At 40.9% G+C, this 70,937-nt stretch overlaps 5 protein-coding genes, 1 long non-coding RNA gene and 1 other non-coding gene across 10 annotated transcripts; 2 read left to right on the forward strand and 5 right to left on the reverse strand.

The window, feature by feature from the left end:
- The first annotated feature begins 6,708 nt into the window (after positions 1 to 6,708).
- Positions 6,709 to 12,020, forward strand: eomesa (eomesodermin homolog a). Its single transcript, XM_043232911.1, has 7 exons — positions 6,709 to 7,025; positions 7,554 to 8,407; positions 8,555 to 8,709; positions 9,334 to 9,455; positions 9,866 to 10,024; positions 10,114 to 10,175; positions 11,107 to 12,020. The coding sequence occupies exons 2-7, from the start codon at positions 7,683 to 7,685 to the stop codon at positions 11,882 to 11,884; spliced, it is 2,001 nt and encodes a 666-aa protein (XP_043088846.1). The 5' UTR covers positions 6,709 to 7,025; positions 7,554 to 7,682; the 3' UTR covers positions 11,885 to 12,020.
- Positions 12,021 to 22,998: 10,978 nt separating this feature from the next.
- Positions 22,999 to 32,590, reverse strand: ppp1r18 (protein phosphatase 1, regulatory subunit 18). Its single transcript, XM_043233125.1, has 4 exons — positions 32,257 to 32,590; positions 28,092 to 31,673; positions 23,773 to 23,986; positions 22,999 to 23,183 (listed from the first exon to the last, which is right to left on the reverse strand). Exons 2-4 carry the CDS (start codon positions 31,584 to 31,586, stop codon positions 23,155 to 23,157), a joined length of 3,738 nt encoding a protein of 1,245 aa, XP_043089060.1. The 5' UTR covers positions 31,587 to 31,673; positions 32,257 to 32,590; the 3' UTR covers positions 22,999 to 23,154.
- A 338-nt stretch (positions 32,591 to 32,928) lies between these two features.
- nrm (nurim) lies at positions 32,929 to 36,414 on the reverse strand. Its single transcript, XM_043232908.1, has 4 exons — positions 36,225 to 36,414; positions 35,578 to 35,771; positions 34,720 to 34,896; positions 32,929 to 34,584 (listed from the first exon to the last, which is right to left on the reverse strand). Exons 1-4 carry the CDS (start codon positions 36,373 to 36,375, stop codon positions 34,282 to 34,284), a joined length of 825 nt encoding a protein of 274 aa, XP_043088843.1. The 5' UTR covers positions 36,376 to 36,414; the 3' UTR covers positions 32,929 to 34,281.
- On the reverse strand, positions 35,803 to 35,875 carry trnak-cuu. The gene has a single exon. It is a non-coding gene; the product is annotated as a tRNA-Lys (tRNA).
- Positions 36,415 to 37,676: 1,262 nt separating the features above from the next.
- On the reverse strand, positions 37,677 to 59,624 carry LOC122335205. Of its 3 annotated transcripts, none has more exons than XM_043233011.1 (6): positions 59,485 to 59,624; positions 59,086 to 59,150; positions 38,859 to 39,149; positions 38,529 to 38,774; positions 38,343 to 38,411; positions 37,677 to 38,243 (listed from the first exon to the last, which is right to left on the reverse strand). In XM_043233011.1, coding segments are annotated over exons 1-6 (921 nt in total). In that variant the 5' UTR covers positions 59,487 to 59,624; the 3' UTR covers positions 37,677 to 37,995. The 3 variants fall into 3 exon arrangements, with proteins under 3 accessions (XP_043088946.1, XP_043088948.1, XP_043088947.1); XM_043233013.1 differs by lacking the exons at positions 59,086 to 59,150; positions 59,485 to 59,624 and adding exons at positions 40,609 to 40,658; positions 51,772 to 51,912; XM_043233012.1 differs by lacking the exons at positions 59,086 to 59,150; positions 59,485 to 59,624 and adding exons at positions 40,609 to 40,658; positions 41,038 to 41,177.
- On the forward strand, positions 41,361 to 42,954 carry LOC122335210. Its single transcript, XR_006248941.1, has 2 exons — positions 41,361 to 41,873; positions 42,616 to 42,954. It is a non-coding gene; the product is annotated as an uncharacterized LOC122335210 (long non-coding RNA).
- Positions 53,263 to 56,314, reverse strand: LOC122335206. 2 transcript variants are annotated; one of them, XM_043233015.1, is made up of 6 exons: positions 56,230 to 56,314; positions 55,795 to 55,859; positions 54,701 to 54,994; positions 54,371 to 54,616; positions 54,185 to 54,253; positions 53,263 to 54,092 (listed from the first exon to the last, which is right to left on the reverse strand). In XM_043233015.1, coding segments are annotated over exons 1-6 (825 nt in total). In that variant the 5' UTR covers positions 56,232 to 56,314; the 3' UTR covers positions 53,263 to 53,943. The 2 variants fall into 2 exon arrangements, with proteins under 2 accessions (XP_043088950.1, XP_043088949.1); XM_043233014.1 differs by having other exon boundaries at positions 53,263 to 54,098.
- Positions 59,625 to 70,937: the final 11,313 nt, after the last annotated feature.

Here is a 70,937-nt window from a genome sequence, read left to right on the forward strand (position 1 = left end):
AATCATTTGAATGGCCTTTTAACTTATAGAGCAGGAAATTTTAGAGAGAAAGTGGACCAATACTCTCCAACCAGAAGATGACGTAGAAGCAACTTTGGACCTCATTGGTTTTCGGTGTGTCCCAGAAGCAGCTGGAGTTTAGAGCGAGAATGCGTTTTCGTTTTTCGGTTTAGCTACTCCAGAATTGTATTACGTTTGGCCTTTTTACGAAACGGAGAGAAATCAGACCGGCTGAACTAAAACTCCACGCTGGACTCAAAAACAAGACGCTGACATGAGTGCACGGTGAACAACTCTGGACTTCATTACGTGTGCTATGATTTAGCTTTCTGCTTACAGTTAAGTGTCAAAAGCACAAAACCTGGGCCACCTGTAAACGTTTGAATGCATGCTCCTTTGAGTTGCACAGATGACGCTCACGCAGGTTTGTAGCGAGTAAATGGCTTGCGATTAACCTTTTTACTCATTGCTAAACTCGAACGAACCCGGCTGGCTTTCACGGCATCTTCTTTCGAGTGGCACAGAAGACGCTCGTACAGGTTTGTGGCGAGCAAACGGCGGCAGAGCTCTGGTTTTTTTTGGCTGAGCTCTCCCTTCCAGCATCGATTTGTTCGCGGTTTGTGTTACGAGAAGTCGGGGGAACATTTAAGGGTCACTTAACGTTACTGAATATTCACCCGAAAAGCTCTGACAGCGAACAGGCATCCGATACTCGAGGAAAGCGCCGACATCCATCTCTTTAAGGAGCGACTGTCAGCAGATGCCGCGGTCCTGGGCGCGCTTCATGTGCGAAATAAATCCCCGTGACGCAGATGAGAGCGCAGGCGAGCGCAGGTGAAAGCAGACGGCAGCGCAGACGAGTCGCCCTAATGGCCGCGTTTCTCAGCTCGCCTCCCGCCGCGGCTCTCAGCGCCAGGATCCTCTAATGAGACGTACGGCGTTAATCCTGTCCGCGGCGTTCATGAATCTCGCGCCGATCGCATCATAAAGCAGGAATGCGCCGCTTTCATGTGCGTCCGCCGCTGATGGACTCTGACAACAATATGGCGGCACTTCCTGACCTCTGGCCGCCGGGGGTCACATGGCTTTTATGGGTGGTCACGCTACATGGTGAACGGGTCAGAACGGGAGCGGGTTTACGACGAAGCGTAAACTTTGGGCTCAGTCGGAATGAATCTATGCGCGTGTGCCGTAATTCAACTTTATTTGGGTTTCTGAGGAGCGATGACTGGCGATGGCCGCCTTAGAAACGCCAGAGATCCCGGAGGAACGGTATCGACAGCGAAACAAGATGTGTACTCAAATAAAAAATAGAGACGCTGAAAGGCCCGTACAACAATAAAGACGCAGTTAGAAAAATATGAGAGTAGCAGAGTGTGCGATAACGATGAAAGAAACAGTATCGTTGGAATTACTTTTCGGAACGATTTCTTTTCTAGCTGATGAACGACACAAACACTGACGTCCAATCAGAGTCAGAGCTGGAGTATTTAAAGAGCCAGACACGTCTGCTTAAAATAAACGGACGATATTGTTCTCTGGTGTGGACGCTAATATCTTTATAGTTAGCGTTAGCAGTGCGAATGCAAGGAGTGTTTTAGTTACCAGTAAAAAAAAAACTAATGCACACAATATATAGGGGGAGCGCGTTTACGAGGAAATTTAAACCTTGCTTAATTTAAATCTGCTTCATGTGCGCAGTTCAGGCCGCTCCGTAGACCACAATGCAACACAACTGTGACATCATCGCAGGTCGCGTTTAATTTACGCCCAGCCCAAACAATGCTATAATATACAATTTTTTTCTTTTACATTTATAACAGCCAAAGCATACCTATATAGATACAGAGTTAGCGAATAATTGTGTAGGACAGAAATTCGAAGAATAGAATTCGAAGCTTTGAATTTTTATTTTATTTGATATTTATTTAAACGTAGCAGCGCCAGCTAACGGAACTAATGAGCAGGGCTAAACACAGTAGAAATAAAAATAATACAGAATAAATATTTAAGGATTTAAAAAAAAATAATAAACTTATTAGAAAAAGGTTTAGTTTAATTTAGTTTTGTTTTTCATTTAAAATTCAAGTCAGTCAGGAGGATTCTTTAAACTAAAATAAAAATGTTTCAACCTGACTACAAATGTTGTCTAGGCCTATTACATGCAATATAAAAAGCAGCAAAAAAATAGTATTTTTATTATTTATATATATTTTTATACATAAGGGGGGACTACTAGTCAAAAATCTGAATTAAAAAAATAGGCTAGGTGTGTTGTGAGGTATTTCTTCATTAGGCTACTTAATTGAGCACCAACATTTAATATAAATTCATTGTTATTTGTTCTTTTTTTGTAAAATACTTACAATGCTGACAACAGCCAGTGAGTAGGCTACTTTAAATCGACTTAAATTCGATCGCGGGCCCGTTCCCGCCGTCGTTTCTAACGAGGTGTTGACAGCAGTTTGAGGGTAAATGTGCTTCCAGCCCGTCACTGACCGAGTAACGGAGCCGCGGTATGATACGGGCCCGCAACATTTAGCGCGCGGCGACGCCACCGCAAGGCACGCGCCGATATGACGCTGTCACGTCAGGTGTGCGCGCGGCGGAGTGACGTGACAGGTCAAAGGCGAGCGCGCGCTGGAGTGCAGCCTGCTTCCGTTTACGAGCAAATCATATCGCTTTTCTTTCTTTCTTGTGTGAATATTATTCATTTAATTTGCGATTTTAAATAATTAATCGTAAAAAAAAATACTACTACAGCTACTGAAAAAATAGGCACGTCGTATATATATATTAAATCATAGCCTATATAATATTCATATTAACCTTGTTAATTTATTACTTAGCACTTGTTTTATTGTTATTGTCAGCCTACATTAAACGCTTCAGACCTACTGTATGCACACATCACAACACATGCAACACGCATTATCATGCTAATAAGCTACTTTGAATTTAATTTAAACGTAACAACCAATCACATGCTGTAAATTGCCGTTTTTTGCATGGGCATACGTTTGCATGACGTTAGTGAGACGAGTAGCAATGTTTACTACCACGCTAGTCGCTAACAACGAGCTTGGTCTACACAGCACCTAAAAATAAAAATAAGGTTTACAATATATTGTTCCTTTTGATGCCATCTGAAGAGTCTAAAATGTTCATTATGGTCTCATTGACCTGAGTGAAATCACTGTGACTGACCCGGGTCTTCAGCTCCGTGAACCTCAATGGAAATACTTACAGTTTGCATTGGGAGATGTAAAAAAAAAGAGAGAGAGTTGTGATTTTTGAAGATGCCAGCTCCACCATCACCCTCCCAAAGCCTCTGAGAGTTACAAAAAAACATTTAAGACTATTACCGTCCTTATGTATCTGTCCCATCTAAAAGCACACTATTGATTTTGAGTGACCCTGATTCACCCGCAGCCGTTCGGCCGACTCTCTCCTGTGCGCTCGGGACGGAGAGAAAGCGAGAGAGGGAAATAAAGACTGGGTGGCATTTCCAGTCAATAATAAAATGAGAAAGACGCTTTCAGAGGCAGAGGAGTGTTGAGGGGACGCCGCGGGGCCCTCGGGGGCCGTGGCAGACATCTTGCGCCTGGTCACCGAGGTCCCAGACCGGAGAGGACAGCAGATTCTTATTTCCTCCTCAGGCTGGCAGCCAATCAGTTTCCAGCTGAGTTCCAGCCCCCCTCTCTGTCTTTTCACAGATTTTTAGCCCCTTTTCCCCAAATTCTTCACACATCTCTAGATTGCACACATGCAAACACATATACACACATATTCCCTGCTCAAAACACACATCTGCACACAGAGCACGCGCGCACACATTTCGGCCTAAAGATACAAAGGAATAAAAAAAATAAAGCTTCGCAGTAGTGCGACGGAACAACCCTTTTCTTTAAACGCTTATAGTTTTCTGTTGGCTTCTGAGGAACCCTTGGCATCCATGGAAACTTTCCGTTCCACAAAAGGTTCTTTATATGGTTTAAATGTTCTTCACACTCTGGTTATTTCACTGAAAGACTCTTTCGTGGAACGCAAACGCTCCCTGGATGCTTGGTTATCGCATACGTCAAATAATCTTTATTTTATTGTCCCGGAGCTGAATGTAACATGATTTATTTTATTTGCATTGGAAGATACACTCCTGAAAGGATGTTTTCCGAGCCACAGAAGAACCATTTTGGGTTCCTCAAAGAACCTTTCAGTTGTTAAAAGAACAATTTTAATGATACAATTTTTTTTCTTCACTATAAAGAGCCTTTTGTCTAAATGTTCTTCAAAGAACCTTCGATGCCAGTAAAGAGTGCAGAAGAACCATTTTGGGTTCCACAAAGAACCATTTTAATAATCCAATTTTTTTTTCTTCACTATAAATAACCTTTTGCCAAATCTAAATGTTCTTCAAAGAACCTTCGATGACAGTAAAGAGTGCAGAAGAACCATTTTGGGTTCCTCAAAGAACCTTTCAGTTGTTAAAAGAACCATTTTAATGATTACATTTTTTTCTTCACTATAAAGAGCCTTTTGTCTAAATGTAATAGAACCTTCGATGCCAGTAAAGAGTGTAGAAGAACCATTTTGGGTTCCTCAAAGAACCTTTGAGTTGTTAAAAGAACCATTTTAATAATCCAATTTTTTTTTTCTTCACTATAAAGAACCTTTTGCCAAATCTAAATGTTCTTCAAAGAACCTTCGATGCCAGTAAAGAGAGCAGAAGAACCATTTCTGCTTTTGGTTCACCGAGTGGTTCTTTAAAACATTTTTTTTTTTTCACCTGAAAAACCTTTGGCGTTCCGCGAGGCTCCTGAAGGGTTCTTCGCGGAACGCCAATTAGGAACCTTTACTTTGAAGACCCGAAAAGCTCGTTTCTGTGAGCAGGATTCTGTATTCAGCACGGAGGAGTCGTTCTCGTCTCAATATTCCTCTTAGCTGGGAGCTAATCCTTGTGAATCTCACACCTTAAAAACTACAAGGCACTGGGGACCCGGGATCTGTCAGGTGAGAACGCATAATCATTCCTGCCTGAGTGTGTGTGTGTGTGTGTGTGTGTGTGTGTGTTTCTCAGGTGATTTGTGTGGATCGTCTTTACATCACACCTTCTCATACCATCAGTTGAGATCATTTCAGGATTTGATCTCATAATTTAGACACACCGACTGAGCTGAGACGACGAGTCCGAATCCAACTGTGGTTTTTCATTACGCCGATAACGACTGAGCGGGATTCAGAGGATAGCGCCTAAAGAGAGCAGCGGCGGGTCGAACCACGGAAAGAGGTCAAACGGGCCGAGTCGAAAGCGTGAGCAGGTTAACGGATGACAGTGTTAGTTTTTGCGAGTAATGTAATCACAGCTATAACCGACTCTCTTTAATTTGTCATCTGGCCCGTGGCTGTCATCAAGGAATTTTAATTACAATGACGAGCTAAAGAGAGTCAGCGGATGGGTTTGATGAGGACACCCGGTGGGGTTTTTCATTAAAGAGCTCTCGCGCTGAGCGGGTGACCCTTTCCGGGTAACCGACCATTATCGCTCGTAGTGCCCATCTTTCATAGTACACTGTAAGAAGCAGCTAAATACAGCATTTATGGGCGCATTTTACAAAAAAAAACGTTTTACTTAATTAAAATATCCTTCACACTGGGAAAGCAAACGGTTCTTTTAAGAAACGCCGTGCTTAAACCATTACGGCACTGCTGCAGAACCCCCCTGCGGTCCCCTTTATGGTTCCGGGTGATCTCAAGAACCCTTCCCGCTAAGAACACGGAACGGGAAATGCTTCCATGGATGTTAAAGGTGCTCTGCAGAACCGTTTTTCGTACTCTTGGGTTCTTATTCACGGTGTCCCAAAAGCACACTTAGTTTGCCTCAAGAAGTACTAAAGAGACACTTTTGTAGAAATTAACGCGTCAAAAAAACATACATGACGGAAGTGTACTTTTTTTAAACCCGGGTCTCTCTCTCTCTCTCTCTCTTTTATCATATTTGTGCTACAGAAGGGTTTTTAATAAGGCGGTTTCTATCCTCCCGGCTGTCTCTTCCTTCACTATCACCGGTTCCTTCACACGGAAAAATAATTGGCCGGTTTCCCTGAGCTTGGAAAGGGGCTGAGCCGGGTGGGATTTGCCCCCGCCCTCTCTCTTTTTTTATTACCACCGCCTGATGATAAAGACAATCAGATATTACCTTATGGTGAACTGGGGCTCAATTGTTTTTCCATCTGTTGACCTGCGTGTTTTTTTTTTTCTTCTGTCGTTTAAAAAAAAAAAAAAAAAAAGTGTCATTGTTTGAATCACTTCGATAAATACCTCCCGCGCGTTTCGACCGAATATATCCCGCTGCAGAGCACAAACCTATTTGGTAAAAACTTAAATTAGCAATTTTGCATCACAATAAGGAATTGTGACGTAAAAGATACGCATGCATTTTTTTTTTAATTCTAAAATAATACACATGAATAAACGAGTTTTTTTTGTATATACTTTTAACAAACAAAAAAAATTATATTTTAAGCCTAATCATATTATCATTACATTAGACACATGGTGTGTGTGTGTTTTTTTTTTTTTTTTTTTTTTTTTAAGAACCCCTCAGGTGACGCGCGTGCGCGCGCCTCACACCACACTCACCTCGTGCACGCCGAAAACAATCTCCTGCAGTTTTGTTTTTTTCGTCCGTATCACGTAGACGCTGAAACGAGAGTTCACGACAGACACGCGCGTTAGGACGCGTAAATTAGCCACTTAAATATGTAAATACACCACACTTTTTCAACAGAGGAAATGTTTTTTTTTGGTAACTCCACGTTTAAGTCTCACCGTATTTTCTAATGTTTAGGCTGCTCGTGCGTTTCGTGCTCAACAGCAGAGAGAACTTACGCTGCTGGAGGTTTTTTTTTTGTTTGTTTTTTTTGTTTTTGCGCAGAAAAGAGGAGAAAGGCGTCTGCGCGCCGAACCGGGGAGGCTTCAACTTTAACCCCGCTTCAGGAGAAACCCGAGGAGGCTGACAGGCTGTGGTGAGTTTGCTTTCCTCGTTAATCGTTTGTTAATTATTCGGGTTGCCAAGTTCAATCGAGCCCCGGCGTATTTAGATAAAACCGTTCTCGGGTCAGCCTCGAGGACTCGTTAATTGTTTTGTTGTCGGTGCTTCTAAAAACGGTGTCAGGTTCCTCCGTGGCTTCGATGTCATTCTCAAATTAACACTCATTAATTGGCTGGAAACGAATTTCGAGATGTTCTGCGAGGAAAGTTTAAGTCGAAAACGACGTTTTTGGTGGAAATTCAAAGCTGAACAGGCCAAATTCAAAACCTTGTTTTCAGCAATAACCCCCTTCGACCAAGACGTTTCGAGTCCATAAAAATAGATGGCTTTGAAATGTAAACGCGCGCGCGCTCGCAAAAAAATAGAAGAGTTTTTAAAAGGTATACTGAAAATGAAGGCCTCCGAGCCAATGAGAAAACGGTCAGGAGCCACGAATTGCCAAAGCCCCGCCCCCTCGAGCCGATCGTATATAAACTCTCTCAAACAATTCTGTCACTCACAGATTACAGTAGAATATCCGGAGGTGTCGCTTCAGAGGTCAAGGCTGCGGGGCGCACGGATCCGCGTCCTGGTGTGATCTACTTATTGATCTCCACCTGCTTTTGATTGATCTCCATCAGTGCTTTGAAGAATGCAGTTAGAAAGCATCCTCCCTGGCGCATCTGTAAACTTACCCAAGACCTTCTATAACCTGTCGTCGTCCTCAGAGAGCACCAACAACAGCCCGGGGTCAACGCAGATAGACTTTCAGGACATGGACCGGACTGAAGCGGAGCAGAGCTCCGGTGCCAAGAAGTTTTTGAGCGGTGGGAGCGCGCTGATGGATGAGACCGACGGCGAGAGCTTCACCGGGAGTAAAGCCGCGGCGTCCGCCACCGCCGCACCGGACGCGCGGAAAAGTTCTCCGGTGATCGGAGATGACGAGCTGTCCAGCGCCCGCCGGTACAACATCGACGAGCTGGGCACCGATCGCTACTTCATATCCTCCACCCAACCGAGCTCCGACGTGACCAATCCGTGCTCTCTTTTCCCGTACGGAGGCCAAACCGGGTCGGTGTACAGCGGCGCTAACGGCTCCAGGTATTCGTCGTCTCTGCACTACGGCTCGGTTCTTCCGCCCGCCGGGTTCTCCTCCGCCGTGTGCGCCGGTCGCAGTCAGTTTGGGAGCGGGTATCAGTTCGGCCAGGGTCCCGGGTGCCTGTACCCGTCCTATCCGGGACCGGGCTCCGGTTTGAGCTCGATGCCCATCCCCGGTTCGGGCTCCGCGGCGAGGGCGCAGGTTTACCTCTGCAACAGACCGCTGTGGCTCAAATTTCACCGCCATCAGACCGAGATGATCATCACCAAACAGGGCAGGTGAGAACGAAAAGTCGGTCGAGTCTCGCTTGCAAAATACGAGTTAACGAAATTGGTTCGCGTAACGAATATATTGTGGCGAATTCGAATGCGTCCTGATTCGTAATTTGTGTTTTTATATTTGTTTTTTCCGAACCATGTTCGCAGGCGAATGTTCCCCTTTCTGAGTTTTAACATCACCGGACTGAACCTGACGGCGCATTATAACGTGTTCGTGGAGGTTGTTCTGGCCGATCCGAACCACTGGAGGTTTCAGGGCGGGAAATGGGTCACCTGCGGGAAAGCGGACAACAACATGCAAGGTGAGGAAAGAAAAGACAATAAATAATAATAACAACCCCGAGATCATGCAAAACGGGCTCATTCGAGCGACACGTTATATAGTCCGTTTAAACGACAAGCTTTTGTCATCATTTTAATTAAGCAAACGGTGTATTCGAAAAGATCAATCGCGCCGTTTGTATTTTTAATTTAATTAATTTCTTTAAAATAAAACTGCAATTTGCATTTGGTGGCGTGTTAATAAACGAATTTAAATATAGCAAACAATTTTGCAATGCGTTAAAAAAAACAACGAATTTCCTAAAATTACTTACCGGGCATTTTAAAACTAAAACGCGGCGTGGAGATTTCCAGAAACGTTTCTGCGTGCGCGGGGCTTTTAATCGTTTAACGTGTCGTTTCGATTAAAAACGAGTGCATTTTACATCGAAACAAGTTTCACATTTAAGGCGAGCGCGCGGGGGAGGACGTGTTATTCTCCTAAACGTATTAGAACTATTCAAAACAAATCGCTCTTAGTCACGAGACATCTGTTTTTCACCGACGAGCTTGTTATTTTTCACTGCTGCTTTTTTTCCCGGCGAACTCGTAATTCACCGTGACGCTAAATATTAACGTTATTTATCGTTTGTTTTTTTTTATAGGAAACAAGGTGTACGTTCACCCGGAGTCGCCGAACACCGGAGCACACTGGATGAGGCAAGAAATATCGTTCGGAAAACTGAAGCTAACCAACAACAAGGGCGCGAACAACAATAATACTCAGGTGAACGAGTACAGCAGCAGGCCAGGTTTTAATGCACGGCTTGAGAAAGGCGTGCACGAGCTCATTTTGTTTGTTAGACTAAAAAAAAGGTTGAGCTGATATGTTAATATTGGAAAGTGATGTTTTTATATTCTGAAAGTGTAAATATTCGCACCAAAAATAGCTGGAAAAAAACAGAACCTTTACATATTACTTATTTACCGTCTGGTATTTTAGTGCAAGTTGCGAAGAACTGATGCATCTGGCACATTTTGAAGATATAGATCAGTGTGTGTGTGTGTGTGTGAAACTTCCAGTCATCTCAGAGGTCTTGAGTGTGGCTTTGACACCTCTGTTCGTCTAACTGCAAGCGCTGGCCATGAACTCGATGCACAAACACTGATGCGCCCGTGTGTGTGTGTGTGTGTTAGATGATCGTCCTGCAGTCCCTGCACAAGTACCAGCCGCGGCTGCACATCGTGGAGGTGACGGAGGACGGCGTGGAGGACATGAGCAGCGAAGCTAAAACGCAGACCTTCACGTTCCCTGAAAACCAGTTCATCGCCGTAACGGCTTACCAGAACACAGACGTGAGCGGAAACCCGGCCGCAGCTCCCTGCAGCCACTTCTGCATTCGGGGGCCGCTTCTGAACTCCTGCTGTTTTGTGTTTAATTGCAGATCACACAGCTCAAGATCGACCACAACCCCTTCGCGAAAGGCTTCAGAGACAATTACGACTCGTAAGTGCGTTTCGTACTGCAGAAAGAGACGACGAGCCGACCCCTGCAAACAAAACACGGGCCTTCGTTACTTTAACAGACGGGCCTGAGCCCCAAAAAAACAGTTCTTTACGTTGAGAGTCTGAAAACCTTTCGTTTAAACGATAACGCAAAATTGAACATTGTCCAGTTTTGTTTTCCATTGCTTTCCGCCACCAGGCAATGCTTATAAAATCTAGTGTGGAGAGTGAACGTGGATAAATCGGGAATATATAAGTTAACACACATTACCTAAAATGATGCATTCATACAAATTCAAGATCAGGCCCACAAATTAATATTATTACAGTTGTTTAGTTTCAGTAATGTTTTTAAATATTTAATAATAAAAAATGCTTTAAAGTATTTTCCATTGCTAGTTTAACTAATATGTGTGTGTATATATTAGTATACACACACACACACACATATATATGTATGTGTCTGTGTATAAAATTGCATTTTTACATTTTTAATACTATTTCCCATTTAGTGAAGACCTTTAGCTATACTTGTGTGTATATGTGTGTGTGTGTGTATATATATATATATATGTATGTATGTATGTATATATATATATATATATATATATATATATATATATATATATATATATATATATATATATATATATATGTATGTATATATATATATATATATATGTATATATATATATATATATATATATATGTATGTGTATGACAGATGTATATAGATTAATTGATTGCTAGATAGACAGATCAAAATATACCTATTGGATAATTTTTTACAATAAATTACCGTTTTGTAGTCTCCGCTTTAAACCGCATTTATTCAATGTGTTACTTGGCGTTTCAATTAGCTCCGTCTCTCCCCCCCGCTGCGCATCGATTGATCTGATCCCGATCTCTCGTTCCCTCTCGTTCTCTCTCAGGATGTACACGGCTCCAGAGAGCGACAGACTGACGCCCTCTCCCACCGATTCTCCGCGGTCGCACCAGATTGTCCCCGGCGCCCGCTATGCGATGCAGCCCTTCTTCCAAGACCAGTTCGTAAACAACCTGCCGCAGAACCACCGCTTCTACGCCAGCGAGCGCGCCGTGCCGCAGACCAACGGCCTGCTCTCTCCTCAGAGCGAAGACTCGGCCGGCGGCTCGGCCTCGGCTCAGCGCTGGTTCGTGGGGCCCGTCCAGCAGAGCGGGGCGTCCGGCAAACTGGACCTGTCCTACGACAGCGAGTACTCGGCCTCCAGCCTCCTGCCGTACGGCATCAAGCCGCTTCCGCTGCAGAGCCCGCACGCGCTCGGCTACTACCCCGACTCGGCCTTCGCCTCGATGGCGGCCGGCTGGAGCAGCAGGAGCTCGTACCAGAGGAAGATGACCACCGGCCTGCCCTGGTCTCCCCGGCCGAGTCCTCCGGCGTACACCGACGACCTGCTGTCCTCTAAAGACAAGCTGCAGGACGAGAGCTCCGCGGCGGCCCCCACGGCTGGCAGCACCGGGCCCTGGATGGAGGCCCCGCCGGTGCTGAAGGCCGTGGACTCGGGGGACACCGGCGGATACTCGATGGCGTGTAAAAGGCGACGTGTTTCTCCCGGAGGCTCCAGTACAGACGCTTCACCTACTATAAAGTGCGAGGACTTGAGCTCTGAGGAGTACAACAAAGAGAGCCATAAAGCCATGAGTTATTACGCTTTCTACACCAGCCCTTAAGAACTGCTTATTCGGGTCAACTCTCTCTCTCTCTCTCTCTCTCTTTATTTTGTTTGAAGTGATCTGCCCATGTTGTGTTTTTAATCTTTTAATCTGCAAGTGCCAAAGCTTTCGTGCTCCCGGTTGTGCTTGTTCATTTTTTTACATTTTTTTGCTCTTTTTGTGAAATATGCTTCATTTTAATGTTTTTTTTTTTTTGCTTTGGATTCTTTTTAAAGCATGCCCTTAATTGCTTTTAATCCTATTTTTCTATGAAGCCCGATGTGATTTTTCCTTTTATTTAAGATCCTCTGTTGTACAGTATTTGTGCACTTTAGATTGTGATGTATCTTGTACAAATGTTCTCATGGCACTGTTATGAAAGGTGAAATAAAATGTGCTTTTCATACATTCTTTGTCTTTATTTGAACCGTTGTATTTTTTATTATAATAATTATAATTATTAAAATCTAACGTAAAACTACGCTTATCCATGAACCCGTTCATTACAATGAAATTCGTTAATTTGATATTTTACTTGATGTCGTTCATTTTTAACTAAAAGCTTTTGCACGCAAAAAAACGTTTTTTTTTTTTTTATTTCAACGTCTTGAAAGCGTTTAAGAATTATCCGCAAGTTGCGCGATTGTTTTTAGAATCGAGTTTTCTTTTGATGATATTCTAATAATTCTAAATTCTTCTTACTCTTTTTAAGCGTTGCACTGAACAATCGTCTGTAATAATAATTCTTCGAGGATCCGTTCGTTTAGTTTCTCGTTCTCCAGAAACCGCAGACGCACCGTTAAGTCTCTATTTGTCGCGTTTCTTTATTTTGAACGCGTTCTGTCGAGCAGGAGTTTGTCGCCTATATATTCAGCATCTTTTCCCGGAGTTATTTCGGATCATACAAACGCGTTTCTGGGTGAATGTGACAGAGGAAGTGCGTGCAGTTCCTCATTTGCTCTCTTTGCGTTTTATGCCACTATTTTCTGCGCTTTAGATGAAAGTGACACAAATACATGTTCCTTCTCAAGCCCTGCCGAACGCATCTCGAGTGACCGCTCGACTGTACTCCCAGCGCAGATCAACACTTGAGAGCCTGGAGGCATAGCTGTATCAATGCTTGGGTCGAAATGACGCATGCCAAAAATCATGTTATTAAGATCACCTTTCATAAAGATACGGCCTACATGAAATACAGCATGCATATATTAAAACGCATTTTTTTTACTAGTAATATGCACTGCTTGGAATTATTTGGACCACTTTAAAGGGAATTTTCTCTTTTTTTATTTCCTGCACCCTCAGACGCCGGATATTCAAACACTTGCATCTCTGCCAAATATTCTCCTATTGTCCAAAAAAACAAAACAAAACCCACACATCACTGGGACGCTCGTTTCTTCAGCTTTCAGACAATTCAGATAATATGCCCCTTATGAGCTGTTTTGTGGGGCGCGTTTATGCTTCTTTTTATTACACGATCTATGCGCTTTTTAAGAACCCCAAGAAAACGCCAAGCGCTTATTAAAATGAACGCTTTACTCAAGCTGATGTTGTTTTGAAGACTTCGCTTTTAAAAGCGCGGCTGACTAACGTTTAACTGTATCTTTAAAGAGCATTTTGAACACGTGCAATTTTCTTAATTGAGGAGGCAAGCGACTTCCTTCCTGCCGCCTTTTTCGGAAGAAGCTCAATGAAAGTGTGAATGTTACGCATCAAATATGAGACGCTGGTCGCGATGATAAACTTCTTAAGCAACATGCACGAGGCTGGGCCCATATTTGGCATCTTTAATGAGAATTGGACCCTCTCGGAGCTCTGTTCTGTCTGTCAGCTCACAATCTTTCCTCATCAGCGAATCCCTCTTGAATTCATTTCAATGCCCCGGTATTTTTAAGTCTAATGAATTCTGTTGTCAGACTTCTTGACAGAAAGCGAAGACTCCGACTAACTCCAATTAACACCTTCTAATGATGCTGAGCTCCTGATGGCGCTGAGATCATCTGCCCTGGGCGGGGTACTGATGGGGGTAGCGGGGCTAAAAATGTTCCGTGCTCCTTCATCAACCGTGTCAGCGAATCCCAGACCGGATCACCGATCCGCCGCGCGCAGCGTGCACCAACTCCTGCCGGTGACGAGCATCTGCGCGGAGGCGCGCGCCTGGCTGCTGCCGATGCGCGCTCACGGGCGGTTTCTGACTCCGAGGTCGCGAGCCTCAGAAGAGTCGTTTTCTCTTAATGCTTTTCACTCGCGCCTCACGCGTTTTAGCTCTCTGCTTGCACGCCGTTGGTGACGTGAATGTGCGCTGCTTTCATTTATTTTACGCAGAAGCCACTATAAAGGCGAGCTTATGGTTTCCGCCGCTCAACAAAACATAAAAGGTAACTGCGACCTTTTATCTCGCGATTCTAATTTAAAAAAAAAAAAATACAATTGATATAAAGTCAGAAAAACAATTATGACCAATGTCCGAATTGTGAGATATAAACTCAAGATGAAAAAACAGCTTAGCAGTTAGTGAATCGACAAATCTCGTAGATGTTTTACTTTTGATTTGAAGCCGTTTCATAAGTCAACGACTTTTTGCAACAGTTGGGATTCAGTTTACGGCACTTTACGTTCATTCCTAAGGAGTGTCGCGCAACTAACGGACAGGAAGGCTGTAATGTGATTGTGGCACACGTGATCTATGTTGACAGTTACCTTTTTTCCAACAACAGGCCTAAGAAGTATTACCAATAAACTCCCTATAGTAAGACATAGGCTATTATTTTAATTTATTATCATAAACAAGCTGGTTTGAAGTAGCTTTGCCGGTTTCATTTATTTACAGATAGTGGCTAATAAACCGGAAATCTGGCACATTCGTGTTACGTTAGCGTGCAAAAGAAGATGGATATGTCCGAGCACTCCTGAAACATGACAAAAACAACTTCACTGTTGCACATTTAAAAAGTACAGCTATTATCCTTCATAAAAACAGACCAAAAATATTGCTGTATTTCCCCAACATCAAACACCACTAACTAGGATAGATGGCAAATCATGGCTCACGCTTCTTAAACAAAAGCCCGTAGGCCTCAAGTATGTTTTGTCTCTTTCAAACATTTAATCAAACTATGCTCGTTAGCAAACAAAAGTGCAGGTGATGCCAGTGAGCATTTACTTTATAGGCCACAGGTTTTCCAGCAGAGATCTGGCAGCTGATAATGTAGATATGAAATGTTATTGGCATGCTTTGTTTTTTCCCCTAAGTTTCCTCCTTGCGTCGTGGCGCTTTGAGATTGAACTGGAGGATGTCTGATCTTGTCTTGTTCGTTTAGCTAATGGATCACATGCACACATGACCCCGAGCTTTGGGAGGACAGGAACCGTACTCTTACAACGAGTCAATCGACTGCGACACCGACACGCATTAATTCAGGAACTGCACTAATCAATAGACACTTCACCTGCGCTCTGCATGTCGAGAGTCACAGCATGTAAACGAGGAGAGAAAAACACGACCCGTCTGATCCCGGGCCATCAGACACCTGAAGGGATTCCCGAAGAGGAAGTGATCCGGATTCACTGCAAACCGCTTTTATCCTGCGTTGGCTTTGGGTTTCAACCTGTCCTACATGCCACGAGTACGGCAGGAGCTCCGAGAAACACCGCATCGTCGAAAAGTAAGAGAATGTCGGCGTTAGGTACATTTTTAAAAGTCATTTCTGGCTACGTTCAGCATACTAGCACATAGTATTCAAACGTTCTTTATGCAGGACACTTGTCAAAAAACGCAGTATACAACCTGAGATCACTGCACCACTGTATCCCACAATGCAATGCACCCCGTGCAATATATTATTACCAGTATGACATTTTTATTATATCTAATCATTATTGACTCATCCCATTTGATTTTGTAATTTATATCAGCGTTGTCTCAGGCAAACGCAGTTGATCGCCCTTGATCCATTCATTCTGTCTAATAAAATAATGTCACCGTGGGACTGCAGCAGCTTTCTCTTTGCACTGATAAGTCTTCATCACATTTTGCAGTCGGTTTTAGAGTCAACGTGACCTCTATAATAAAAGAAGCAAAAGATAAAAAAACCTCTAAAACAAATGTCACTTCTTATGTAAAAACAGAATTTTTATATATATATATATATATATATATAATATACTGTATAATGAATCAAATAAATGCAGGCTTCACGAGCAGAAAATACTTCGAAAAACATAAAAATCTAATTTGGTTCACGAATTAAATGAACTATAAAAAGGTAATCAAACGAGGACAGTCTCTGTTTTTGGGTTACTATCTCTTTAAGGCCTTCAAACATCAGTAACAGACAGTGAAACAGTCCTCTAACACGGACGGAGTGAATGGACATAGCTTCAGGAGGAGGTGTGGGGGGAATGAGAAAGAACTGAGATCAGGCTGTTCTCAGATTCTTCTGACTCTTTAGGCTGATTTGAGGAGGTCAGGTCTGTTGTGTTGGGTCGTGATCACACAGAGTGTCCAGCTGTATCCTGGCCCGTGTGTGTGTGTGTGTGTGTGTGTGTATGGTCTGGGTCAGTAGTGCGTGAATAACAGTGTTGGGGCCTGAAACTGTCCCCTGCTCAGACCTGCACTTAACACTGAATTGATTTCAGACACCCCTTGCCGTCCTGGGAGGGTCCGGGCTTTACTGCTGGAGAACAACCTCAACACACACACACACACACACACACACAGTAAAATCAAACTTCTGCATAAGACTGAACCCACTAGCACTGATTTAGAAGAACAAAACACTGGCTACGTTCAGGATACTAGCACACAGTATGCAAACGAAAAACACACAATATACGACCAGAGAGCACTACACTACTCTATCCCACAATGCAATGCACCCTATACAACCTTTTATTACCAGTATGATATTTTTATTATATCGAATCATTATTGAATCATTCTATTTGACCTTTATTCACCCTCTTCTCATTGATTTAAAACACAAATTAAGATATTTTCGATGAGACCAGACAGTTAGTCCAGATAACCCAAAGATCCTAAAGTAATGAGTTCATATGCAATCGAGCATTCAACTGGTCAAGTCTTGCGAAAGAAATATGAACACTTTATACGATGGACAGATTTAATTCAGAAGTGTGTTATTTTAAAGTTACGACACAGTGCACCAAATATGACCTGTTCTTTAAATAAAGCAACAGTATTTCTTCACAGGGCTTCAATGAAATGCACTCATTCAAATGGGTTCTTTTTGAATCTTTAAAGTTTTGGTTGCAAAAAAAAAGGGACAGGTTTCATTAAAAAAAAAAGTCTGAAAGCATTGTACTGTAATCTGGATAAGCAATGCAAGCTTCTGGCATGATCTAATTTGCTGAATTAAAAAAAGCTCATTTGGAGGTCATGTGACACCAAAACAGCATATGGCTTCTTTGATGCATAATGGGCACAGATTCACACAGGTCCACTGTTCACTGTACAGTAACCGGCGTGCTAACGGTCCACTACTTCATCAGTTCTGGGTCAGGATGGTGGGTCGGGACCAGCGCCCCCTGTGGCTCTCCCCAGAGACACACGGAGCACTAAAGCTTCCAACACGACCGCAAACAAGTTCCAGTGAAGTGTGTGTGTGTGTGTGTGTGTACAGGGAGCGTGTTGTCCGTAGCCGGCGGGCTGGAAAGTCGCGGTGGCTGAAATCAATGCACTGGCACTTTGAGGAGCGTCCGACAGATTTAGGATGTCCCTGTAGGGTCCAAACCGCTGGAAAAAAAGAAAAACAACATCCCTCCATCCCTCCAGAGCCCCAGGGAAAGAGGGATGCTATCTCTCCATCACCCCGGGGAACAAATGAAACACACTTGATAACCTCCATCCTGAATCACCCGCTCCACACACACACATTTGTTCATTGGCTTTCATTGCTTTAACGCTGAAATGATGATGATATATTACTACAACCTGTTCTGCATTTTCTGCTACTTCTCAAATAAATGAATGTCAATTAAAGATTGCAGCGTAAACTATTTCATATTGAAAAACACAGCTATGCAGGGAATAATAACATCGACCAATCAGAAGCAAGCATTTCAAAGCACCACAAATAATATGAATAAATCGTTGTTTTAGTCATCGGTTATATCTTTATATTAAATAATACATATATACCGTTTAAAGGACTGGGCTCAGTGAGATTTTTGAATGTATTTAATTGTATTAGTCTCTTCTGCTCACCAGGGATGCATTTATTTCATCAAAAGTAAGCAAAAAAAATTACAATTGTAAAATATTAACATTTCAAATAGCTTTTGTATGTAAATGTATTATAATTTCTGTGAAGCACAACTAAATTTTCAGCGTCACACGATTCTTCAGAAATCATAATAATATACTGATTTACTGTGAGAGAAATATTTCTGATTATTATCATGTTTAAAACATGGCCAAAGTTTTTGCGGAAACTGTGATACATTGATTTTTTTTTTTACAGGATTCACAGATGAAAAAAACTGCATTAATTTGGTCATAGAAATAATTAGCCACATTATAAATGTCTTCACTGGCGCTTTTGATAAGAATGAATGCATCTTTAATGAATAAATAAACTTTTGAATGCTAGTGTAACCGAGAGGCATTTTTAATATGCTAAAATATATATAAAGCATCATGCCAACAGTGTGATCAAACGCCTCTTGGAGCAGATGGCGGCTCCTCTGGAGCTGAACTGTTGACCCCGTTGGCCCCAGTTATGACAGACCCACCGGAGAAACAGAGGAAGCATCGGTTCATAGTGATCTGTGGAGTTCATCTATCTCAGGAGAGCTTAATCTCATGAGTGTTGGAGGTGTGATGTGCTGGATAAAAGCTAAAGGCTTGCTGGTTCGGTCTCCACTAGGACCACCGCCGCTGTGTCTCCGCGCGAGGCACTTAACCTCAGCTTACTCCGGACTAGAGGGACTAAACCTGTGCGCAGGTCGACCATAAAAAAGCATTCAAGTAATTACAAAAATACAATGTACCATTCCAAATGTGTGGATCTTGAAAGGAACTTGATGTAAATGATGTTTCCACACCAGAACCAGTGTTTGTGACTTGATATGCCATAGAGCAGCGACATTAATTTATGATGGGGTCAGTCTCCATGGAGAAACCTGGGGTTAAGTGTCTTGATAACAGACACAATGGAGATAACTTATAGGTCAGTCCTCGGAGGAATCAAACCAGCAACCCACCAGATAGCGGCTCGAGCTCTGACCACAACGCTAAACCACACCAGACCACAAATCCTTCAGACTGATAAAAACACAGAGCTTGATAAAACTCATCCAAACTCAAAACTAGCAAACACTCCCAGGATAAATGCTGCTTAAAGGGTTGAATCGCCGCTTTGCCATCCTCTTGTTGTTCCAAACTGTCCTCCAAGATCCACCGTCTTCACAGAAACACAAAAGGAGCTGTTGCACTCCATTCAGTGACTGCGCAAAATATTAAAGGCCTACAAAGCTCTTCAGAAAAGAAAGGGAAAGCACTGACTTTATCATACCTGATTACCACCGTCCTATTTCACCGTATGACAAAGACCAATGTCCTGTTGCAGAAGAAATCAATAACTATGATGCCCGTTATTCCTTTAAGGCTCGGTCTTTTTTGGTGTTTCGAACGGTTCGACACGTGAATGTCTGAAGCCTCTGGCAGTGAAGCGTTTTAGACTCCGTTGCATCATTGTGGTGACTAGCAACTCGCATCCAGACAAATTTCTGACAGCAGCTCTGTATGACACATAAATAATAGCCAAAAACGATGTTTTTCAGTGCAACGCAACAATAGCGGTCCTTGTTGACAATGAAATGTGTTATTCCACAAGCTTGGCGCCGAACGAAATGCATGCATTCAGAAGAACACGGAAATTTGCGCATGTAGAAGAATATGAAGTGCATGCGTTTAAGAGAATATCAATATTAATACATTTAGGACAATATCGAAGTGCATGCGTTTAGGAGAACAGTGAAAGCTAGTCCAAAACACAGACACTTTCTAAAGATTTTTTTGTAAACTATTAATAGAAAGATGGAAATCAAAGCAAAGGATAAGTTATGGAAATTTGTTCCCTTTTATGCTCCATTAGAAGCATCACATCTGTGCATGAAAGGTGCGCTCAGGTAAAGAAATGCGAAGTCTGGATCTGACAAACCCGTACACACACCTCTGGTACTCGGCGTGCGTTAAAGGATCTGAACAGAACTACAATCGAGGTGTAATTAACTGGTGAGAGCGTCTGTGCTATCCGTGTTGTGTGGTGTGACTTGCCTTTTGGGAAAAGAACTATTTCAAGACCGAACCCCCTGCACGGTGAGAAAGCCACATCTGACATCTTACAGCGCACGCCACCGCTAGAACAGAGAGATGTGCTGTCATTTTTAGACAGACTTATGTCTGTCTGGATAAGAGCAAGTTTCTGGGTGAAGCTGTTAGACACAAACTTAATCAAACAAACACCAATCCATCGAAAGACAAGACAGGAAGCCATCAGATCATCAGGGAGGAGACTGAGATTAAAGCAATCTGTTGGTGACTGGATGGGCTTCCTGAAGACTTCTTTGTTAATAACTCGTGTTTTTGCTCCGAGCAGATGTTTCGAACCAAACCGACGATAAAAAGCACAAATCGCGTTACGTGGAAAAATACACAGCATATGCTCAGAAAGGCCCCGATTGACGAGAGGAAAGCCAAAAAAACAACAACAACAAACAAATAACGTGCAATATTTACAAATGCACTGAAATATAAATCAAGCTCCTGCTAAACTAATATTAAATCAGACTGAGGACACGTTGAGACATGCTTCGAGAATTAAATTCCAATGCAATTAATAGAGATTTTCAGAAATGAATCATAATAGTATCCAAATCATTACGCATTCATTTAAAATATATCCCAATTCCTGGTACAATGAAAGTAAAACATGCTATGCTGTGTTGGTCAGAATTTTACTACGGTGTACTACTTACAATTGCCTTGCATGCAATTATAACGGTTCATAATTATTTTTAAGTAAATCCGCCGATTCTGAAGACACAAATGCCAAGGATAACCCAAATAATCACGTCTGGTTTGATTAAACTTCTCATACTAGCATGCATCATTTAGAGAAGAGTCCTAATTGAATCACTGTCTGAGCATATATTCACGCTCTTTTTAATCACAGGAGCTCCTAACGAGCGCAGAGTATTTCTTCTGCTGCTGAAGGTCCCAGAGCCGGTCCATCTTGAGCTGGTGTCTTCACACTCGCTCTAAAGAACGGATGTTGATTGACGTGCAAGTAAGAAACTGGGTTTTGATAGATCACGTGACAGGTCCGAGTCATGGAAGCGGTCTAAATCTTTTTGTCAGTTTTCAGTCCTTTGCTGCTCTCTTGTGGTCTTTATGGGTAATTGGTTTAGATCAGCTAATTCCTCACAAACTAGAAAACGCGAGCACATCGCCCTCATCAGTAGAGTCCTAATGAAGCTCTATTACGGTCATGGGTACACGTCTATATAGCACTGATCGGTTATGGTACTTTTTTTCAAAGAACGCCGTAGTACCACGACGAAAACATGGTAAAAATATGACATTTTAGTAAGTAGGGTAATATAAAACATACTTAGATCACGACATACGGTTATTGTCCGCTTCTTACTCGTCTGGAGACGTGGCCGCGCTGAGGAGAGCGAGAGGAGCCGTTAACGTTTTTTCCCGCTCGTCGAGAGTTCAAAATGAATCGGCGGGAACTTTATGGAAGTAAAAGCAGAGGATTTAATTAATATCAAAGTAGCGCTATCGTCACGTCTATCTGCTAGCATATATGCTATTTTATCTGTTATCCTGAATAAATTACGAAGCTCGATTTAGATGTCCTCACGTGACCACACGTCTGCGGTGATTGGCTGAGCCGCATCGCAGGTGTAATTTGAAAACGGCTAAACAACGACTAATTAACGCGGTTTTTTTTAAACGACAGAGCGTGCTTACTATGCTGTGTGGACTGAAGAAAGCGAGACTAGATTATAGATGATCTTGGAAAGGACTCGACATTAGCAAGCTAGCAAGCTAGCATTGTATACAAATTGTATCACACGTGAACATAAAAATATTAGGTGACAAAATAAAACATAGGTGACATTTTAGCTGCACATTTAAATACGCAAATAAATCGCTGCTAGGACATACATATTAAGTGTGAAATTTAAATGAGAGAAAAGAAAAATCGCCTGAAAGCTTGGTCCTAATGATGTGAGCAGGACACAATCTGTCATCGATTTTGACATTAAATTGGGTTAAATGGATGTATTAGTCTGTCCACAGGGACCGTTCATGTTTCAGATGGTTTGATGTCCAGAAACAGTCGTTCCTTTAAAGGACCAGCAGGTGGCGCTGTAACACAGAGCTTAAACCCACACACCTACAAAATACACACAATGAGTTTGTCTGCAATGTTTATTAACATGCTTTTTTTATTTTGTTTTAAAGTTAAAATAGACAAACCGGTAGTCAAGTACAAACAATATACAAAAGTTGGATTTTTAAGTGATCGCATTGCAAAAAATCCAAGCGTGGCCCATTGCATATCCAATAAAATCCTCTCTGGCTCACTCATACTCCATATGCTACGTCAGAACCCTATTTTACAATCACATTATTAAAACCTACCTATTTCCTATACAAGTATATCATCACTGTTGCATGAAAATATTTAATCTATTCTTTATTATTACATCATAATCATACATTCACAAAAGAGAGTGAACTCTAAACACGTGACACTCAGACGAAGAGGTTTTATTTCTCATTTATGAGTTAAAACGAATCCTCAAACGCTGTCTATTCCAGTTATTTCTTAACATAAGCGTTTTAAAACGAACAAAGCATTCAGAACATGTAGATTTTTTTTTTAATCATTGTTGTAAAACTTAAATTGTGCAAACCATCTTATCAGACCTGAGGACATCTTTCTGTGAATCAGAGCAGCACTTATGGCTTGTCCCGCGCAGCGTTAAAATATATATATATTTATTTTTCATCTCTGAACATAAAGCAGAAATGCTTTTAAAATAATGTAATTAAAACAATCTCCAAAAAAAAAAATATTGTGCTTTTAAAGAGTTTTGATTCCTGTTTTGGACAAGCAAAACTAAATAATAATAATAATAAAAAAATATTTAATCAATTTTTATAAACAAAAAAAAAAAGCTCTTCATTACTTGCGCTACCTGCAAATGTAAAGAATTGAAAATCTAAGGGATGCCGTGGTTTGTCATTTGGAAAGTCGCTTACAGGATTCATCTGGCGGGAAAGACAGAGAAAAATCATATTTTAAACGACAATAAAAAACATTTATCAGTTTTGTGACAGTGTTGACCGAAGCAGGACTGTGTCTGATTCAGATAAGAGTGCTGGATTTCACTTGTTGTTCTAGTTCAGCTTTGTTGAGGCCAATTCAACTCTGATTCTTTCAATTAAAAAGGCAGTCGGTTCTTCAATTCTGATTTTTTTAACAACCCTAAAGTAGTGATGTACAATTTTATTTGATATAAATATCATAAAAGCACGTAATACACCTGCTATTTTAAAGGAAATCGCCTAAAATCTGCTAAAAAGTACACTGGAGGAAGCATTATTATGTTTTTTTTTGTCTTTTCCAGGGTGCTTGTCCATCATCCTGACGGCACCCATTCACTGCTGCAGAGACACGTTTCTCCAAATCTGATGAAGAAGCTACTCTCAGAAGGCCCTGGTTTTCTTCCATTTTTCTTGTAATTGTCACAGAATTATATATTTGCGGTTGATTCATTTGTCACAGACCTACCCGTAGAGTTTATCCACAATGTATGTATATATATATATACTGAGGAGGTAATCTGAAGGCACTCACCCACTTTTAGGAGTCGAACCCTTCCTGCGCTCTCGTTCCCGCCGCTGCGGGACACGAACGGCACGCTCTCCTCCTCCTCGTCTTCCTCCTGCTCGTCCCTCCCGCTGTCCTCGGGCCCCGGGGGAAGAGAGAAAGGGAGGGATGCCAGAGCGCTGTCTTCTGAAGGATACTCACACACTCTCTCCAGCTGAGCGTCATCGAAACACACCTTCACCTAACCCAGAGAACGGGACAGAAGACGCTCAGACATGATGTCCACAACCTTATGCTTTCAGAACATGTAGCTCCTCGAAAAGGCTGTTTTGTCTTTGTTGCTGCTTTTTTTCCCATTAGCTTTCGTTTTCCAGATTCTTACAGGTTTGGAACAGCACGAGGGTGAGGGATTTTATTACATTAATGTGCAAATGCAGATTTTTACAAAGTTGTAAATTAAACAAAAATTATGGGAGTATGTTTGACAAGAAAATATGTTTTGTTTTTTGTTTTTACTGAATAATTAAACTAAACAAGTTTATTTTAACCTGCACCTTTTTAAGCATACATTAAATACAAAACAAAAATGCAAATAATAATAAAAATAAAAATAAAAAAATAAATATATATATATATATACATATATATATATATATAAAAGAGACAGACAGTTACATTAAAACATGCATTACAATTAAGTGCTGTCAAATGTACATATAAATACAAATGTATGTATTTAAGTTTATATATTAAATATGAAACATATGTGAATATATAAATGTATAAATATTTACTGTGTGTGTATTTATATATATATATAATATACACAGTGCACATACATATATAATGTCAACGAAAACTTGTATTTTGGATGTGATAAACCAGCACTAATTTGGTATTAAACTGTTTGCCTAGTCTTTAGTTTTTAATGCAATTACATCAGAAGTGACTGTAATTAAATGACTGTGAAATTAGAAGTCTCTGTCTGGTATGAAGTTGTCTAAATGGTGGAGCAGGACAGACCTCAAGTTAAAAGATTAAACCACTGCCCTAAAAATATCTCAGATCAAAGCGGAAAATCTTCAATTCATAAGGTCATGACATTAAATGTTGCAGGCATTGTAAAAAAGATTATATCTTACATCTGTCATCTTTTCAGGACAAATCTCAAAACTTCCTCAAGTCAAGATACAATTACTTGAGATGTACAATAGAGAATAAGTCTTCTGATAATAATTAAGAGAGTTTAAGCTTAAAACAAGAAGAAATACCAGCCAATGAGGTCAGAAAAATGAGCAATGATACAGCGCTATATACATATGTGTATATCCAAAGCGTCTTATACTGAAAATGTGATTTGCACAGCAATTATGAATACGGTTATTGTATTAACCCTTAACTCGTGTTGAGTGAAGTGCACTTGAGTCCAGGGTCGCCTTGAAATCACCTGCCATTAACCCTATAAAGGTACTGTGTCTTATTTGATACGGTGCACGATCAGAACTTTGCTGTCAAAGCTTTTGCACACAATCTACTACGTGCCTTTTATAACCTTTACTTTAATACGTAAGAGGTATAATTGTACACACGTCCAGCTTCGGCTGCTGCTTCTTGACCGGTTTTTATTAAGTAGATGTCAGAACGACTGCAGTCATATTTCCAGAAGAACACTCGGCTTTTCCTTAAATGGATTGCATTGCATTATACGTTTAGATCATTTCATGTCAATATGTTATAAAAATCTCACTGATTTACATTATAAGCATCAGAAACTCTATTTAATATCGCGTCAGCATATTGCATATTTTTGCTTGGTAGGAGATCTGAGTAAAATGGAACTGGTTTCCCTGTAAATGACCGCGAGTTATAATAATGCTGATAGATCACAGAAATCAGTGAAGTTTCAAACATACTGCAAGATAAAACAGAAATAACACCGTGGGCATAATACAGAGAGTGAAGCAGCGCTATAATGGCTTAAGGTTCAAATGAGGAAAGTATAGAGTCACCCCCCTCTGACAGATTAAGAGACTGACGTCAATCGTTCTTCAGGGGACACACTCTTACTGTTTCTGTTATACGACGTGCGGGATTTTCTGTATGCAGGCACAGGAGATCTTCTAGATCGAGCTGAATGTTTAGCACACGGTCAGAGCTCTGCGTGGAATACTGATCCTCAAAAAAGTCGGTCTGAACAACGGACCGAATCAGCCACAGAACACCAAACACAGTCAGCGAGTGCGAGCTCTAAGGTTAGCTGTGGTCAGAGTGGAGCAAACCCACTTTCACACACACACACACACACACACAATCACACACACACACACACACACACACACAATCACACACACACACTCACACACACACACAGTGTTAAATGTAACGCATGCACGCACGTGATGCTGTCGGTCGAACAGTATGAACTGAAATCTTTATATAAACGATAACCCTAGGTTGCTCTTGGTTTTATGCAGTCTCTTCTGTCTGTTCTGCAGGAAGTGACACGGCCCGGAGGAGGAAGCAGCCAAAGAACGGTCACAAGACTGCTTTAAAACCCCCAAAATATTGCAGCTATACAAAACACGCGTAGCTTGTAAAATAATACACGTATTATGCAAATCGCCTTCATCGACGTGCGCAAGCTTTTCATGCTTTGGTCTGCTGTATTGTTTTTGTTCAACTATTCTCTGATGTTGGTCGGTCGTGTCAAGTGCTTTTAATTTGATTGAACTGAAATCCATAAACTCTTGCATAAATTTAAATAACTCAACTGTTAAGCTTATTAACTTTGTTTTTCTACATGTATGCTAACGTAGTGAGTTTTTTGTATTATAATCTATAACAAGCAGCCAATGCCTTCTCCGCTATCATAGACGATTGTGGTCTTTTGTCTCAAGAGTCCGATTTCATTGTTGCCTTCTCTTCATGTACATCTGACTCCGGTTCCTGGCAGAAGTTAGTGTATGTGGTTACACCGATCACCACAATGCAAACATACTGCTCTATTAACTCGCTGTGAAAACCCAGCTAAATTAAAAGGTCATTCTTCTGTCCCTGGGAGAATGCTGCCAAATTCTCTCGTTCCCTCTTTCTGCTCCGTTGCGTTCCTTTGTGTTTGCTGTGTCCCACTTACTACAATAAGCTGTGTTTGATGAGAACAAGCCGTGCCATTAAACCTCATATCAGAAGACAGGAGCGGGACGATCTCTCTGTCTGTGTAGTTGCTGATACATGAGATACGGAGGTTTCCAGAAGCGAAAGCCTCCAGCATTGTGTGTGTTAGTATTTTTGCAGCTCTAAGTAGGAACTACAAAGATATTGAGAGGAAGCCATGCATTCAGTGCTATATCAGCCTCGCTGACAAATACCGCAATCAGATGCCATCATAAATGACTTGTGGTCATATCAGTGTTCTCTGTGCACTGCAATTCCCCCTATAGTGTAAGCTAAGAATAAAAACTTGACTGAAAGTAAAGATGATGTACAGTGAGTCAAATGTCCATTAAGCAAACCCTGTGGTCAATTCTTTGAAGTATTTGTTAAACTGATAGCTCCAGAGTTTGTCTTTCGTAAGAATTAGACTGCATTGGTCATGCTTTAGGTTTGTTTTGCATCAAAACAATAGAATAACATGTTTCTTTATGCTTATGGTCGAGTTTATAGCGTTCTGTAAACATCCTGACACTCATTTATCTGTAGAATTAAATCTACATAATGCTCTGCCCTGGGTCATCTTAGACTAACAAACATCGAGGTCAGACAGTGTCAGGGTGAAAGGTACTGAAGAAGGAGAGACTGCCATAGATTAACCTCAATCTATTCATAGACTCGCATTCTACTCTGAAGCCAGCCTTTTAGTGTAATAGTCTTTTTTTGTTGATGTGATCACAGGTAGGAGTAACTGAATTTTTATTACTTGTTTTTTTTTTACTATGTCTGAACAATGCAGATTGAATCAGGTGTTTCTCAAAGTAGTTTTCCGATTTTGCTTTTTTCATGCTGTGTTTAAATGTGTTAACTCACACATGGAGTATCTTCACCTGTGCACTGTGATGGCGTGAGAGATAAGCCTAATCCAGGCTTAACACCCAGCAACTGCTTTGGCCACAATCAAAGACGACAGAGATATTTTGGCCTGACTATTGAGAGATCACACTTTGATTCGCTCTTGGGAATCTTCTCAAATGCAATTGTCTCTTCTCTAAAATAAAAGAAAATTTCTAAACAATGCATGTTAGCTGAAAGCTTGTCTGTTGCATCATGTCACAAGTTTTGTATTGCCCTAACACTATTAGCACAGCAGCTCATCAAATAGATAATCCAAAAATAGAAAAAAACCCACTCACCGTTTTCTGTGTCCCTCTGCTTTTCACCAAGCATGACCGTTCAAGGTTCTGGTAACCTCCGATCACCTCTATCTCTTCTGCTGTAGGGTACCGCTTCTTCCCTGCCTCCTTGGTGCTGCTGGGAGCAGGGATAGTTATTTGGCTCTGGGGGGTCGCTTTGGGTGCCGTAGGGGTCCCTGTTGGGATGCCACCAGACAAGTCTACCCCTGCAGGTCTTCTAGGGGTGATTGTGATGGTCGTTCCTCTCTTACCTGGTCCACTTGAGGCACTCCTAATGGAAAAGAGAGGCGGAGATGGAGATGAAGAGGGGGATGCGGTGCAGGGAGAGGATGACGATGGAGAGCTTTGCTCTGGAGGTTTCTGAAAGTTTTCTGTTGATTCTGCATTCCGGGCATTGATTGTAAATGACCTGACCTGCTGGGGTGTAAGAGGTTGTCTTTGGGCTTTCTGTTGGGCTTGTGGAAATCTGGGACTTGAAGGTGTTTGGGATTTCTGCGTCTCTCTTAGTATGTCTGGTTTCCTCTGGCCCTCAGCTACCTTAATTTCTGGTTCTACAAGCGGACAACTCTCCATGGCAGACTGTGTCTTCTTGTCGTTGTGGGAACCACATCCTGTTTCCTGTTCTCTCAGCTGTAGTCGTTCCACCTGCCTCTGTACCATCTGAGCACCTGTCGACTCCATCGTCTCGGTTTTGGCACCGTCTCTCCCATGATTCCACAGCTTGGCAGTTTCTGGCAGGATGTCCGGTGACGGTGCTTGTCTGATGGGGTTGTATTTGCCCTGAGGGCCGCTGTGTGATGGTATATCAGCTTTCCTTTCACTGATACACACTGCAGTCCTAGACCCCACCGTCTTGAGGTTATAGATCCGGCTCATGGTGTCCAACGAGTCTGAAAGTGGTGGGGAGGGAGAAAGAGAGGGAGGAAGGTACTCTTCCTCTAACAACTCTTCTCTTTCGTCAACGTCCGGTGTTCTCCAAGCGATACACGTCCCACACTCCTCTACATCTCTCTCTGCTTCCCTCGGACAGATATCGCTCTCTGATATGTCTCTGGAGATCTCCCCAACTTCTCTTTCTGTCGAAGCTGACTGCAAGAGCGACAGAGAAACAGGAACAGGAAGTTGAGGGCTTGACTTTGCCATGTTAACGTCCTGTGTGACGTCAAACAGTCTGAGAGTCTGTAATGTGGTTTCTTCCTGTTCTCTCACAGTTCCTCCTGCTTCTCTGTTGCCCTCTTCTTTGTCATCATCCCGTCTTTCCTTTTCTTGCTGGCGAATTCTTTCTTTCAGAGACTCCACTCGGGTCAAAGGTCGCCCAGTCTTCCAGCTCCCTCTCCTCTCCACTTGTCCTCCATCTTGTTTATCCCCAGCAGGGAGACTCGCCCTCCTTCTTTCTGCTGATATATCGACTCCATAAAATACCGTCCTGGGGATGGTGACTCCCTCTGAAAACAGTTTGGTAGCACTTTGTTGTGGGGGTTCTGAGGTAATATGTACTTCCTCAATGGATTGTTTTGGAAAGCTTTGATACTGTTCATGCTCTTTTTGATCCTGGTTAGCCATGTCTCCATGTGAAAACACATAACCTGCCCTCCTGAGTTCTCTGTCCGACTGGACTTTTGCTATTTTACAGACTAGGTCTTCTGTGTGTTGGGTAAGGACCGCTTGTCCAGCATAGGCTGTGGTCAGGCAAGAGCCCACAGAGGGAGTTTCGACACATTGGCACTGAATTTCTCCAGGGAGGTCTACAGTACTGTCATCAGACGGTGGAATATATATGCCATGGGGTTGTTTTGAAACTGCGACCGTAACCTCATCCAGATTCCATCTCTTTTCGGATTCTGCTTTGGCCTCGGCTTTGAATTCTACAGGCCTCTGTCTAACCGTAGTCTCTCTCTCCTCTCGCCTCTTATCTCTGTATATCTCTTTATCTATCTTCATCTCTCTCTCACTCTCCTCTCTCACTTTCTTGATCTCTCGTTCTGAGCTGCTTTCTCTTCCATCTTGTTTGATAGGAACTCGTCTTGCAAACGCGACCCCCTCAGGGATTTTGACAGAGGCCACAGTGAAGCCTTCTCCATCTACACTAGATGTCCATTCCTCTCTCTCTCCACGAATTGAGTCGCTTCTCTTATTTTCAACCCTTCTTTCTTTCTGTCTCTTTTCATGCATCACCTCATCAGATTTGGGTCGACTCCATCGTCTGGTGACCTTTGGTTCACTTCCTGATTGATCGGTGACTCTCGTTTTTACCCTGCGGTCAGAGTACGACCTCTCCACCACCTTAAAATCGGCCTTTTCCTCACAATCTCTGTTCTCCTGTTGGCATACCACACGGTCAGAGAAGCTAAAGGAGCGTTTGGGAACACCCCTGAATGTGGGACTTGTTTCCATTTCTTCCGAACTCTGGTCGTCCTGCACAAATAGATCTCCTGTGCTGTATCTGGCCCGGTTCTTGCCGGTTTGGTTGAAGCACTCAATGCTCTTGGAGCGTGTTGGAGGTTTTGGGTGTTCGCCGAACTTACTAAGCAGCTGACTGACCCGACCACTACACTCTGGAGTCCCCCTGTCCTTGTGGTTCAGGACTCTCTCTGCTTTTTGCATGACCGTCCTCGATGCCATTCGCATAGAGGACCGTATCCCCTCTTTCTCTAAACGCTCGCTCCCTCTTTCTGCGATCCTTGCCATCTCCGCTTCACTTCTCCCGTCCGTCACGGGAGGTTTGATGATCAATACTTCCGAAGCCATAATTTCCGTCACGCTTCCTCCGCCAGCTAGAAACTCCCTCAAATCCATCCTCATCCTTTTCTGTTCATCCTCGACCTCCTTTTCTCTCTTAACCAGTTTTTCCTTGGCATTTTTGTCTTTCTCAATAATGATAATATTGTTTGCCTGAATCGTACGGAGACCTGTGACTGGAGAAAATCGGGATGTGTTACTGTCCGCCTCTCTGCTGTCTCTCCCAGTGCTTCTGTCCCGCTCTTTTCCCTCACTTTTATTTACCATTTTCTCGACCCACATCTCTCTATCGCATCCTCTCCAAATCTCCTTGTCTGTTTCCCTTTTTCTTTCTCTCCCTCTATTATTTCCCTTTTTATATTCATTTTCTCCATCTCTAATCACCTCCTTCTCTCTTTTATCTCTCTTAAAGCTGTTCTCAGAACGAATGAAGGGGTTCTGTTGGATGGGGCTGATGGTTTCTTTGGATATCTGTTTTTGCACTTTATACCCAGTATGATCAGTTTGGAGGTGATGTGTGAATTTACTGTCCACCTGCTCAGTGGCGATGTCTTCAGTAATGCCCAGGATATCTTTCTCCCTCTCTCTTTCCTCATCCTGCTTCGCCCTCCTTCTCTGGATGATCCCTCGTTTCCAAGCCGGCATGTTGGCCAGCCGCTCCTCTTCCTCCCTCTCTCGTCTCTCTCTCTCCTCCTCCTCTCTTCTCTTTCGCTCCAGTAGCAGCTGCTTCCATTCCGGTAATGCGGTTAGAGACATAACCACTGAGTGCTCGATGAAACAGAGCTGTTTTACTGATCAGAACTTTTACAGAAATTCAGTTTTACCCAAGGACATCCAGGAATCCTGTCAAGACAAATCAATGCATACATTAGCTGCTGTGTGTATATATATATATTATACAGCACTTAATAAACTGGCGGTCCAAAACTACTGTCAGAATAAACAGTGATGCACAGGTATATTTAAAATCGATATGCCTATGCAAGTGCGAATGGGTAAATGTTTTTATGCAAACATCATGATATTAGGTTTAAAATGAATCTGAATGGGAAAGAAAAGGTATGTTCACTGTACACGTTTTGTGCAACATTAATAAACATTTGGCTTTGTTTCAGGTCACTGCGATGGCAAATTCGTTAAAAAGCACACATTTAAAGTCAATTAATTATTAATTTGAGCACACATTTGCACACTTTTACCCGATCTCATGATAAATAAGTATCAATAGCACGATTTATTTAAGCTATAGCAGAAACTGACTTTGTTTAACGTGCATATAACACGCAGTTTTTCCGTGCATATGATATGGATTCTTGAATGGTGATTTATTGGGGGGAAAACTATTTGCTAGATATAAAAACATACCACGTTCCATAGAAGTGGAACATGCTCGATGCATAATGTTCTAAGCAGCCGTTTTACTAACCTTATAGCTTCAGATCGTGTGGGATGACTGAACTCCTGATTCAACGGAATAAAGTTTTCCTCGTTTCCACGCGCTCGACGTTCATCTTCTCATTCGTTCAACTCCAAAAGCACGCATCAACAGTCCGGATAATTCCTTCGACCCTCGCAAAAGCGAAGCAGCGCTCTTCTTTCTAACAGGCACCGAGTAAGAGACCTCCAGTTAATTCATATTTCCGTGTTTCCTCGAACTGCAGGCTATATCGGTCCCGTGAAGCGGAGCGGCAGTGTAGTAAATATTACCGGCTTTAGAGGCGCAGGACTGTAATCCCATAATTACATTAAACTCCAGCGAGAGAGTCACAGGCGCACACACCATATTGTCCAAGAAAAGACGTTTAACTAAGACCGCCGTCTGCCGCCCTCCGTCTCCTCCTCCTCGGAGTCCCTCCCTCCCGGACACCGGGGCCGTTAACCGGGGAGTTACGCGAGGTGACGGACGCACGGGAATTAAACGTCAGCTCTTAGATAATCAATCAGTCCCAGTCCAAACGCATTGGTTTCTTTATCATAAGTTAGATAAAAAGCATGCACAAACGTTGCAACGATATACAGCTTTCTCATTTCGCAGCATGCATAAAATCTTACTCAATTTAACTTCTAAACCCAAATCACAATCAAAGGCATAAATACATCACTTGTTGTAGCATTTTATTTATTCGGCATTCTTTAGCAATGGGATACAGAGAAAAGACACATAATCAAGTCAATGAACAAAGTTTAACAATGGTTTCGAGCTCTAATAACAGTGCATTTGTCCCGTATTTCTACAAAAGTTATTTCAAGTTGCCATATAAAAATAAACTCTGTACCGTACTCTGAGGTCTTTACATGTAAACACACTTCAAGCGTTAAACATTTGCATAAAATAAAAGGCATGTTTTGCAATAATATGACACAAAAAAACAAACCCAACGCAGTATTTATCCCATCAGCTGCTCACTTCTCGGTGTTTCGATGCTAAAGTGTTTGCAAAATATAAAAACATGCAGCGGGAGCAATACGGCGGTTGTATTTTGTACATTGTACAGAAACAAAAGACCAAAATAACTTCATCCAGTCTCTGATTTTTTTCCCCACCTGATGTGTGCGTCAGTGCCGAGCAGAGCCAGTTAATCTCATGACCTTTGACCTGCAACTGAAAATAGAGAGAGAGAGAGAGAAACTCTGCAAGGTTTAAACTAGTCGTAAACGCTAATTTGTTTAAGGTTAATGTAAACACCCCAGTCAGGCAAAACAAAATTGAAATACTGGCATATTTCTGAGTGGCATACTGTCATATTGCTCAAAAATACACAATAAATATGAATTTCTGAGATAAGTGGCCAACAAATCTTTGCAAATATCAGATCATTGCATATATATATATATATATAGTTTACATGCAACTGGTTTATAAAAGGTATTTTACACACATATTGCCATATCTTTCCTTGTATTTATGTGGGTTGTTTCGACAAAAAAAATTAATAATTTTGTAAAGCAATTGGTTCAGATCATTCGATTAAAAAAAAAAAAAGCTTTGTCTCACTATTAAAATTAAAATTGAAACATATTATAATATTTTGCATTTGAAATGTCTACTGATGCATGCAAATAATGTTCAAAAGTACTTGAAAAATTGAACAGTTTATGGTGTATATATTGTGCAATATTCTAGTAGTTCATTCCAAACATAACGCTGCCTTCAAGTCAAATCAGTATGACCTCCACCTCCAGGTATCAAGGTGCACGGAAAGTGATTTTTGATACGAATTTTTGAGTGTTAACAACATAATTTAGTTTGTGCGCATCTGTGTACTGTTAAATATCAATAATATAGTTGTGCAACAATACTACGTTTCTCTGAATTTTCATAAGCGATAAAAACACGGATAAAGCTTCAGTCGCGCGCTACATTCGCATCCTTTGTTTTTGCATTAGCGACTTTTTGGAGTGAAAATGAAGTCCAAAAATAGCTTTGCGCCTTCTGAATCTCTAGGTACGTTCAGTCCGTCTTGTGCGTGTTGCTCCCGTCGCCGTCCTCCAGCGGAGCGGAGAAGAGCTGCAGCTTGCTGCGGAGCTGCCGGCGGAGGTAAGCGCAGTCCTGGGCGTCCAGCGAGTGAGCGAGGATCAGGTACACGGACAGGAACGCGGCCAGCAGCAGCCGGTCCAGCGGGAGCGTGGGGAGAAGCCAGAGCACCGCGAGCAGCTCCACACACACGGGATGCCGGAGGTGAGAGTAGAGCCGCTGAGCGCGCTCCGACTTCAGCAGCAGGGGGTCGCCCAGGCCCAGACACTCATAATACACCTGCGTCAAACAGAACGTGCAAAATATACAACGTGCTGCAGATGCTGATATCTCTGCAATGCAATTCTGATGCTTGTGATGTAAATGCTTTGCAGCTTTTGTTGTTCTGCACGCTTACTGCAGATGCAAACGCACCTGTTTGATGCCCAGCAGTTCGGGATAGTCGAAGATCAGCAGGATGCTGCAGATTATTGCCCAGCACAGGAAGTGTAGGATAAAACAGATGAGCGGGAACCAGATATCCCAGGGTGCACTGCGCACCGACCACAGGCAGGGGGCGCTGGTCACCGGCTGCCAATAGCGCATCAACATCTACAAGGAGAATAAGATTACAGTTAGAGTAGTTTTTATAGCGTCACGTTTCACTGTTATGGTGTGTGTTATTAAATTACATGTTATTTAATTACAAATATTTCTTAGGGTTTTACAAGGTTGATTTGAGTTTAGAGTGCTAAAAGTATATGTTATGAGAAAAAAAATAAAATATAATAATAATAATAATAATAAAAAAATATATATATATATATATTTTTTTATATTCTATACATTTGTATTCAAATATATGTAACTATATATATATATATATATATATATATATATATATATATATATATATATATATATATATATATAAATATGTATTTTTAAAATACAGATAAAATAATATATAATTAAAATATACTGTTATATTTAAATACATGATATACTTCATTTAAAAAAATAAACAATTACTAAATATTTTATTTAAATAATAAATAAGACTACATTAAAGATTTAAAAATGTAGCTAATTAAAATAAATTAATACATCTAAATGTACAGTACTAAACTGAGTGATAAATAGCTCTATTTCTTTTTAACAGTATAACTGTATGCCAATTTAAAAAAAATGCCTTTAACGCAGCCCACTAATGTGAGAAATGTTGACTGTTGTATACAGCCACACACTAGTTTTCAGGAAAACACACACATACACACACACACACATATATACCTGCAGTGCTGCGGCGGTGGAGAAGCAGTACACGGTTCTGCTTAGAACCCCAAACACGTTCTGACAGACTTGTTTCACCGGAGTCCAGGCCAGCAGGCTGTGCTGGAGACTGAAGAGGACCAGAAGGAAACCATCCACAGCTACGGCCTTCAGAACCGCCCCGTCCCGCAGAGCCACGGACCAGGACACGGAGTCTGACAAAACACAAGCGCGTTAAAAACATTGCGCCCAACGTGGGGCTCGAACCCACGACCCTGAGATTAAGAGTCTCATGCTCTACCGACTGAGCTAGCCGGGCTGTACGCACGGCACGCACACGCTCCCTAATGACGACATGACGTACATGCGTGCGCGTATAACTGCGTTAAGGCATTTATTCAATTTAATAACTTCTCTAAACGCACGATATATTACAAAATAAATCTATAAGTAAACTGCATTCAAAAATAAACTACCAACCGAAACTATCAACAAACTAAAAACTTAAAACAACCTTACGACTTATTAAAAAGCGAACATAAGTCATTTAAAAATAAAAAAACGAGTCATTAGTTTATGTGCACGTGGGTTCAGAAACAACTTATTGATATTCGTGAAGAGCTTCTTTGTTGTTAAACTTCCGAAGTTAGCTTGAGGCGCGCTCTTACCTCGACACAGAGGCGCGGCTCCGCTCAGGTTATGATAGATGGCACGAAACGACACGAAGCGAACAAAGTCTGCACCGGTCACGAACACGAACACGAAGGTGATTAAAGCAGAAACGCAAAGAAAACAGTCGCGAAAAGTCACGGACGCCATGATAATATTTATATTTCCAACGGACGGAACTTCCGGGAGGAGCGGCTGCAGTAACGCGCCTGAACCGCCAGCGGGCGGAAACGTGCAAAAATAAAAAAAAAGTGCTTTAACTCCCACGTTATAAGTGAACGTTATAATTTTAGTAAATTTTATAAAACCTCACATGGCACGGCTTTAAGTGGAAAAACGGTACATCTTAATAAAAATGACTGTATTCAAAAATATTTAAATCTAAATCATTTTCAAATTGTTTGTCATAAAAGCAACATCTTAGGAAAACGTTAAAGGCATTTGAATCCGAAGATGACTTCCTGTAGAAGAAACCGGGATTAAAACCACGTTTATTGTGCATTTTGGGAGACATAACAAGAATAAATTTGATCAATATTGTTATGGAAATATTAGTTATTATTATGAAAATCTGGCCAGCTAATGACAAATCTTTTTCAACATTACATTTACGTGTGAATTAAATATAGAGTATAGATTCCCTGTGTTTAATGGGAAAATCAGTTTATGGAAATGTTTGCATGCATATTGCATGAAACAAACCTGTAAAAGTAATATTTTTTGTTATATATTACAACATAATTTTAAATAAGCATTGAAACCTAAACTTAAAAATTTTATTTTATATTTTACTTTATATTTTTAAAAATTTCTTATGCTCTATCAATGTAATTCAGTTTTTTCTGGGTGTCAGGAAGATAAGAATGAACTCTTACTAATATTTTTATTATATTAGTTTAGTGTCTATCTATCATGAGCAACATAATTCTAATGCCATTAAAAGTCTGTTTATTTTCACCTCGTATTTTATGGTTTTAGTTGCATCATCTTAATGTCAGGAAATCACTATTTAGTGACACTTATGAAAATATAATAATATTTTGTCATTTTTAAATTGTGTGTGATAAATCAGCATCTCGGGAAAATGTTACAGTAGCGTCAATGAAAATTTGACTTTCTGTTATGAAACAGGTTTCATTATTCTATGAAACTATAGATTATTACTTTCATTTTTGCACTTTTTTTTTTCATTACATGTTGCCCCAAAAACACATTAATATGCATTTAATTTAATTTCGTTTATATATTGTATTGTATCGATATATTGTACATAATGAGAAATTTATGGCCATATAACACATGAAAAATGAATTGCTTTTGCCAATGCATGTTCATTCATGTTTGTTATATAAATTTTTTAAAGAAATTCAGTTTAAACTCATTTTTAATGCTCTAAACAAGGTAAAGACATCAATTTAAAGACATTGGTCTTAAAAGGGTGATGCAGTAAGTCAGGGAATTATTACTGTATATTTTGCAACACTGGTGTGAAACTTTTTTTTTCTTGAACTGAACAGATCAGGTGTACAGTTTTGTTCGAAGGTTTAATGTTGCTAATGATCGGGTTTTCTGCTAGAAAATGCACACACACATAAAACAGATGGCATTTTTACGTTTTCTAAAAACACTTTTACAGACATAAGACTTCTCTATATGATATATATAATGTGATTAATGTGCAATAAAACATGTTTCTACACGTAAAAACTGCAGTTGCGTACATCATATAACTTAAATTTCAGTACACTGAGTTGGCAGAGATTGCAGCTTTTAAAAGTGAGTTTTAGAGAGATACGTTATAGAAGTATTAAAACTTGAGTTTTTGGCACTCATTAAGGGTCCTGGGCCATAGGATGGGTGAAGGGGCAGATGAGCAAATCCTCTATCTTCCAGATCCCAGGGTTTATTGTTTATTCCTTTTTGAGTTTTACTTCTGTGCAAACATCGCCATATGAAGAAACCAATCCCAATCAGAACCAGAATCAAAGAACACACTACTACTGGCCATATCCATATCCCTATAGATGGAAAAGGGAAAGTGAGAAGAGAGAACTTTATTTATTTTAACTCGCTGCTTAATTTTTAATAAATTTCTCATTTCCTCCTAATTTACTTACCATGTTCTTTAGTGTCATCAGTTTTGTCTTCATCTTTGTCCAGTTTCCCTTTTAATTTTGTATCTGATTCTGTAGAGGATATTGAATGGTTAGTCACAGTTTAAAATCAGTTTTCTGTTTGAATCAAATCACGATAAATAAACGGTTTAATAGAATACGTTGCCATATCCACTGAATTTATCTCACCTGTGATGTTCACTGTGATCAAGGTTTCATCTTCAGCGTCCAGAACTCTGTATGTTCCAGCATCATTATCTGTAAATGCTTTAATGATCAGGTCTTCCTCGCTGACGTTCATTCTATCGCTCCAGAGCCCGTGACCTTTCTCCCAGACCTTCTTCCAGCCTTCACTGGAGTTCTTCTCCACTTTATGAGCGTTGGACATCAGAACATGCAGTTTTATTGGTTTGCCTGTTTTCACAGTAATCTCATCTGAGGAGAATCACAAAGACATCAGTTATTATTATAATGTTTAATTAAATGTAATAATGATGGTTTGATCAGTTATGGATTTACCATGAATATGTATTTGGTATATCTTGTCCTTTATCTGTGCCAGGTTTGTCTGATCATTACTGTAATAGACTCTTAAAGTGTGTTTCCCAGCGTCACTGAAGCTCAGATTCTTGATGATGACGTCACATGCTGCTGTTTTAGATACTCGTTCACTACATCCTTCAGTCTGACAGATATTGATGGTTCCTGACTCAATAAATAAATCAACTTGTAAAATCTTTTTGGCCTCAAATTCACACAGTAGAGTGAGATTGCCTTCTCTTTTTCCTGTCACTGGTAGATTTAGGTTTCCTGAAAATACAGACATTATTTCAGTACAAAGTATCAATACTCAGAAATAAACCTGATACCTCTGTTTATTCTTTGTAATTAAGTTAATTGAAAAACATAAAAGAATAGAAATTTTAGACAATAAGAATGAATACATATACATTAAGAGTTTAATAAGCATTTAAACAATTATTTTAATGTTGATTATAGTTTTATCCAGTAGCACTGTGTCTCTGCAGGTATAGAGGAATGATTTTTGCTGACAAATATGATTTTGACACATATTTTGGGAAAATACTTTGAAAATGTTCAAAAACTCGTACACTGTGTTCACACAATTCACTGCCCTTTATGTTTATATTATGTTCGTCATGAAAACATTCACTAAATTAAACTGCTGTAAAAATCAGATAAACATTTTTCCCCATTCGTTTTGCATAAATCTATTAAATCAACCAGTGCTGATCAAAACTACTAAATGAAAAAATCAATCCAGGATTTTTACTCATTACTCACTCACACACACAATAATATGATGTTATGCTCCATATAAGATTTTTTTTGCAAAGGCCCATCTAAAGGGTTAATGGTGCCAGTTTGTGATCAACAGTAAAAATGATTAATTTTATCTCCTCCCAACAGAGAAAATCCACCAACAATCAAGAACACATGGTTATATGGTGTCATGGATTATCAATTAAAAATGTCATTGTAATGATACATCGGAGACGTGGGGATCCATTTGCGACAGAGCTTTAATCGTGGTCGGGCAGGCAGGGTCAAACAGGAGCAAACGATAATACACGAGGGAAATCCAAGAGACGTAAACGATAACAGGCAGAAGGTCAGAAGGCAGGCAGATATCAATCACAAGAGTAAACAAGGTACAGGTCGGCAACAGGAAAACAAACACGGGAATAAACGCTCAGAATTGCAGTTAACACAAACAAGACTTCGCGATGAGAGGTCGTGAGGGAGTCCATTATAAGGGCTGGATAATGCGGAACACCTGGTGGCTGTAATCAGCCCAAGGTACGGGGTTGTGGGAAATGTAGTCTTTTAGGGATTAGTATTCCGGTGAGAGCTCCCTCCGGTGGTGGTCGGAGAGAGCCACAGAGGTGCTGTTCATGACAGTCATTATAATGAAAGCCAATGAGAAAAAACAGACACGAACAGTAAATGAGGGAGAAATAAATTTAAACGTTTGGTAATTTTGATCAGGACTGAGGTTGATTAACAGATTTATATATATCCCTTACATTTTTACAGCAGTGTACTTTAGTGGATCTTTTCGTCCCGAACATAACTAAAGTGTAGTGAATTTGAACATTTATCAAGGGTTAAAACAAATAAATCACAAAGAGATTCATGATGTAATATGCTTGGAAATTAAAATCAACCAATCCACAAAAATCACTGGATGAATGACAAAAGAGAGAAACAAGAAAAGGACATGATTTATTACCAGAAAGATACTGACCGCTGTGACTGTGATAGAAGAGACCAAACAGAAGCAGCAGACTGAAGAACCTGAAGAGACACAGACACACATCACAAAGATGATAAAAGAACTATAAAATAATACACAACAGACCTCGAAACGGTTTTACTATCATTTCAGGATTTAACATATAAACCCAAATGTTCAAACTGAAAGTCACAGAAATTGATTGAATTGCTGTCTAGAAATCATCTTATTATGACGAGCGATCAGTCTAGAACAATTTAATAATTACATGAATAATCCATCGATTAAAAACAACTTAACATGATCATTATAACGATCAACATGTTGACATTTCCTTAGCATCATTATCATCACTTGGAGGTAACTCTTTTAGACCAAAAAGGAAAAAATAATACAAAAGTTAAATAAAAACTATAGTGATACAAAAAGTTTGAAACTTACATTGTATAAGTTCATGAGTTCATGAGTCTTGTTTTCTGTGTGTCTGAGCTCGGAGTCCCTTCCCTATCTGTGTGTGTGTGTGTGTGTGTGTGTGTGTGTGTGTGTGTGTGTGTGTGTGTGTGTGTGTGTGTGTGTGTGTGTGTGTGTGTGTGTGTGTGAGAGAGAGGAGGGGTGTGGTATTGGACAGGTCTGGCGGGTGTGACGAGGCACACCTGGGGGGTATTCCAGAAAGCAGGTTATGTGACATACCTGGGTATGTTTAAGGGTAAGTTCGTGGATAACCTCAACTTTCAGTTCCAAAAACGGAGGTAACTTTCTGGGTATGTATGTAACCATAATGTAACCAGGTATAACAGACCCATTAATATTATAATTGAGTTCACTAAAAAGAAAAAAAAAAGAGAGAGACTGTTTATTTTCTGTATTTTTAATTGTTCATATCAGCGGATTTTTTTAGTTCTCTTATCGCAATTGTATGCATCACACAGTTTACGTATTCCCACGTGGGTGTAGGTAGCCTCAGCAGCCAATCAGAGGTTACGCAAGTCCCGTTCAGCGTGTCGACACAGAGGCGAGGCGCGGGTGCAGCTTCTTCCGGTTTTTTCTAAAATCATAGCGAGAGAGACGGGGGTAGCTGTGTGTTAGCAAGGAGTCAAAACCAGGACAAAATTTTGGAGGTTTGTCTAAAAGGAAAAAGAGTCGGAGCACACTTCACCGAAGATCCGGAGTCGTGTTATAGAACGAAGTTACGTCGGCTAACCACTTGCCCTTTTGTCTGGGAAGTTGCCACGAGGTCCATCATCGTCGTGTTACACCTTGATATACCCGGAGCAACGGTGAGATATGCGCCATTTTAGCTGTTGCATTTTAGGTGCTATTATCCCTTGTTTTCCGTGTGTTGAAGGGAACCAGTGATGATATTAATATAATAAGTAGACTGAAGTGCATTATGGTGCGACGTTTTGAATATATTTATAATGTGGTTATCAGTTTATGCTGATGTATGTGTATATAATAAGAAAGGGAAGTATTTAGTTGTTAATGCCAATTTAAATTTAAATTGTGATGAATGTAAAATGTTTTACTAGCACTATGCGATTTACTTTAATATATTCTTGCTGCTCTACTGAGTTTAAAGTAACTAGAGGGTAATTTTTTGTGCATTTCTCTTTCATGAATAGGCCTATAGTGTTAGAGTAAATGAAGCACATCTCTGTAATACCTCTAACCCTGAACTCAGAATGGGTACTGTTCTGTTATTTGCATATGGTTTTGATATTGTTATGATAAATTATATTTTGAATGTTATTGGTTATTTATCATAAGTAGGATTAAAATACTGTTCATATGAACAGCAGGTAAATGTGTGAGCACTTTAATGTTAAGTTCTCAGAAATTATATACTTAAGACTGAATGTTGTACAACGGAAAGACAGAAGATATATTGATATTTGAATAGAGACAAAGATTTATGTCAAAGTTACATGTAAAGGGTTGTGTTTTTTGACATTTTATATCCTGATTGATGCATCTGAGAATGAATGGTATTGAATGTAAATTTTCTGACCCGGTCTGCAGGTCAGGTTTTTTTTGTAGGACGGATGTTGTCCAGAACCAACATCTCCAGTTATTTCGATGGCGAGCCAAGTCCACTGAGGAAAGTCCAGCACCGATTTCCCCATCCCCCTGCACATAATACTTACCTTACAAGTATCTTTGGAACAAGGTGAACTGTACAACCTCTACAGCAAATACACCGGAAACTATTTTTTTATTTTTGTTTAAGGGCCCAACGGACATTCTTTTATTTTCTAGTGTGCACACTACTACTTTTATTTTTGTAACTTTTGGGGTTTATTTCACATTTTGTACAAACAGGTCAAGTGTAAACAATATAAGAGTGGCTACTCAATTGTACTCTTGTGTTTGTCTCATTTTTGATGCTCAATACCGTGGCTCCTGTCGAATTTGGTATCTTCTGATTCTGGTCCAGGGAATTACTAGTAAAGGCTATTATTATACTGTAATTCACTTTTATATCGTTAAAATTGGTTACAATAACAACTGACTCTCTGAAGATAACCTGCTCGGGAGCAGGTTATGTTTCAGAGTAACTTAGTTTCAGAAGGTTGGTGAGCATGGCGTGCCCTTTTGAGGAAGATCCTGTGGACGTAGAAGCCCAACTTATACGAGTTTTTTTTCGTCGGGAGAGGGTTATACGACCACGTATTGACGTGTTTGCATACCCCAATGAATATTTGAAAGAGCGTTATCGTTTTTCAAAAGATTCCTTAGTTTATTTAACACGTCTTTTAAAACCGCATGTCGCAAATGTGACAAACCGCGGTTCTGCGCTTAGCACAGAAAACATTCTGTGCATAGCACTTCGGTTTTTTGCGTCTGGCCATTTTTTGTACAGTGTGGGCGATTCGGAGCATGTGGGAAAGGCCACTGTGTGTCGAGCCGCTTCGTTCAGTATGTCTGGCACTTAAACAGTTCTTAGCCACGTTTGTACAGTTCCCTGGCCATAAACCTCTGCTTGTTATTAAAGACGAAGTCCACAGAGTGGCAGGTTTGTCCTTTGTAGTAAAATCTATGACGCATATTTAATCATATTATTGATATCTATACATGTATTCATAATGCGCACACACACTTCATACTTCCATAACTTTCTGTTTCAGGGTTTCCAAATGTAATTGGGTTCATTGATGGCACTCACATTCCTATTAAAGCTCCATCAATAAATGAGGGAGACTATGTTAATAGGAAATCTGTTCATAGTATCAATGTGCAGGTAACAACTTAACTTTTTTTTCCCTTCTTAAAATCATTAAAGTCATTACTTTTTCCACTAACAAGGTAATATGTGAAGCAACCCAAATAATTACCAATGTCGAGGCAAAATGGCCAGGATCTGTGCATGATGCCAGAATTTTCCGCGAGTCATCATTATGCCAGACATTTCAGCAGGGTATGTTTTACTTTATACAAACTTTTTCCTTTTTACTATATTTGTGTTGTACACTTCAATCATTACAGGACAGTACAACGGTTACTTGTTGGGGGACAGAGGATACCCTTGTCTGCCCTATTTAATGACACCCTACCCTGAACCTGAGCCTGGACCACAGACACGCTTTAACCTGGCTCACAGCCGAACACGGGCCAAGGTGGAGATGACTATAGGGATCCTCAAATCTCGGTTTCAGTGTCTGCGTGGGCTCCGGGTTAGTCCAGAGAGGGCATGTGACATTATAGTGGCTTGTGTTGTGCTTCACAATATTGCCACTATAAGAGGAGAGAGCCACCCTCCTTGTATTGAGGAAGATGGCCCAGAGGAACACCTACAGACTCTACAGGCCAACAGAGACGGGAGACTTTTGAGAGACAGGATCTGTCAAAATTATTTTTATTAGTTTTTTTGCACTGGTCTGCCAGGCACTTCATTTCTTTATTTCCTGGAAAAAAAAATAAAATAAAATTCAATAAAATGTTTTTTTTTTTTTATGTTGCTTTATACATACACAGATATACATACACCCAACACTTTTATCATGCAACAGATTGTTCTGACAGAATATTCAGACAAGTTCTCACCTTAAGGCGATGCTCCAGTAATTCAATTTCAAGTGCTGCTTTTTTAACGAGGAGCCTTTTCTCTTCCATTTGAAGCTGTATAAGGTCCATCTCCATGTCACTTTTCCTCATTTGTTTTTGAAGATGGACCTTATACAGCTCCTTTGCTGGCAACTAGGAAGGTGGAAACAATTTAATAAATGAGATTGTTTGGTCAGACAATATAATTAAAATATGGACACTTTAATGCAAAAAGGGGCAATACATTATAATGGTATGCATCATACCTCAGTGGATCTACCAGCATTGTCCACTTCTGTCACAGCAGATGTGGTCTCTTCATCGTCATCTTCATCCTACAGGAGAAATATTCAAGTATACATTATCTGAAAAAAAAAAAAAAAAAAAACAACCTAAAAGCAACTAAAGGTACCTGACAACAAATCACTTACAACTGTGACAGACTGTGTTCTTTCCGGAGAGTCCAATAATACAATCCGTCCATCAGTTTCTATAAGAACACACAACCCATAAAATTCTCAATATTATCAAAGAAAATAATACATGAAAACAGTAACATGTCACTCTAAGATCACAGTATGCTATACATCATATGCAGTTAAATAAAATAAGCCTACATAAAACATTTATCTTGTTAAAAAAGCCTTTAAGTGACAGAGATAGTCATTTATTAGGACAAAGAATTAAAACAAATCATAGAGGTAAACGTACATTTCATCCCTTGTGGTGCATGCTGTGTGTGATGAACTGCCCCTGGATGCTCTTTATTAAGAGACAGAGCCAGCTCCTCAGACAGGGCCTTCAGTCTTCTTTCTATTAGCTACATGACTGAATGAATATACTAAATCCTGTTATAATAATAGTTCAGTAATTGTGTAATCAAATATTACCTTTTTGCAGAATGTTTTTGTGTTTCATTTGGACTTGGCTTAAAGTTCTTGTGGCTCCAGAAGGATTACACCTTATTAAATAAGAAACATACATTATTATTTTAAACTAAACACATAAATGGCAGCAAAAGTAAATGCTTTCATAGTGATATAAAATAATCAAAAGGATGTATAAATCATACTTCATTATTTTGCATTATAATAAAACGGGAGCCAATACCAAATTTGTAATTTAATATACTCACGCATTCACTCTGTCGGTTATTTTTTGCCAAGCCAACTCTCTTGCTTTAGCTGATGCAGCTGTATTACTTCTTTTTAATATTATTGACTTTAACTCCTCATAAGCAAGCATTAAAACCTCCAACTCTGTCTCTGGGAAATACGCTGCTCTCTTTTTATTCGCTTTGAATTTCCATGGTGACTCGTGAAATCGGAGATCCATTGAAAATGTCTTTCTACATGCACCGTGCACACGCACTAACTCTGGGTAACCAGTTGGAGGTTGATTAAACTAACTCTTCTCAGGTGTTTTGGAACCGACATACTTATGGTATGCCTGTCTGGGGTAAATCAACCCAGAGGTTATGATTTATCAAATGGTAAGTTAACCAAGCTTTCTGGAATACCCCCCTGGACTCCCCCTGCAGCACGACGAGGACACCAGTTCCCCCGTTTATTTTAGACACTCTTTCCTCTGGACACTATTATTTTGTATTTTTGTTAATAATAAAAAATCCTCTCGAGGCCTGACGCCACACCCACTGTGTCTGTCATTAGCTCCTCCCACCACAGTAGGTGAAGTAGTAATATACAGTAAAATAAAAGTGAAAGTAGCTCAGGTGAGCTTTCTTTGTCTTTAAACAAAGAGCATTTGATTATGAAGAGTATGACTGGTCTTTTTTGACCTTTAGTCTAAGACAACCGAGCTGTCAGTCTATCAGTGAGAAAATACTGTGTGAAGTGAGTCCAGATGCAGTCAATTCATGAAGACAAAAAGTAGAATAAGACAAAAAAACATGTAAATAAATCCACCAAACATCTATGTTTTGCCTGGCGTTTACGTTCAGCATGATCTCTGATGAATTGAGTCTGATCTCAACTGTTTCAGCAGCAGATTTCAGCTTTGATTGTGCCTGACTGCTTAGTCTATACGTAATTGAACAAATGCATTTTCCCGCAGGAATCGAGTACAGCTGGCTGGTTTCGGCTCAGGCCCAGACGCTTCTACGATGGTAACAGGCCCCGAGCCGAAATAGATGGATGAGGGCCACATCATCTAACATGGTCTCCCTGGCAAGAAGAGATCCCTCTGGAGGAGGCTGAAGAGGCATTCACACAACACAAACCAACCTTAAGACCAGACGATTAAACACTGAACAGAAAGGAACTTATATAAGAGAGATAATGATTGAAATAACGGCACACACCTGAAGCTAATGACAATTAACATGAAAGAAAAACTAGGTCACACAGAGACAGAGCACATGGGGAATGAAAACACAAACAGTCCAGGGATGTGACAGAGAAAATAAGTGGACAATATTAGTGAAATAATTTGTTGCAATGCATGCTGGGAGTCATGGGTGATGTTTGTACCGTGCTGGTACCCAGCATACATTGCAGCATGAAGCTTTTGACTCACTATAGTTTAGATTCACATGCTGATTCTTGATGTTTCTGTGTTTCTGAATGACGCTGTAGTACTAAACTGTAGTACTTTTTCTGATTAACATAATAACATACATCACACATCATTGAATGTCAGCCAATGAGTGAAAGACACAGCCTGTTTCATGATGACTATTAGCCATAAACATTTAATTACAAATGTTCACAACACAGTTACAGCAGCCATAAAAAAACAAAAAAGTCAAAGGTCATGAGCCTTAATCCATCAATTAAAAACAACTTAACATGATCATTATAACGATCAACATGTTGACATTTCCTTAACATCATTAGCATCATTTGTAGGTAACTCTTTTAGACCAAAAAGGGAAAAATAATACAAAAGTAAAAAAAAAACTATAGTCAAACAAAAAGTTGTCATTAGCTCCTCCCACCACAGTAGGTTAAGTAGTAATACAGTAAAATAAAAGTGAAAGTGTGTATAAATGTGTTTCTGAATGATGCTGTAGTACTAAAGGTTTTGTGCTTTTTTTCTGATTTCCTCATTGCCAGGTGTCACGATAATCAAGAGAAGGATTCAATTGCGGTGAATGACAGTTTATTAGAAGATAAACAAGAGGGAGAGTCACTGATGGCGGTGGAGCTCGTGCAGCGTGAGGATGGAAAGCGGGTGCAGGAACGCAGTGGGCCGTCAATTCAAACGTAATCCTCCGAAGCAGGAACAATCGGGAAGACCGACAAACAGCGCAACATCAGAACAGGAACTCAGGACAACGGTGAGGATCTGACAATGAGAGTGGTGTTAGCTGGTCTTAAATAGCCCAAATAATGAGCCACAGCTGGGGCTGATCAGATCGCAATCAAGAACTAGACACACCCAAACACTCAGCACATAAACAGACACACAAGATGAGACAATGAATCCATGAACCGTGACAGCCAGGTATGTTTACAGATACAAGCTTTAGTGACAGGAGCTCTACAGTGCAACAGGATCACAAGACACAGATAATAAAAAGAATAATATACAAATATACTAAACATAGAAATATAAGCAGGAATGATGTGTTTGTACGGTTATATGTGCAAATATGAAATGTGGTGTTCAAGTGTTCATGACATGGACTGCCTGGAGGAAGACTGTCCTGGTGCTCAGTTCAAAGACAGTTCAAAGACGGAGTGAGCTGGATGTGAGGGGTCCGGAGGGATTCTGGATTAGCACAGGTCCTGGAGAGTGAGGGATGTACCAATGATTCAAAGGAATCAAGTTTACCAAACTTTGAACTGAAAGGACTGTACTTTTTTTTTTTTTGAATGAATGAACTGATCAACCAGGTGCTGGAGCTCTCCCTTCTGGGGAGCCGAGAGTTGGTTGTTGAAAAACCAAAAAACCACAGGATCGGAGACGGCAAGACAGCTGGTTCTTCTTCCCAACCCATCGTTTTAACAGGTTGACGTGGTACAATTGATCAGTTCTGCGTCGGCCCAGCTGGGGGTGGACGTCCTCACCGTTGTTTTGTTCTGTGCCTCAAAACGTGCGTAGAAGTCATTCAGCGCATCTGGTAGGGAGGCGTCACCATCACAGACAGGTGGAGTTGTCTTGTAGTTGGTGACCGCTTGAATGCCCTGCCATATGAGTCACTGCTGTTCTGGAAGTGGCCGTGGATTCTTTTAGCATACGCGCGCTTTGCTTCTCTGATAGCTCGGGACAGTTTAGCCCGGTCCTTTGCTCTGAAGGCGAAGTCTCGCTCATTCAGGAGAGCACGCACGTTAGCGTTCATCCACGGCTTCCGGTTAGAACGTGTGGTGATGGTCTTGGAGATGGTCACATCATCAATGCACTTCTCGATGTAGCCAGTCACTGATGATGTGTACTCCTCCAAGTCAATGGAATCGCCGTTGGTTGCAGCTTCCCTAAATATTTCCCAGTCAGTACACTCAAAACAGTCCTGAAGAGCAGAGATGGATCCTGCTGGCCAGGTTTTAATCTGTTTCAGAACCGGTTTAGATTGTCTGATGAGTGGTCTGTATGCTGGAATCAACATAACAGAGATGTGGTCTGAGTAGCCGAGGTGGGGGCGGGGCTCCGCACGATACGCGCCGGGAATGTTTGTGTAAACAAGATCCAGCTTGTTCGCTCCACTCGTATGAAAGTGCACAAGAATTTAGGCAAGGCAAGGCAAGGCAAGGCAAGTTTATTTATATAGCACATTTCATACACAATGGTAATTCAAAGTGCTTTACAAAAGAGGAAATAAAATAATTACAAGATTTAAATAACAATAAAAGAAATTAAAATAAAATAAAAACACTGATTTAAGATAAATTGAATTTAAAGCAAAAAGAGATTGATTTAAAACAGTTTAAAATAAAAGAAGCAAACAGTTCGGACGCAGCACAGTGCTCATTCTGTAAAAGCACAACTAAACAGATGAGTTTTGAGTCTGGATTTAAAAGTGACTAATGTTTCAGCACATCTGATCTCTTCAGGAAGCTGGTTCCAGACGCGAGCAGCATAATAACTAAAAGCAGATTCTCCTTGTTTGGTGTGAACCTTTGGTATTTCTAACTGACTTGATCCTAGTGATCTGAGTGGTCTGTTAGGTGTATAAATAGTGATCATATCTGCAATGTATTTAGGTCCTAGTCCATTGAGTGATTTATAAACGAGTAAAAGTGCTTTAAAATCAATTCTAAATGTCACTGGAAGCCAGTGTAAGGACCTGAGGACTGGTGTGATGTGCTCTGATTTTCTGGTTCGAGTCAGGATCCTGGCAGCAGCGTTCTGGATGAGCTGCAGCTGTCTGATGGTCTTTTGGGAAGGCCAGTGAGGAGACCATTACAATAGTCCACCCTGCTGGTGATGAAGGCATGGACTAGTTTCTCCAGGTCTTGCCTGGGCACAAAGCATCTGATTCTTGCAATATTTTTAGGTGATAGTACGCTGATTTAGTCACTACTTTGACATGACAGCTGAAACTAAGGTCGGTCTCTAGAATCACACCAAGATTCTTGACTTGACTTTTGGTTGTTTGACCCCTTGAGTCAAGGTATGCATTCACCTTTAGGGAGCACTGTTTTGAGATTTGCGTGATTGAAATCTCCAGCGATGATAACCAGTCCATCGGGGTGAGCGTTCTGCAGCACGCTAATAGCTTTGTACAGCTTGCTCAGAGCCTCCTTCGCATTAGCGCTGGGTGGAATGTAAACTCCGATGGTGTAGACCAGTGGTTCCCAACCGGTGTGCCGCGGCACTAAGGGGTGCCGTGAGATCTTTTGAGGGTGCCGCCAAAATTTCAACAAAATTTTTTATTAAGGCAGAATCAGTGTAAACGGTATTCTCATATCATCTAGGACTAGGTATAAGGTGTTGTTGCATGCAAACTCTCGAAATGAAACAAATAAATAAATAATAATAAAAAAGCTACAGAGATTTTAAATATCTATTTCCTTATAAGGGTGCCGGGAACTTTTGAAAGGCTTTCCAAGGGTGCCTCAAACAAGAAAAGGTTGGGAACCACTGGTGTAGACGGTGGTGAATTCCTGGGGTAGATAAATGGGTCTACATTTGACAACAATGAACTCCACTAGCGATGAGCAATAGTTCGATATAAGCACAGAGTCCTTGCACCATTCCGTGTTGATATAAACGCACACGCCACCACCGTGAGTCAGTACGGCATTCCTGTCGGCACGAAATGCAGTTAGCCCGGTTAGCTGAAGGGCGGTGTCCGGAACTCTGTCGCTGAGCCACGTTTAAGACTTCTCTATATGATATATATAATGTGATTAATGTGCAATAAAACATGTTTCTACACGTAAAAACTGCAGTTGCGTACATCATATAACTTAAATTTCAGTAGACTGAGTTGGCAGAGATTGCAGCTTTTAAAAGTGAGTTTTAATCAGGCTTAGGCTGTTCGTATGTCTTTCATTTTGCAGCTAGGCCTGTCTGTAAGTCTGGGCATGTCTGTGAACAACATGCATTCTTTTAATATGGAGTCATTTCGTACACGTGGTTTCATGGTCAACAAAAATGACTGCATACTGGTTTTGCTGGTTTTAAAAAGTTGTTTAATTCGTGAACACATGTGCAGTTCTGATGTGACAGAGGCAGCGTAACGCTTCCCTAAGACATTCTTTTTATCTGATTGTTATCATGTAGGTGCATGATAAAACTTGTTGTGGTTACAGGAGCTTGTGAGTACGTCGTGGGATACATGAACGCAAACAAAACAGTGCTGGCCCATATAGTCCACAGTACATAATTAGTGATTTCTTCTTATATCACGAACAAAAAAAAAAATTAAACATGAAAGTAATACAAATAAAAGACAAGAGAAAGACCATAAATCAAAACATCAGATCATTAAAGCAGTATTATGCTGTAATGGTGAAGAATAATGTCTAATATTTCATTTCATGTAATGTTTTATTGTTGTGAAAAAAATCATTTGCATATTCAAACAGGATAAACAACTACAAAGTACATTTCCTAAAGAAAATGTGAGTGGTGCTTGCCGTGGCAAAACTCACGCTCGGTTGCTAGTTACTACTGAGTTTTATAGAGAAAGCATAGTACCAAGTATAGTTTAGTAAGTTTGAAACTTACATTGTATAAGTTCATGAGTTCATGCGTCTTGTTTTCTGTGTGTCTAAACTACAGGTTTAGCGAGATCTGAGTGACTAGTCGGTTCCCTATCCCCTTGATTGTGTGTGTGTGTGTGTGTGTGGTATTGGACAGGTCTGGCGGCGTGTGACGAGGCACACCTGAAGAGACTGAACGCTGGTGTTCTTGTGAGTCCAGGAAGGATGCGTGAAGGGACTCGCCACGCCCCCAGAGAAGCGGACTCCGCCCCTTACCTGGTCCCTTCCCCCTGGAGCACACCACACATCACTGAATGTCAGCCAATGAGTGAAAGACACAGCCTGTTTCATGACGACACTACCTGACCTGCACTCCCCCTGCAGCACGACGAGGACACCAGTTCCTCCGTTTATTTTGGACACTCTTTCCTCTGGACACTATTATTTTGTATTTTTGTTAATAATAAAAATCCTCTCGAGGCCTGATGCCACACCCACTGTGTCTGTCATTAGCTCCTCCCACCACAGTAGGTGAAGTAGAAATATACAGTAAAATAAAAGTGAAAGTAGCTCAGGTGAGCTTTCTTTGTCTTGAAACAAAGAGCATTTGATTATGAAGAGTATGACGGGTCTTTTTTGACCTTTAGTCTAAGACAATCAGATATCAGTGAGAAAATACTGTGTGAAGTGAGTCCAGACGCAGTCAATTCATGAAGACAAAAGTAGAATAAGACAAAGAAAATTTTTAATAAATCCACCAAACATCTGCGTTTTGCCTGGCGTTTACTTTCAACACGATCTCTGATGAATTGAGTCTGATCTCAACTGTTTCAGCAGCAGATTACAGCTTTCTGACTGCTTAGTCTATACGTAATTGAACAAATGCATTTTTCGCAGGAATCGAGTACAGCTGGCTGGTTTCGGCTCAGGCCCAGACGCTTCTACGATGGTAACAGGCCCCGAGCCGAAATAGATGGATGAGGGCCACATCATCTAACATGGTCTCCCTGGCAAGAAGAGATCCCTCTGGAGGAGGCTGAAGAGGCATTCACACAACACAAACCAACCTTAAGACCAGACGATTAAACACTGAACAGAAAGGAACTTATATAAGAGAGATAATGATTGAAATAACGGCACACACCTGAATCTAATGACAATTAACATGAAAGAAAAACTAGGTCACACAGAGACAGAGCACATGGGGAATGAAAACACAAACAGTCCAGGGATGTGACAGAGAAAATAAGTGGACAATATTAGTGAAATAATTTGTTGCAATGCATGCTGGGAGTCATGGGTGATGTTTGTACCGTGCTGGTACCCAGCATACATTGCAGCATGAAGCTTTTGACTCACTATAGTTTAGATTCACATGCTGATTCTTGATGATTCTGAATGTTTCTGTGTTTCTGAATGACGCTGTAGTACTAAACTGTAGTACTTTTTCTGATTAACATAATAACATACATCACACATCATTGAATGTCAGCCAGTGAGTGAAAGACACAGCCTGTTTCATGATGACTATTAGCCATAAATATTTACTTACAAATGTTCACAACACAGTTACAGCAGCCATAAAAAACCTAACTTTAAAAAGTCAAGGGTCAGGAGCAAACACTGATTACCACAATGGTGAAGTCAAACTAAAAAGTTCAATAAAACATCTAGATGTATATTAATATAAATGAATATTAATTAATTGTAGATATACAACAAGAATAAAGTCAGACTGTAATGTAAGGTTCCCTGTCACTGGGCCAAAGGCGGACTCCAGTGTCCTGGACAAAGGTTTAACACTTCAGGATTTATCAAGATTAGATTTTAGTTAAGCTCTGTGTTCAATCGGAATCAGAATCAACTTCATTGCCAGGTATGTTTACAGATACAAGTTTTAGTGACAGGAGCTCTACAGTGCAACAGGATCACAAGACACAGATAATAAAAAGAATAATATACAAATATGCTAAACATAGAAATATAAGCAGGAATGATGTGTTTGTACGGTTATATGTGCAAATATGAAATGTGGTGTTCAAGTGTTCATGACATGGACTGCCTGGAGGAAGACTGTCCTGGTGCTCAGTTCAAAGACAGTTCAAAGACGGAGTGAGCTGGATGTGAGGGGTCCGGAGGGATTTTCTTAGTAGTTTAAGGCTTAAAGTTTAATGTGGAGCCCTGAGTTTAATCACATTCAGTTAGGATTGAGTCTCTCCAGTACCGCTGAGGGCTCCTGTACTGAATCCTGCGAGACATTTCTATTTCTGTGCCAACGTCGCCATATTAAGAAACCAATCCCAATCAGAACCAGAATCACACACACTACTGGCCATATCCATATCCCTATAGATGGAAAAGGGAAAGTGAGAAGAGAGAACTTTATTTATTTTAACTCACTGCTTAATAAATTTCTCATTTCCTCCTAATTTACTTACCATGTTCTTCAGTGTGATTAGTTTTGTCTTCATCTTTGTCCAGTTTCTCTTTTAATTTTGTATCTGATTCTGTAGAGGATATTGAATGGTTAGTCACAGTTTAACATCAGTTTTCTGTTTGAATCAAATCACGATAAATAAACTGTTTAATAGAATACGTTGCCATATCCACTGAATTTATCTCACCTGTGATGTTCACTGTGATCAAGGTTTCATCTTCAGCGTCCAGAACTCTGTATGTTCCAGCATCATTATCTGTAAATGCTTTAATGATCAGGTCTCCATCGCTGACGTTCATTCTATCGCTCCAGACCCCGTGACCTCTCTCCCAGACCTTCTTCCAGCCTTCACTGGAGTTCTTCTCCACTTTATGAGCGTTGGACATCAGAACATGCAGTTTTATTGGTTTGCCTGTTTTCACAGTAATCTCATCTGAGGAGAATCACAAAGACATCAGTTATCTTTTTAATGTCTAATCAAATTTAATAATGATGGTTTGATCAGTTATGGATTTACCATGAATATGGATTTGGTATATCCTCTCCATTTTCTGATCTGCCAGGTGTGTCTGATCATTACTGTAATAGACTCTTAAAGTGTGTTTCCCAGCGTCACTGAAGCTCAGATTCTTGATGAGGACGTCACATGCTGCTGTTTTAGATACTCGTTCACTACATCCTTCAGTCTGACAGACATCGATGGTTCCTGACTCACTAAATAACTCAACATGTAAAATCTGTTTGTCCTCAAATTCACACAGTAGAGTGAGATTGCCTTCTCTTTTTCCTGTCACTGGTTTAATTTTGTTTCCTGAAAATACAGACATTATTTCAGTACAAAATATCAATACTGAGAAATAAATCTGGTATCTCTGTTTAATCTGTGTACTTGAGCTCATCATAAAATATTATAGAATAGATATTATAATTATTATAGAACTTGAATGAATATACAGTACATACACATTAAGTTCGGCATGAAAACATTCACTAAATCAAACTGCTGTAAAAATCTATCAGATAAACATTTTTTCCCATTTGTTTTGTATAAATCTATTAAATCAACCAGTGCTGATCAAAATCAATCCAGGATTTTTACTCATTACTCACTCACACACACAATAATATGATGTTATGCTCCATATAAAAACTAGAAATTAAGATTTTTTTGCAAAGGCCTATCTAAAGGGTTAATTGTGCCAGCTTGTGATCAACAGTAAAAAATGACTAATTTTATCTCCTCCCAACAGAGAAAATCCACCAACAATCAAGAACACATGATTAAATATCATTATAATGAAAGCCAATGGGAAAAATAGACATGAACAGTAAATGAGGAGAAATAAATTTAAACGTTTGGTAATTTTGATCAGGACTGAGGTTGATTAACAGATTTATATATATCCCTTACATTTTTACAGCAGTGTACTTTAGTGGATCTTTTCGTCCCGAACATAATGAAAGTGTAGTGAATTTGAACATTACCCAAGGGTTAAAACAAATAAATCACAAAGAGATTCATGATGTAATATGTTTGGAAATTAAAATCAACCAATCCACAAAAGTCACTGGATGAGTGACAAAAGAGAGAAACAAGACATGATTTATTACCAGAAAGATACTGACCGCTGTGACTGTGATAGATGAGACCAAACAGAAGCAGCAGACTGAAGAACCTGAAGAGACACAGACACACATCACAAAGATGATAAAAGAACTATAAAATAATACACAACAGACCTCGAAACGGTTTCACTTTCATTTCAGGATTTAACATATAAACCAAACTGAAAGTCACAGAAATTGATTTAATTGCTGTCTAGAAATCATCTTATTATGACGAGCGATCAGTCTAGAACAATTTAATAATTACATGAATAATCCATCGATTAAAAACAACTTAACATGATCATTATAACGATCAACGTGTTTTCATTTCCTTAGCATCATTAGCATCATTTGGAGGTAACTCTTTTAGACCAAAAAGGAAAAAATAATACAAAAGCTACAAAAAAACTATAATAATACAAAAAGTTTGAAACTTACATTGTATAAGTTCATGAGTTCATGCGTCTTGTTCTTCGTCGATGAAGAAATGGAGAACAATTTTCAGAGCGAAGACCGTCTGAATGAACCACGTGACGAACAAAATGGTGCGACGTCATAGATGTGCGACACATGAGGGCATCTTCCACAAAATATAAACAACGAAAGAAAGAATACTTCTAAAAGAAAGAAGCATACTTGTACAAAGAGGGGCGAGTCTGTCTGTCGAGTGTGTGTTCCTCCGTGTAAACGTTATATCTCGTCGAAAGACACATGAAACCCGCGGAGGCAGCTGTTGAGGAGGGTTTTTTTTTCAAATAGCCCTTTCGTATTTCATCATAATAATGTCAACAAAGTATCTTTTCCTTTGGTTTCTAGGCTTGTTTCAGGAAAATAAATCAATAAATCCAAGCATCTTGAAGTGATTTAGTGGTTTATTTTTTGGTTCATCACACATACATGTCGATTTCAGAGCAGATTTACCAATAATAATCAATTACCCTTACATTTACATGTAGACGCTTTTTTTAACAGTCTTAAGTTTGATTCAACTGAATTTAAGACTAAAGAACCCGTGGAAACCCTGAGTTTTAATTCTTGCAGAGAAAAAAAAAGTAATTAGTCTTGCTTTTCTTAATGCATTCTTTCAAAAGCAGATTTACAAAGAATGCAAATACACCAATAGACAAGACGGCAAAAGGAGAAACCTAAGCAGATGAAGACTCAAGTTTATTAAATATGCATTATAAAAAGAAAATTAAAATATGTAATATTTATATTGTGTGTGTGCATGTAATATTCTCTCTCTCGTCCAGTGGGCCTGTGTAGGTCAGGCTGATCAGTCACACTAAAAAAACAGGAAGCGATTAGTCTCAGTACTTCTTCAGGCATTCCTCGTGGTGCTTATGTCCTTCAAGGAGTTGCAGCTGTGACCTATACACATGAGCATGCAGTCTCCATCACAGCGTGGTGTGGTAAGGAGCGCACAAAGACAAATAACAGTCTTTTACTAAGTCACTCAACACTTGAGGGCGCACGGGACCAGCATAGATCTGCATGACACCAGCACCCACTCGAAGCCAGCGAGGCCCTCTCTCTCTCTCTCTCTCTCTCGAGGACCATCCCGGTCAGATCCAGTGCTCCAAAGCAGGAGCTTGGTTCGCATTGCCGGCATTAAGTCATACTTGTTCCCAGTGCATGTTGGACTCCGACAGGGCTGTTGTCACCGGTCCTGTTCATTATTTTAATGGACAGGATTTCTAGGCATAGCCGGGGACCGGAGGGGGTCTGGTTTGGTGACCACAGGATAGCTTCTCTGCTTTTTGCTGATGATGCTGTTCTGTTGGCTGCATCTGGCCAAGACCTACAGTGTGCGCTGGGGCGGTTTGCAGCAGAGTGTGAAGCGGCTGGGATGAGAATCAGCACCTCCAAGTCTGAGGCCATGGTCCTCAGTCGGACAAGGATGGCCTGCCCGCTTCAGGTTGGTGGGGAGCTCCTGCCTCAGGTGGAGGAGTTTAAGTATCTTGGGGTCTTGTTCACGAGTGAGGAGAGGATGGAACGAGAGATCGACAGACGGATCGGTGCAGCTTCTGCAGTAATGCGGTCGCTGTACTGGTCTGTCATGGTGAAGAAGAAGAGCTGAGCCGCAAGGCGAATTCTGTAACATTTCAGTATGTTTTCAATATAATCGTTAAAATTTCTGTATATCTTTGCTGATGAAATAAAAAAAGTATAAATCAATGTTTGTAATTCATTAAAAAAGGTATAAAAATGGTGGTCAGTTCTTAAAAAATCTGTTTGTCCTCAATTTCACACAGTAGAGTGAGATTGCCTTCTCTTTTCCTGTCACTGGTATATTTTTGTTTCCTGAAAATACAGACATTATTTCAGTACAAAATATCAATACTGAGAAATAAATCTGGTATCTCTGTTTAATCTGTGTACCTGAGCTCATCATAAAATATTATAGAATAGATATTATAATTATTATAGAACTTGAATGAATATACAGTACATACACATTAAGTTCGGCATGAAAACATCCACTAAATCAATTTGCTAAATCAGATAAACATTTTTTCTCATTTGTTTTGTATAAATCTATTAAATCAACCAGTGCTGATCAAAACTACTAAATGTAAAAATCAATCCAGGATTTTTACTCATTACTCACTCATTCACACAATAATATGATGTTATGCTCCATATAAAAGCTAGAAATTAAGATCTAAAGGGTTAATGGTGCCAGCTTGTGATCAACAGTAAAAATTATTAATTTTATCTCCTCCCAACAGAGAAAATCCACCAACAATCAAGAACACATGATTAAATATCATTATAATGAAAGCCAATGGGGGAAAAAACAGACATGAACAGTAAATGAGGGAGAAATAAATTTAAACATCTAGTAATTTTGATCAGGACTGAGGTTGATTAACAGATTTATATATATCCCTTACATTTTTACAGCAGTGTACTTTAGTGGATCTTTTCATCCCGAACATAACTAAAGTATAGTGAATTTGAACATTACCCAAGGGTTAAAACAAATAAATCACAAAGAGATTCATGATGTAATATGTTTGTGTTGGCGCAGCCATTTTGCGTGTGATAACCGGTAAACTATATCAAATTATTCGGAGGCAAAAACATTCACGCTACTCGGTATTCTGATGAACCGAAACTAACTTTATTTGCATATGTCCTTTTATGGAAGACAGGTCACATATCACATGAGTAGTATGAGGGCACACCCAATACAAATGTTAACAGTTTGAAAATTGAAATCAACCAGTCCACAAAAGTCACTGGATGAGTGACAAAAGAGAGAAACAAGAAAAGGACATGATTTATTACCAGAAAGATACTGACCGCTGTGACTGTGATAGATGAGACCAAACAGAAGCAGCAGACTGAAGAACCTGAAGAGACACAGACACACATCACAAAGATGATAAAAGAACTATAAAATAATACACAACAGACCTTCAGGATTTAACATATAAACCAAACTGAAAGTCACAGAAATTTAATAATTACATGAATAATCCATCCATTGATTAAAAACAGCTTAACATTGTAACAGATCTAGAAAAATGATCATTATAATGATCATAATAATCATAATAATTATAATAATAATTATAATAATCCTTAGCATCTTTAGCATCATTTGTAGGTAACGCTTTCCTAGCAAAAGGAAAAAATAATACAAACGTAAAAAAACTATAGTGATACAAAAAGTTTGAAACTTACATTGTATAAGTTCATGAGTTCATGCGTCTTGTTTTCTGTGTGTCTAAACTACAGGTTTAGCGAGATCTGAGTGACGAGGCGGCTGCACCTCCCCTTGATTGTGTGTGTGTGTGTGTGTGTGTGTGTGTGTGTGTGTGTGTGTGTGTGTGTGTGTGTGTGTGTTTCCCTTAAGACCTTAGCGGAGGAGAAGCCGCCGCCCCTCCGGCCACGAACCAGAGAGGGGAGCGCGTGCGGCCGCCGGACTCCGCCCCTTACCTGGACTCTTCCCCCTGGAACACTACCTGACCTGCACTCCCCCTGCAGCACGACGAGGACACCAGTTCCCCGTTTATTTTGGACGCTCTTTCCCCTGGACACCATTATTTTGTATTTTTGTTAATAAAAAAAAAATCCTCTCCGAGGCCTGACGCCACGCCCACTGTGTCTGTAATTAGCTCCTCCCACCACAGTAGGTGAAGTAGAAATATACAGTAAAATAAAAGTGAAAGTGTGTATAAATGTGTTTCTGAATGATGCTGTAGTACTAAAGGTTTTGTGCTTCTTTTTCTGATTTCTTCATTGCCAGGTATGTTTACAGATACAAGTTCTAGTGACAGGAGCTCTACAGTGCAACAGGATGACAAGACACAGATAAAATGTCCTGGAGAGTGGGGTGGGATGTACCACTGATTCGAATGAATCAAGTTTACCAAACTTTGAACTGTAAATGTTAAAACAATTTCTTTTTTTTTGAATGAATGAACTGATCAACCAGGTGCTGGAGCTCTCCCTTCTGGGGAGCCGAGAGTTGGTTGTTGAAAAAACAAAAAGCCACGGGATTGGAGACGGCAAGACAGCTGGTTCTTCTTCCCAACCCATCGTTTTAACAGGTTGACGTGGTACAATTGATCAGTTCTGCGTCGGCCCAGCTGGTGCAGTCTGTAGGTTACTGGCCTGATCTTTTCTACCACAGTATATAGCCCTTGCCAGGTGGCCAGAAACTTGCGTGTCGCAGTGGGGATGAGAACCATCGGTCTCCAGGCTGGAATTCACGTGGTTGGCCTGCTCGGTTGTAATGGTTCTGCTGGGCCTGCTGCACCTTACTGAGGTGGTCCGGGACTAAAATCATGACCGGTCGATCCGCTCCCTCATCTCCTTAACGTGTTCGACATCGCTTCAGTGGACTGCTGCTGCACTTCTATCGGTCATTGAGGCACTGAGACGGTCAAGAGCACAATCAAAATCTTCAGTGCTTATCCTGTTGGACCTGTCTGCTGCTTTTGACACTGTAAACCATAACATTCTTCTATCAACCCTCAGACAGATGGGTGTCTCTGGAACAGCCCTTCAGTGGTTTGAGTCCTACCTCTCTGGTAGGTCTTTCAGGGTATCATGGAGGGTGATGTCTCAGAGTCTCATCACCTCAATACTGGAGTGCCTCAGGGCTCAGTACTTGGGCCACTGCTTTTTTCCATCTACATGACATCACTGGGTTCTGTCATTCTGAAGCATGGCTTCTCTTATCACTGCTATGCTGACGACACTCAACTCCATCTCTCCTTTCAACCAGACGATCCCACTGTTTCTGCACGTATTTCTGCGTGCCTAAACGACATCTCAGTCTGGATGAAGGATCATCACCTACAGTTAAACCTCACAAAAACAGAGCTCCTCGTTTTTTCCGCCAATCCCAACATACAGCACAAACTATCTTTTCAGCTAGGCTCGGCTACTGTATCCTCGTCTAGGTCAGCTAGGAACCTTGGAGTGACCATTGACGACCAGCTAACTTTCACTGAGCACATTTCAAAAACTGCTCGATCTTGTAGGTTTGTGCTGTACAACATCAGGAAAATCAGACCGTACTTATCAGAACACGCTACACAGATCCTCGTCCAGGCACTAGTCCTGAGCAGACTGGATTACTGCAACGCCCTCCTTGCTGGCCTCCCAGCCTCTACAACCAGACCTCTTCAGATGGTCCAGAATGCAGCGGCTAGGGTGGTCTTCAACGAACCAAGGAGGGCCCACGTCACACCCCTCTTCATTAGTTTACACTGGCTTCCTATAGATGCCCGCATCAAATTCAAATCCCTGATGCTGGCCTACAGGACAATCACAGGCTCCGCTCCCTCGTACTTACACTCACTAATTGAATCATATGTTCCCTCCAGGTGCCTACGCTCTGCAAACGAAAGGCGTCTTGCAGTGCCTTCACAAAAAAGGTGCAAATCACTCTTGCGCACCTTCACCTGGTCTGTTCCTCGCTGGTGGAACGATCTGCCCGTTGCCACTAGGGCAGCAGAGTCACTAGCAGTCTTCAAAAACCAACTCAAAACTCATCTTTTTCGTTTGCACTTGACCCAACATTGATAGCACTCTCTTCTTCTTCTTCTTCTCCTGCTCCTTCCTATCCTTTTCTTGTTAAAAAAAAAAAAAAAAAAAAAAAAAAAAAAAGCCTTGTGTCTGCGTTAGGTAAGACAAGACCCCACTCAAGAGCACTTATGCACTACTGCCCTTTTGCTGATATTAATTTGCTTCTATATGCCTACCTCATTTGTACGTCGCTTTGGATAAAGGCGTCTGCTAAATGACTAAATGTAAATGTAAATGTAAATGCTGCTCCGAGGCTTCTCTGGTGACATCCAGGAGTCCCTGGGGCTGTCGGCCAAGGAGGAGTTCGAGTCCACCACTCGCCGCAACATCTGCTTCAGTGTCTGAAGCTTCCGTCAGTCTGTGGATGGTATACTCGACAAGATGTGTTCATGACCCCAGACTTCGGCAGACTTCGGCAGTGACCCTACTAGGTCCATCCTGTTTCACTCGAAGGGCACCTCGATGATGGGTAAGGGAATCAGCAGACTGGGGAGGGGGAGTTCTTGGGCCTGTGAGCTCCAATACGATTTCCATTTTTGTCTTGGGCACCATCAACAACTGTTTCTCTCACCCCCTACCCTCTAATTTGATGAGATTTACTTGAATATTAAAAATACAAAATATAAAGCTGATAAATTGTGGCTTATTTTACCAAAATGCATTTTATTATTCATTATTATGTACATAAATGGACAATAATGAACATAATTAAACAAAACAAGTAAAATATTTAACCTTGATTAGTTTTATGTCGGTTAATATGAGAAATTCCATTTCAAAAATAAATATGGCAATTTTTTCTGAAGTAATATATAATTATATTTGCGGAGTGATGTAATTTAACATAGTAAGTGGGATAAAACGCTGCGAGGGGCAATTACTGTAGTTATTCTGTTCTGAACATCAAATCCTTTCTTTTCCATAAAATGTATTGCAACTAGTTGGGTGAATAAAAATGTTTGGATATTTCTATTTAAAAAAAATACCTCAAGCGTCAGGTAGCTAGTTAGCTAGCCAGTTAGCATCAGCTAACAAAATGTTTCAAGAGGCTAATCTCATATTTATTGGTTATATTCTTTGTAATTTTCAGCTCTAACGGCATGTATTTTGTTTTTGCTGTAAATGTTGAAAAATGTTTTGTCATTCTGGGGCGTTTTAGCCCACTCATGGGAGCGTTTTGCTTCATAGTAACGTCCTTTTGGTACAAATGAATTTTGTTAAAAGTCTAATAACATGAAAACGCTGAGCATTTTTCATACTTTGTGTATAATATGTGTCACTGAACATGAAACCTTTGTTTCACAGAAAACAAATCATGTTAACAACTTGCTAACTACATAATTGTGTTAGCATTATGTTAACAACATGTTAACACAAGTAAAATGCTAAAGAAAACCCTGGGTATGAAGACTTGTATGGCTTAATATAATGTAAACTACGTCCCTTACTGAAATATGTAGAAGAAAGTCATGAATGCTTTATGTTTTTGTTTTTATTTTTTAAATCTCATCGTTTTATACATATTTTGGACTGAGGGAGGCGCCATTATCCTGATGCAGTAAAATGGTTGCACATGGTGAGCTCAGAATACACATCTGAAAAATGATGGTGTATTTTAAGCAGTTTCTACTGTAGGAAAAAAAAAGCAAAAGCACCTCAATGTTCTGAGCAATTATTATAAAAGAAACCTGAAAAAATATTCTTTTAAACATTGTAATATGCTGATTTGCCATTTAAGAAACAATTACTATTATTACGTTGAAAACAGACATTTTTGTTAGGTTTGTTTGATGAATAGAAAGTTAATCTGAAATAGAAGTCTTTTTTGTGACATTATAAATGTATTTATCGTCACATTTGTTACATTTAAACATTCTTGCCAAATAAAAGTAATAATTTCTAATCAATAATAATGTTTCTTAGAGTGATTACTTATTAGAATGATTTTTGGAGGATCATGTGACACTGAAGACTGGAGTAATGATGCTGAAAATGTAACTTTACATTTTAAAATATATTCAAATCAAAGGCGATTTCAAATATTTCACTATATTACTGCTCTTGCTGTACTTTGTGTCAAATCAATGCAGGTTTGGGTAGCAGAAAAGACTTAAAAAACATAAAAAGTGTTACTGACCAAAAACAATGATGCATATTTGTATGAAATAAAGCTTTATTAAATCTATAGGGTATTGGTCATATGAAGATTAAAAAAATGGTTGTTTTAAAGAAACTGGACACAGTTTTGTTCACAACAGTAGACCTACTTGTGAAGACAAGAAAAAATCAGTGGATAGAGATATTCGGAAAATGAAGGAAAGGGAAGGGAAAGTGAAGATGCAACACAAGAGAGAACCTTTAATCATTTTACACAGCCCCAGAATAAGGATTTAGACCTTTTTTATATGATGATGGACATACAAAAAATAGGGTTGTTTGTGGTTTTAGAAATTATTGTGGATGTATAGGCTATATAGAGAAATACGGGGGCCAGGATTGCACCTTTTGGGGTATACAGCTTGTCACCGGAGCAGTACCCTTAATTCATACTCTTAATATGTAGGCCTGCTTATTACGGGTAAAAAAAAAGGTTCTTTTAAGGGTACTGCTCCAGTGACAAGCAGTTGTACCCTACAAGATAAAATCATCCAGCCTTAAACATAGTATTAACAAATTTTAATGGAAATAAATTGTATCTGATTTAAAAACCTTCCCAAACATGACCACCAGATCACCACCAGAGGTCACCCTCAACTGAAACTATAACCATTTTTGTTAAATATCCCTAAATATGATATACAGTTACTGCTTAAAATATTCAACATATTTATTACAGCTACAGTTTAGCTATAAATACACAGTTTTTCTTCATCTTCATATCAACCTGTCCTCCAACCAATATACCCGCATAACGTAGGTTGTTTGTCCAAATCCCTGAAATATGACCCATCAGAGCGTATAACACAATTGTGCCCTTATTGGCAACAGAACATTTTCATATTAATGAATATGTACTATAAATCATGATTTTGCACTATATATGTAAGAGGTAGGTTAAGGACTGGGTTAGGTGTCATCATTCGTATGAGTTACAGATCACTGTAAAAATCCACACACTGCATTTAAATAGAAACACATTTTGATTGATAATGACATGATACTTCATTTAATGCCAGCAGACACAACACAACGCTTAACTTTAACAAAACAATAAGTCATAATAAGGTGATATATAGTGATTTTAACTCTTACTAATGTTTTCATTCTGTAAGTCTTTTGTGTTTTTTTAGCATGAAGTGTTTTTTCACCTCATATTTTTGTGGTTTTAGTTGCATAAGCTCATTGTAGTCAGTCAGGAAATCATTATTGTTCTTTGCACATCAGTGATGTAAAACCACTTGTTCGAAACTGCGATAACAGATGTGTTTGAAAAGGTTTAGCGTTAGCAATTATTTGGTTTTAACCAGAAAACTAGTGTTACTCACCTATAACGAATAAATCAAGTCAAGTCAAGTCAACTTTATTGTCAAATATGCTCTATGTACAACATACAGCACAGATGAAATTTCTTCCCTTCTGACCTTGCAAACATGCAGAATAAGAGATTAAAAAAATAAAAACTAAAGTATAATAAAATAATGGTAAAGTATCTAAAATATAAATAGTGCAACATTAAATATACAGGCATTAAACATACAGACAAGGCACTTGTTGGAATATTAAATTAAATTAAAGTGAGGTAGTGCGTTGAGGTGCAACCATGACCCTGAGATTATGAGTTTATGTGGGGGCGGGATCACAGTCTGAGGTCTGAGGCCTGAGGCAGGGGCCAGAGGTAGAGGTGAGTGAAGGGAGAGTAGGTAGGGAGTTGAGTCTCTTGACTGCCTGGTGGATGAAACTGCCCCTGAGCCTGCTGGTTCTGGCTCGGAGACTCGCAGATCTCTTCCCCGACGGCAGCAGGTTGAAGAGGCAGTGGGATGGGTGGGTGGGGTCCCCTGCTATCCTGGTGGCTTTGCGGGTGAGACGAGCGTTAAAAATGTCCAAGAGAGGGGAGAGAGACACCAATGATTTTCTCAGCTGCTCTCACGATGCGCTGCTGTAGTGTGTTACGGCAGGACACGGTGCAGGCTCCGTACCACACCGTGATGCAGCTGGACAGAATGCTCTCGATAGTGCCTCTGTAGAAGTTCTGCATGATGGGGGTGGGGCTTTTGCTCTTTTCAGTTTACGGAGAAAGTACAGGCGCTGATGGGCTTTTTGGCCAGTGATGCGGTGTTGTGACTCCATGACAGGTCTTCAGATATGTGCACACCCAGGAACTTGGTGCTGTTCACCCTCTCCACTACAGCACCGTCGATGATCAGTGGAGCATGCTGGGTGTGCGCTCTCCTGAAGTCCACAACAATCTCCTTTGTCTTCTCCAAATTCAGGTCGAGATTGTTATCTTTGCACCACATGGCCAGCCTGCTCACTTCACTCCTGTAGGGTGTCTCATTGTTGTTGTTGATAAGACCAACCACAGTCGTGTCATCCGCGAACTTGATGAAGAGGTTAGAGCTGGATGATGGAGTACAGTCATGGGTCAGCAGAGTGAAAAGAACGGGGCTCAGCACACATCCTTGGGGGCCCCGTGTTCATGATGATGGAGCTGGAGGAGTTGCTGCCAACCCGAACTGCCTGAGGTCTCCTGTCAGGAAGTCCAGCAGCCAGTTGCACAGGGAGGTGTTGAGCCCCAGCTGGCCCAGTTTATGGATGAGCTGCTGCGGGATTATGGTGTTGAATGCCGAGCTGAAGTCGATGAACAGCATTCTGACATGTGAGTCTTTGGTTTCCAGGTGGGTGAGTGCTGAGTGGAGGGCAGAGGAGACGGCATCTTCTGTTGATCGGTTGGACCTATATGCAAACTGGTAGGGGTCCAGGGCAGGGGAGGACAGACTTGATGTGGTGCATGACTAGCCGCTCAAAGCACTTCATGAGGATGGGAGTGAGTGCGACCGGGCGGTAGTCATTGTAGCAGGAGGGAGATGACTTTTTCGGGACTGGGATGATTGTGGTGGATTTAAGGCACGTGGGGACAACAGCCTGGCTCAGTGAGATGTTGAAGATGTCCGTGAGGACATCTGTGAGCTCAGCAGCACAGTCTCTCAGAAAACGACCAGGTATGTTATCCGGGCCTGGGGCTTTGCGAGCATTTGTCCCTCTGAGACAGCGCCTCACACTATCAGGGGACAGTATCAACACCTGGTCACCAAGAGAAGGTGGTAGCTTCTGTGCTGGAGTGTTGTTGTCTGTCTCAAAGCGGGCGAAGAAGTTGTTCAGATGGTTCAGCAGAGAGGTGGAGCTATCACAGGTCTGTGGAGAGGGCTTGTAGTCCGTGATGGTTTGGATTCCTCGCCACAGGTTCCTGCTGTCTCTGCTGTCACTGAAACAGTCTGCAATCCTCCTTGAGTACTGTCTCTTGGCCAGTCTGATGCCCCGAGACAGATTGGCCCTGGCAGTCCTTAGGCCCACCTCGTCCCCAGCTCTGAAGGCAGTGTTCCTGGCCCTCAAGAGCCTTTTGACATCTCCTGTTAGCCAAGGTTTCTGATTGGCCCGTATGGTGATGGTTCTGGTGACAGTGACATCATCCATGCACTTCCTCATGTAGGACATGACGGTCTCCGTGTACTCCTGGAGGTCAGTGATGTTGTTGTAGGTGGCTGCTTGCTTGAAGACACTCCAGTCTGTGGTGGAGAAGCAGTCCTGGAGTGCCTCTGTAGATCCCTCAGGCAACACACGTACCTGCTTTGTAGCTGGTTTGGCCACTTTAATCAGTGGCCTGTATGCTGGCATTAGCATAACAGTGGTGTGGTCTGAGGCTCCAAAGTGGGGAGGGAGAGGGCTTTGTAGGCTCCTCTACAAGCAGTGTAAACATTGTCTAAAGTGTTGGTACCTCTTGTGGGAAAGTTGATGTGACCATGGAGTTGTGGAAGCACGCTCTTGGGGTTTGCGTGGTTGAAATCCCCAGCCAGGATGAGAAAGGCATCAGGGTGGGCTGTGTTCTGCTCGCTGATGTGCTGATGGAGTTCGTTCAGTGCCTCACTCCTGTTGTTGCTGGAGCCAGGAGGGATGTAAACTGCCACCAACAATATGGCACTAAATTCCCTCGGCAGGTAGAATGGCCGGCACTTGATGATCATAAGCTCCACCAATGGAGAGCAGTGTTTACAGACCACAACCGCATTCTGACACCAGGCATCACTGATGTAAACACAGAGTCCCCGCCGCGAGTCTTCCCCTCGATGAGCGCTCTGTCTGCCCGGTAGCACGTTAGCCGGGCTAGCTGAATTGCACAGTCCGAACGCTGTCATTGAGCCATGTCTCCACAAACACAAAGACACAACACTCACTCGCCGTCTTGGAAGCTGTGCGGAGTAGCCGAATGTAGTCCAGTTTATTGTCCAGTGACCGTACGTTGGCCAGTATGATGGTAGGGATAGCCGGCCGGTGAGGGCTAGCCGTTAGCCTAGCCCGGATGCCTCCGCGCTTCCCCTCTTCTGCTTCCTCATGTTCCGCCTGTGGTGCTTCCACTGTGGCTTGGTTGCAGGCGGGGTTAATGATCGAATAGGCCTCCGGGGCTGACTACTGACATGTAGCTCTTCCATGATCGTTGGACCAATGTCCGCATTTATGTCCGCATTTATGGTTTTACCGATGGCGAGCAGGAATTCACGGGAGTATGTGCGCCTTGGGATTAATGGACGCAACAAAGACGGACAAATGCACAAAGGTGCACAACACAAAAGACACAAAAACGCCGATTTGATTTGCAGGGAGAGAGAGCCGCAGCTGCAGCACGCGCGCCATCTTGGATTAGCGTGCCCATTCAACACATGAGAAAAGACAATTGCAAATAATACAAAATGAATTGACATGTACTAAACAAAATATATATATGAAAATAAGGTATTTCATGGAGTCAAGCCGTCAGTAGAACTTATAGGAACTGAAAATCCGAAGAACATAAGAAGAAAGTCAATAGTTCTTTCCTTCACTGAGGATCGTAGTCATGAAAAAGTCTTATAATCTCTCAGGCAGAGCAAGCAGGCAGGCAGACAGTCGATCAGAGCTTGTAGTATTCAGGGGATTGGGATCGCGATCGGGATCAACTGATGAGGGGAGTGACTGCATGACAGTCCAGTAGGATCACTGAGTAGGTGTGTTATTATAGGTTGGCTGATTATGATTGCCATCACTTCATATAGATAGCTTCTCAAGGATGAACTTGTGTTCTGGATGACTGATCCAGGATTTAGATTGAGATTTAGATTCAACTTTATTGTCATTACACATGTACAAGTAAAGTAACGAAATGCAGTTTACGTCTAACCAGGAGTGCAATAAGCAGCAAGTGCAGGATATAGGTATAAATATAAATTACAAGTGCACATACAGGTAATATTTACAGGAGATAAATATGTATAAATTAAAATACAGGCGAATGTGTTAAGAGCTTAATATACAGGTTGCTATTGTCTATGAAAGGGAAATTTACAGTTAGGCACGTATAAACAATTTACAGATGGTTATGTACAAACAGGATATACAGGATATGTATAGACAAATTTACAAGAGTATGTACAATGGATATGTACATACATTTACAATAGATATATACAGTGGAGTGCAATGAATGTTAAACAGTGCAATTTTTTTATGGGGTGGGATGGGGGTTAGGTGGGGTGGAAATCAGTGGGGGCAGAATTCAGTAGTAAGACAGCTCTGGTAAAAAAGCTGTTCCTCAGTCTACTTGTTCTAGTCCGGGGGAATCTGAATCGCCTGCCGGATGGCAAGAGGGAAAACAGTTTGTGGGCAGGGTGATAGGAGTCCTTAAGAATACTGCATGCTCGACGCAAACAGTATTTTTTTCTGGATGTCCTCAATGGATGGAAGTGGAGTTCCTGTGATGCTTTGGGCAGTTTTCACCACCCGCTGCAGTGCCTTACGCTCAGCAACAGAGCAACTCCCATACCAGACTGTGACACAGTTCGTTAGGATGCTCTCTATTGTGCAGCTATAGAAGTTCACCAGGATGGCTGAGTACAGCTGGTTCTTCTTAAGTTTCCTCAGGAAGAAAAGACGCTGGTGAGCCTTCTTGACCAGGCTGGAGGTATTGGTGGTCCAGGACAGGTCTTCAGAGATGTGGGTTCCCAGGAACTTTGTGGATGGGATCGTGTGTGCCTCTTCTCACCTTCCTGAAGTCCACAATGAGCTCCTTGGTTTTGGTAATTTTAAGGAGCAGATTATTGTCTTTGCACCATGTGGCCAGATGCTGGACCTTCTCCTGTAGGCAGTCTCATCGTTGTTGCTGATGAGGCCGATCACCGTAGTATCGTATGCAAACTTGATGATGGAGTTAGATCCAAACACAGTCGTGGGTGAAGAGGGAGTAGGGGAAGGGCTCAGCACACAGCCTTGTGGTACTCCAGTGTTGAGAGTGACAGAGGCGAGCGGATGTGGCCTGACCTAACATGCTGAGGTCTGTTGGTCAGGAAGTCCATAGCCCAGTTACACAGTGAGATGTTAATGTCAAGATCTCTAAGTTTGGTAATTAATTTAGAGGGTATGACAGTGTTGAATGCTGAGCTGAAGTCAACAAACAGCATCCGTGCATAAGTGTTTTTATTGTCTAAGTGTGTGAGTATGGAGTGCAGTGCGATGGAGACTGCATCCTCAGTGCTCCTATTGCCTTGAAAGGTAAACTGGTGGGGAGGCAGAGAGTCCTTCAGATGTGACAAGACTAGTTGCTCAAAGCACTTCATAATGATAAATTTAGGCACACTGGGCTTGAGATTTTCCGCACTGGCACAATGGAGGTGGATTTGAGGCATGTTGGCACATTTGCTTGGGCAAAAGACATGTTGAAAATGTCTGTGGCTACCCCAGCGAGCTGCTCTGCACATGCCCGTGTGCGCGTCCAGGGATACCGTCTGGTCCAGCAGCCTTGCAGTGCGGTGTAAACCTCTGAGGAGGTGAGTGTGATGGTTGGGTTGGTTGAGGGGTGATCTTGATGACTGTTTCATTATTGTCTCTCTCAAAGCGAGCATAAAAGTCATTAA

The sequence above is a fragment of the Puntigrus tetrazona genome, unplaced genomic scaffold, assembly GCF_018831695.1.
Source record: "Puntigrus tetrazona isolate hp1 unplaced genomic scaffold, ASM1883169v1 S000000746, whole genome shotgun sequence".
NCBI classification, from domain to species: domain Eukaryota; kingdom Metazoa; phylum Chordata; class Actinopteri; order Cypriniformes; family Cyprinidae; genus Puntigrus; species Puntigrus tetrazona.

Bases quoted from the DNA above. Each gene is read 5' to 3' on its own strand.
- ppp1r18 (XM_043233125.1), bottom strand. From the start codon at position 31,586: ATGTCTCTAACCGCATTACCGGAATGGAAGCAGCTGCTACTGGAGCGA. The intron at 23,987-28,091 runs GTGAGTGGGTTT...TCTCTGGGTTAG, and splicing joins GCAGAGGGACACAGAAAACG to GTGAAGGTGTGTTTCGATGA. The intron at 23,184-23,772 runs GTGAGTGCCTTC...CTTTCCCGCCAG, and splicing joins GGTTCGACTCCTAAAAGTGG to ATGAATCCTGTAAGCGACTT.
- nrm (XM_043232908.1), bottom strand. From the start codon at position 36,375: ATGGCGTCCGTGACTTTTCGCGACTGTTTTCTTTGCGTTTCTGCTTTA. The intron at 34,897-35,577 runs GTATATATGTGT...TTCTCCTTGTAG, and splicing joins CCACCGCCGCAGCACTGCAG to ATGTTGATGCGCTATTGGCA. The intron at 34,585-34,719 runs GTGCGTTTGCAT...TGTTTGACGCAG, and splicing joins AACTGCTGGGCATCAAACAG to GTGTATTATGAGTGTCTGGG.
- LOC122335205 (XM_043233011.1), bottom strand. The intron at 38,412-38,528 runs GTGAGATAAATT...TATCCTCTACAG, and splicing joins GATCACAGTGAACATCACAG to AATCAGATACAAAATTAAAA. The intron at 38,244-38,342 runs GTAAGTAAATTA...TTCCATCTATAG, and splicing joins TGATGACACTAAAGAACATG to GGATATGGATATGGCCAGTA.
- eomesa (XM_043232911.1), top strand. From the start codon at position 7,683: ATGCAGTTAGAAAGCATCCTCCCTGGCGCATCTGTAAACTTACCCAAG. The intron at 8,710-9,333 runs GTGAGGAAAGAA...TTTTTTTTATAG, and splicing joins AGCGGACAACAACATGCAAG to GAAACAAGGTGTACGTTCAC. The intron at 10,176-11,106 runs GTAAGTGCGTTT...GTTCTCTCTCAG, and splicing joins TTCAGAGACAATTACGACTC to GATGTACACGGCTCCAGAGA.
- LOC122335206 (XM_043233014.1), bottom strand. The intron at 54,617-54,700 runs GTAAATCCATAA...GATTCTCCTCAG, and splicing joins ATACCAAATCCATATTCATG to ATGAGATTACTGTGAAAACA. The intron at 54,099-54,184 runs GTAAGTAAATTA...TCCCTTTTCCAT, and splicing joins TAATCACACTGAAGAACATG to CTATAGGGATATGGATATGG.